This window comes from Pleurodeles waltl, chromosome 6 (genome assembly GCF_031143425.1).
Source record: "Pleurodeles waltl isolate 20211129_DDA chromosome 6, aPleWal1.hap1.20221129, whole genome shotgun sequence".
Taxonomy (NCBI): Eukaryota; Metazoa; Chordata; class Amphibia; order Caudata; family Salamandridae; genus Pleurodeles; species Pleurodeles waltl.
Window position 1 is genome coordinate 66,346,672 of NC_090445.1, and position 72,089 is coordinate 66,418,760.

Here is a 72,089-nt window from a genome sequence, read left to right on the forward strand (position 1 = left end):
GTCTTCAGACTGTATTGTTATATCTTTTGAATTTACTCTTATTCTCTTCGTACAATGGATGTTTGCTCCCTTACAACACTTCAGGTCCACAAACAAAGGTCCATACAACCAATGGGGAGATATATTTGATGATTTCACCAAGAGATTGAGGATCGCTTTAAATATTCATAAAAAGAACAGAACCTGAACGTTTATCAGCCTTACAATGCACACACACGCACATAGCACACCCTTTTCACTGCTGACACTAAGGCCCTCATTACAAGACAATGGCTGAAGCCCAAGCTCGAGAGTTTGAACTTGGATTGGAATTAAGAGTTCTGTGATAATGAACTCTTGCAGTTATCGCCTGATGAAATCCGGCAAACTTGCTGAAAGTATTGGGGAAAAGGATAAATAAAAGTGGCCAAACACGCAAAATTCGGTGTGCTAAAAACAATTGATCCAGTTGTGTCTCATTTTCATGTTGAAAACTCACAATAGAATGTGAATTGTGAATGTAAATTCCCAACCCTGTTCTGACCACCTTGTAATCAGGGTCTTTATAGCAAATGTGGGTGTCTAATGCTATCCGACGTGGAATGGATCCATGTCTTATTTTCTGGGTAACCATAGCATATGTAATATCATCTCGTGAGAATATCCTGCAACTTTGATATACATCTGACTCTTGTAGACGACCATTGAATGCTCCTATGGATGGCTCCTATGTTAACACCAAGGTATGAACTAATGCCTGGCCTAGGGCCTCCAGTTGTCAATGCAAGTTGTTTCAGCCTCAGTAATAAACATGATCCCAACTCAAACACTGTAGCCAAAACTAATACAAATAATAATTAATGACTTAAGAAGCACCAGCTACCACGATTCCTCAGTTTCATTCTTCATATTACGAAGTTTAATGACATGCAGTTGTCCTGGGAAGGAGGAAAAGAGGTGTTGGCTATTCTAGAATTCAGCCTTGTGATCTGTAGTTTGCATACAAATCACTGCAGTACACAATTAGTACTCTGAACTATCTCACCTGCTATATCCTGAATCCTTATAGGGCTGCACCCACCTACGCTAAGAACAGTGATCAACGTTTCCTGATGGGTCCAGAATTCCAATGAAATGAGGTCAACTATTTCTGTACACCCGGTGGGTTCTATTTCGGTCCATTCAAATTTTCAAGCTAACCACAGACTTCACCAATGTCTTATATTCAGATTCACTCTATGTATCTTTATTTCTGTGAATATACTGAAAGTCTTGAAATGATCCACATGGACCTACCTACAAAATAGTATTTCTGAAAAAGCCTATTTAATTTCTTGTTAAGTATAATAAAATATTCTCTTAGAAAGCGTTTTTCTGTGCAGCTTTGATTTTATTCATTTTATTCCAATAGCTCTTTCAAACATATAATTTTGTCCGAGCTCCTCTGAATCTGCATGTCTGCGGGCGAGCCCTACCAACACTGAGGCAACCCTTGACTGCATGTCGTTCTGTCTCATGTACTGAATTGTCGTTTCCACTTTCGCACCACCGGAGAATTTAACATGACCAACTCTGGGGGAGTGCATTAAACTTTGCACATCGTTGAATCAAATTCCATCTTCATGGAGAGCATTTGTAGGACAGTTACAAAGGGTTTGAATGCTTCATGGCACCAGGTGGGACAGAGGTGTGGTTGGTATCTGGTCAGCTTGTATGATGGAAGTGATGATGGGTACTGGTTTTATCTCCAAAATGTCCACTTCTGTGTTCAGCTGCCATTGAGATGTCTTCAAGGACTCTCGTCAGTTAGAGGGGTACACAGCCCAGGCCGGCCCGAAACTGTTGTATGTACACCTGAGCACCGGACGATGGAAACCTGTGCTCCAGAATGGTGCAGGCCTGGAGAGGGAGAAAAATATATTTCATCTAAAGCCAAAAAGGATTACGTAAATAACTAAACCAAGGAAGAAAATAAACCACATGAATTCTCTCAATGAGAGGGTATACCATGGATATCATTTAGGGGTCAACGTGGGTCTCTGTTGCGACCCCTGGCACTGCCTTGTGCCGCTGCAAAACAAGAAAAGAAGGCAAAGGGTGTCCTGATGAGCGCTGTTTAGTTTCTGTAAATCCCACTCGGATTACACTTATAGTTAAAAATTGGTTCATTTAGATGTGCAAAGTTCACACTTTAGAATACTGAATAAAATTAAACATATACAAAAGGAGAGATTTAAGAAACGTGGTGCTGCACTTTCTTACGACCCTTAGCGCCCCCTACCGCCACCATGTGTGTGCCGTACTTAAAATACAGCACACCATAGAGCAGGATAGTGGGCAATAGTGTAAAATTTTTTGACGCTATTGATGTACTGTTCAGGGTTAGTACTAAGCTTTTGGCTCTAACCCTGAACATTACATTGGGGCCCATTATAAATAATGGTGTGCCCCCTTTTAACACCCACTCTGAGCAGACATTAAAAATGCTGCAAAAATGGCACAAAGAAATCTTTTAGATTACTTTGCACCATTTCTTCGGCCCCCACCTAACAGGGGAACGACCTCCTTGAATACATTATGCCTGGCGCAGGCGTAATGTGGCGCAAGGGGTTACAATGCCTGCATTGGGCCACATTGTAAATCTGGCGCTGCGATTTTGGCAACGCTGGGCCAAATTAGCGTAAACAAATGGCGATAATGTGGCGCAAGAAGGCGCTAGGCCCTCGTAAATCTGGACCATAGTGTTTGCGGTGCTTAGGTATTTAGTTTTATGAATTCATAATTTAATTTAAACCTGTCAAACTACTTCTGGGAATACATAAAGGACTAAGGGCCAGATGTAGGTAAGTTACAAATTGCGACTTGCAATTTGTGAGTCATAGCGACTCGCAAATTGTAACTCGCAATCCGAGATGCAGAAAGGTGTCTCAGACACCTTCTGCGACTCGCTATGGGGTCGCAAAGACCCACCTTATGAATATTCATGAGGTGGTTCGCAGTTTGCGACCCCATAGCGAGTCTAGGCACTCATGGGGATGGTGGCCTGCTGGAGACAGCAGACCACCATGTCCGTGACTGCTTTTTTAATAAAGCAGTATTTTTTTTCTCTTTGCAGCCCGTTTTCCTTAAGGACCACTGCCTGCTCTGAAAAAATATTTTTGTGTGCATTCACAAAGGGGAAGGGGTCCCATGGGGACCCCTTCCCTTTTGCGAATGAGTTACCATCCACTTCAAGTGGATGATAACTGAGAGTTGGTTTGCGACCGCTTTCGCGGTCACAAAGCAACTCTACATCGCAATGCGGTCGCAAATAGGAAGGGAACACCCCTTCCTATTTGCGAGTCGGAATCACATTTTGCAAGTCGGTACCGACTCGCAAAATGTGATTCTGCATCGCGTTCAGCCTTTTGCGCCTCGCAAACTGCGTTTTTTGCCGTTTGCGAGGCGCAAAAGGCTACCTACATCTGGCCCTAGAATCCTCTCTGTGGGAAATCGTGTGTGTGAAATAGGGGGCCATCTTCATGGTAACTGGCCTGTTTCTACACATAAGACATACAGGTAGTGGCCAATAGCACCACCTGCTGGAGTGCCATTCAAGAGTCCATTAAAGATGGTTTTAAGTACAAGGAAAGGAAAAGGAAAGGGAGGGGTTTACAAAATGCACCTTACAAATATCAGCAAAATAGCTTCAGATAGTGATGGCTGGTGAAAACATCATGTGGACTAGGCACATATCCCCTTCTCCCACTCATGGCACAGAGGGCATTATAGTCCCAGGGCGGGATGCTGCAGAACACCTAAGAAGAGTAAGGCAGGAATCTGTGTCCTCACACGTCTTTCATTTCTTGACCTGAGGACCTAGATAGATGTATTTCAAGTAAGCCTTGACCAGTCCTCCTTGCTGCAGCTGTGGTGTGGAGTACTGCACATACCTTCTGCAGCATAGCCTGGACAGTCAGCTGATTGTTGAAGTCGATGAGTCCTATGCTCTGGAAAGCGACGTTCACCACTGCCCGGCCTGTTGAAAGAGAGAGAGCGAGATGGCTTAAATATGCAGAGGGTTTACCCTTTCATTCCTGGTATTTACAGTCCCATCCAGATGCACAGATGGGACACAGCGACTAGAGCACCCAGTGGTGGCCCCTGCAGCGAGACCTCTGCTGAAATGGATTAATATGGATACAGAAATATGGAGGCAATAGATGGCCCTCATTTACGTGCCCTCAGCAAATTTGCTTATCCGTTTCAATTTGTCACCTACCCCACCTCACAGAGTGCTCTGGCCACAACCAGACTACAGTGTTCAAATATATCAGCCCTCACGTCCTTTTGCCGCAGAAGTGAGGGACTCACAGCTTTAGCTTTGCCCCAAAGAAGCATGTGATGGCGCTCTGGGATGACTTATCCACCGAGGGTCTAGAACCACCCAAAGTCACATGACTCATCAGCAAGCCGCCCCTCATATGAGTCATCACAGAGCCATCTTTAACGTGACTCACGACTCCTCACCAAGACACCTTTTCACATGACTAATCACCAAGACTCATTTGACATGACCAATCATCAAGGCATCTCTCAAATGACGCCTTTCACAACACCTCACCAAAGCACCTTTCATATGTCTCATCACCTACATACATTTCATATGACTCATCATCTACACCCCTTTCCCATGCCAAGGTTCCTTTCACATGACTTATCAACTAGACACCTTTCACATGACTCCTCGCCAAGACACCTTTTACATGACTCGTCATCAAGACGCCTTTCACATGACTCATCACCAGGAAACCTTTCATATGACTTATCACCAAGCCACTTTTTACAAGACCTATCACCAAGGCACTTCTCATATGACTCATCACTTATACAGGACTCCTAACCAAGATACCTTTCACATGACTTATCAACTAGACTCCTTTCACGCAACTCCTCCCCAAGTCACCCTTCACATGACTCATCAAGTAGACACTCTTCACATGAGTCCTTACCAATACAACTTCTACATGATTCCTCACCAAGACACTTTTCATGTGACTCATCACTAGAAACTAAGACAACTCTCTTATGAGCCATCACGAAGACATCTTTCACATGACTCCTGACTCCATTCCTCACCAAAACCACCTTTCACATGACTTATCACCAAGCCACTTTTTACAAGACTTATCACCAAGGCACTTCTCATATGACTCACCACTCATACAGGACTCCTCACCAAGATACCTTTCACATGACTTATCAACTAGACTCCTTTCACACAACTCCTCCCCAAGTCACCTTTCACATGACTCATCAAGTAGACACTCTTCACATGAGTCCTTACCAATACAACTTCTACATGATTCCTCACCAAGACACTTTTCATGTGACTCATCACTAGAAACCAAGACAACTCTCTTATGAGCCATCACGAAGACATCTTTCACATGACTCCTGACTCCATTCCTCACCAAAACCACCTTTCACATGACTTATCACCAAGACACTTTTCACATGACCTATCATCAAGGCACCTCGCCTATGACTCATCACCTACACACTTGTCACATGACTCCCTACCACAACACCTTTCACATGACTCAACTCAAAACCTTTCACATGGTTCATCTCCTATACAAATATCACACGACTCCTCACCAAGACACCTTTCACCTGGCTCATCAACTAGGCACCTTTCACATGGCTCCTTGCCAAGACACCTTTTCCCAGCATAGGTAGATAGATAGATAGATAGATAGATAGATAGATAGATAGATAGATAGATAGATAGATAGATAGATAGATAGATAGATAGATAGATAGAACAGACCTAAAATCAGGAAGATAAAAGTTAAATGCCTCAAAAGCACAACATACAAGAGCACTGAAATCAATCTAGAAAGTCCTATAAGCAGAACATACAGACTAAATTGGTTCACAATATAAAATACAAGAGCACAGAAAGCAAACTAGAAGGCCATACCAGATTGACATACAGACTAAATTAGTTTACAACTATAACTACAGTTCTCAATTAAAATACATACACGCCTGGCATAGCGGGCTGCAATTTGAAATGCACTTCACTGTGTACATACTGAAAATTGTAAATGACAAGTTCATGAAGAACATTTTCAAATGAATACAATTTTGGTATGATGTGGAATAGCAGCATTCAGATAAATAATAAATAGGCTGCTCCAAAGATGAATTTACGACACCATCAGTAGGAGACAGGAACTGATCAAGCCTGGAATGTGCCCTCTGCTTAACATGGAGAGATGGTAGAAAGCATTGTGCTGTCTCATCAGACTCTAAACACAAAGGCAACACCAAAGTAACAAAGTACAAAATAAACATTGACACTGAAGAGATCTATATTCTGAGCGAATGTGCTCTTTGTGAAAGAGCAAAATGCAGTCGCTCAAAAAGAAGTTATCCAGTGTCTGAAGTAGGCTGACCCCTATCCCATGCTGTATGCTGTAGTGGGCAGAAGCAAAATGTGAATGACACATCAACAGACCAATTGATAAAGAGAGATGGCAAAAGGGTGTTGCTAACTCCAGACCGAAAATAGATAAAGGATTAAAATCATAAAGTGAGATTAGGGTCTGGGGATTAAAATCATAAAGTGAGATTATGGTCTGGGTTTAAAACCGGGGTCAAAGACCAGGACAATGTTAGCGTTAGAACTGTGGTAAAGGTAGTAACCTGGATCAAGGGGTCAGAGAGAATATGACGAATTTCATGTAGTAGAAGTTAAGAACACATCAAAACTCAGCTCTAATACATTTCAGGTGCCACATCAGTTAGGGTGAAATTACGTACTTTGCAATCAAACCAGTACTGTTTTAACTTGTTCAATAAATGTGCTCCAGTTTTATTAGTCTCACCTGATACTATAGGTGCGCCTGTTGTGAAGGGTATTCCTGTTGCGTTAGTGAAAAGGTTGGGTGCTATAGTGGAATTGTTCTGTACTGGCTCTAACATTTCTGTACTCACTGTTGCGTTACCTACTGTGGGGTTTTCTGTTGTGAACTCTATTAGAGGACCTAGTGACGTGTCATCTGCTGTGGTGCTTGGTGGTGTACTCACTACTTCGGAGCTTAAGGCGGTAGTCCCTCCTACAGTGCTTAGCGTGGTTGAACCTGCTATGGTGGTTAGGGAGGTACTCTCCACTATGGTGCTTAGCATAGCAGTTTCTGTTGTGTTATCTACTTTCAAGGTCTCTGATGTGGTTCCTGTGGTTGTTCTTTCTGTATTTATGGCTGCAATGTCTGTTGAGGCACCATTAATCTTCAACTCAGGTGATGTGCTGTTTGCTACCAAAGTGGTTGTGGCTGGAGTGACAGATGTTGTCTCGGTGGCGTTCTGTGATACCACCATCGACACTGTACCTGTGGGGTATAAAAAATATGAATTATTCACAGAATATTTCTGCTGTCACTTTGCACAATTCATGGGTTTTTTGCAAAAAAGGTTTTTCATACAGAAGAAGAAAAACACAAGTTTGAACATTGCGATGGAGAGGTTTGGGTCCAGCACTTCTCAGGGGCATATATGTCATTAACACAGCAGGGTCAGTGGCTCTGAGGCAAAGGGTTCTGAAGGCCCACACCACTTGGGTTATCTTTTAAAACCCAACCACAGAGCACTGGCACTATTTCATATGTCACACAAGTAGTTTAGAAGATTTATTCATGAGTGTCTCACTTGGGTTTACAAACGAGCTATCAAATGACAGTTAGGGTTATTTCTGAATAGAACAAGTGTTTGAACATCCCCAAATCCTGTATAATGTCACCTCTACACCCATGGAATAAAAACAATCATCTCTTTATGTTTTTTTTTTTGTTTGTTTTTTTTTGCCTTAAAGGCATCCCACTCAATCCATGGATCAGCTGATTCGTTACTACGTGCAAAATAGTTTACTTTCAACAAAAACTGAGTTTTATCTACACCACTCATCTCTACGAATGTGGCCCATGTTGGCTATCCTTAGATAATTCAAGGAGCAGGAATGCATCCACAAGTGACTTCAAGGCTGGTGGCAGCTACAAGTGACAAGTGTTATGATAATCCTTTTTTTTTTTAAATAAAACTGCTTCGGTCTCACTTACAGTGTTGCAGTCCAAAGTGCCATTAAATATATTTCAGTTTCACTTTCCTCACTTATTCTCTCGGTAAGGAGCAACTTGCTTAGAGTACATACCACAACAGAGCTTTCATTAAGATCCTAATGCATGGGTTGCTGTCTAGTGCCTCAATGCTCCATCCAGAGGCAATATCTCGCTTCCCCTGCCCCCTCTTACTTGGGTTTGTTGGATGCAGTCCAAGCAGCGTTGCGGGGGACTTATCCTCCTAACAGCTTTTCCTGCCTCAGCCCAGCTTCAGAGTTAAAGGGACCATTATGGCCCAGCCTCGTGGAAATCCAGCCTGCCGTCGGGACTCAAGCCGCCCTACTCCGAGGCGGTTCTTTAATCTGCAGAATACCTGACAGGCGGAGGTTCTGTAGCAGCTGCCGCCGTGATCACCTTAGCTCAAAAGCGAGCTCCGCCGACATACTAAAGATAGACAGGGGTTTCTCTCCCCCGTCTCTGTATCCCATGCTACGCGGTCGCGGTGCCGACTGCAACCTCGGGATCCTGGGTGGGCAAGGCAAACGAGCCTCACCTCGCAATTACACAGCAGCCATGTCGATTCATTATTGACGGCAGAACAACCTGACGACTTGGAGAAGTACAGTGAGAGGTGGAGAGAAAAGCTGGTTGACGGGAGTAGCAACTTCTCTCGATCATTAGAATTGGGACATACTATTTTACTCTCCTCTTCGATGCAAGCACAGCACTATAAGACCTTGTTCGACTTGTATCATACACCAGCTCATCTTGCCAAGTGGGGGAGCTCATCAGGAACAAATTGTCCGAGATGTGGGATCTATGAAACAGATATTGTACATATGTTTGCCACTTGTGGGGAACTAACGGCTTTGAGAGATGGAATTCAATTTGTTCTGAAAGGGGTCTTGGGATATGACTTGGACCTTACCCCCAAGACCATGGTCTTAGGGGTCGCCGAGGAAACAGGGGGACGTCACAGAGCATTTATCTTTGTGGCCATGGCGGTTTATCGAATATGCATATCTTCTGCATGGTTGAACTCACGACCACCGTCATGGCAGCAATGGCTGGGCAAATTACTGTCTGTATATCATCTGGAAATGGCACTGTATGAACGTAAGGGGAGATGAGCTAGTAATAAAGGGATGGCAATATGGGGGCTATTTCAGGACTGGATCCTGGCCCATTAATGATTAATGTCCAACTAATCCAGACTCTCCCCCCAATCCATTATAGCGGAAGTCTCCCTTCTCTAGGCCAATTGGGCTATGTAATTATGTATTTATTTATTTTTCTTTTGAACTCTTACGTTTTGTGCAAAGCGATGTATGATTACAACTGTTTCTCATTCCTTTCCAAAAAAAAATTTAAAAAAAAGATAATCCTTGATAAAATCGTGAATAAAACACCTAACACAGGACCCACAGAAAGCCAGAAACTATAGGCCTATCAACAATATCCTTTTCTTATCCAAAATGCAGCCATAATCTGCAGAACCAACATGTAGAAAATATCACTGATGGAAAAGTGACAATCTGGTCTGAAACCCAACAGAAGCACCAAAACAGCACCAGTGTCAAATTATTGGATGAAAGGGATCCAGCCTTACATGATGTTGATGTGTTTACCTACAGTCTTTGACACACTAAGCATCATTCTGTTGCGTAGATTGCAGGAGGTGGTTGAGGCTTCTGAATAAGCTGGGGTATGTTCTTCTCGGACTGCTATGCTAAAGTGAAGATGGAGGAAGGCACTGTCACCAGCTTGTGCAGTAGCATGTGGGATGCTAAAGGGCTTAAACTTGTACCTCTTACATTTTCGGCCTCCCTAGAGACAGCTTTAGCGGTTTGTCTGAGCTTTTTTCATCAACAAAAAGCCTAATGCCATAGAGGGGCTTGAACCATTTCCTCCTTACAGTTGCACTGTCTTTTGATTGAGTATTGGATATATTATTGCACCTAAGAAGTGCTTACGGTGCAATGCATTGAGCGTGACAACACCTAAACCACGCTTCCTCCAGCGTCTGAGCTTTGTGCCCACTTCCAACATTCTACATATTACACCAACTTGTAAATAATGTGCTTCTCTGTGGGCCTGGTTTAGAACTTGCCGGACGGGTTACTCTGTCCCAACGGTGAAGGATATCCCATCCGCCGAAATCTAAATCCCATTGTAGCCCATGGGATTTCTATTTCGGCAGACAAGATATCCCTCCCTGTTGTGATGGAGCAACCCACCCGCGAGATCTAAATCACGGCCTATGGGCACAGGTTTGCAACTTTGTAACCACCTCCGCCAAACTCTACATCAGGCCCTAAGTCCTTTATGTTAGTGATTGGATATGTTTGTTTGTAATGTGTGTATCTGCCCAATCAGATTCAGATACTGGGGCAATTCTTCCAGACCTTCACTGCTACTTCCTCCAAACCCGAAACAACCTAACAGTGCAGCATCAATACTTCCGTGATGTGCACTGTGAAGCGACAAATAAACCCAATCATGTTTTTCGAGACCCGTTTGCAATTAATATTCCCATTTATCTTCAGTATTGAGGACACAAGTATTACGTGCATATCAACATTTTTATAAAGGTAAAATCGTTGTTCTTTAAGTACACTAACTAAAACATACAAATTCTATGCATATTTCTTATTACTGTGATTATTATGGCTGTTAATGAGCATTGGTATATATTTCATCATACATAAAAACTTTGTTCCTAGAAAATACTAGGATTAAGACGTCTAATGTGGCTTTGTATTATTTGCAAACTTTAGAGGCTGGCTTTGTGCGTTTTTACATCTGTGTTTGTTGGTGCAGTTTCTACACGTCTCCTGCTCTCCAGGACCCCACCAAGACAGTCATTTTAGTTCAAGTTAAAATGCCCTCACTCTGAAACAAGACAAACAGGAAGCTAGATCTACTGATAAATGAGCAAGAAATAGTAAGTTCACTCAGCTTTGAAGGCCTCAGAACAGGCTACTACTTATAGAAAAAAACTTGAAAAACCTCGTTTTTGTCATTTATCCTCCTGAGCTCCCAGCAGCTCCTACAGTGGGGCCGCAGGATCTTTCACACCCCTAGTTCGGGCACCACTTCCAACCGGAATGCGAGGTCATGTGGCAGAACCACACATGCCATTAGCATGCATGCCTTCACAACGCAAATGTAAGTATTTCCCAGGTAAGTATAAAGCCTTGATATATATATTCACTGAAAAAAACAAAGGTTACAGGGACGTTATAGTTAGGTTCTGATTTTACTCGTACAAAACCATAGAAATTCAGCAGTTATAGTTAAGAGTTCTTTTAAGTAACTATACCTTCCGCCCTAAGGTAACTGTAACTTGCACCCTTGCCAAGCACAGTTTTCTTATCAATAATTTTATTGTAAATGTTTCAGTGATAATATCAAAGATGACATACAAGATCTCATCAATGATATAATATGTGGAGTAGTTAGCTGTGCGTGACGAAGGCGAGAGTCATAACTGCTGAATCTCTATAGTTTTGTACTAGTAAATTCAGAACCTAACTATAACCTTTGTTTTTTTCAGTGAATTTCTATGTTTTTTTAACGTAAAGCAATTTTGATTACTATACATTATTCCAACCCCAACCACAGGGTCAGTCGCAAGGATTGGCCTGCTGCCAGGCCTTGCAGTCAAGTCCTTATAACCATCCAACCCCGCGCCACACACATCTTTTGGTCATGGGCAGTGCAGGTTGGCCACAGAGCCTGTTTCTGTCAGTAGATCTGTGAGTAGGTGGGTGAGTGTTTGAATGGGTCTGAAAGTGGGTGTGTGAGCTTCAGTGGCTGCGAGTGGTGCATGAGCATCTGAGTAGGTATGTGAGTGGGTGCATGAGTGTGCATGTATGAGTGAATGAATTAGTGTATGAATGAGTGTGGTTTTTCTTTTAAATTTTTCCATATTTTTGAATAATTTGTGAAAAATTGCAAATTTTCACAAATATTATGCATTATGACACAAAATTATTTTAAACACATAATTTGCCCCTAAAAAACACATATATCACACCCCGGGGGTCAGGGTACCCTTACTGTTAGAAATGGGTTTTTTGGTTGGCAGTCAGGTTACCCTCTGTCCAAGCAAGAACACTCACTCTAGTCAGGGTAAATCACACACAATCCAAAATAATCCTGTGCCCACCCTCTGGTAGCTTGGCACGAGCAGTCAGGCTTAACTAAGAAGGCAATGTGTAAAGCATTTGTGCAATAAATCATACAATAACATAATATAGCACCACAAAAATACACCACACAGTGTTTAGAAAAATATATAATATTTATCTGGGTATTTGCAGGTCAAAACGATCAAAGATGCAAATTGAATTTGTAAAGATATCACTAAAAAGTGATATAAAGTGTCTTAAGTCTTTAAAAAGCAAACAAAGGGGGTCATTTTGACCCCGGCGGGCGGCGGTCGCCGCCCGCCTGGAGGGAACCGCCATATGGCCGCTCCGCGGTTGAAAGACCGCGGAGGCCATTCTGGCTTTCCCGCTGGGCTGGCGGGCGACCGCCAGAAGGCCGCCCGCCAGCCCAGCGGGAAACCCCTCCCCACGAGGAAGCCGGCTCCGAATGGAGCCGGCGGAGTGGGCATGTGCGACGGGTGCAGTTTGCACCCGTCGCGTATTTCAGTGTCTGCTAGGCAGACACTGAAATACACAGTGGGGCCCTCTTACGGGGGCCCCTGCCGTGCCCATGCCATTGGCAAGGGCACGGCAGGGGCCCCCAGGGGCCCCGCGGCACCACCTACCGCCATCCTGTTCCTGGCGGGCGAACCGCCAGGAACAGGATGGCGGTAGGGGGTGTCAGAATCCCCCATGGCGGCGCAGCAAGCTGCGCCGCCATGGGGATTCCAAGGGCAGCGGTAAACCGGCGGGAGACCGCCGGTTTACCCTTTCTGGCCGCGGCAGAACCGCCGCGGTCAGAATGCCCTTTGGAGCACCGCCGGTCTGTCGGCGGTGCTCCCGTGGCCGGTAACCCTGGCGGTCACCGGCCGCCAGGGTCTGAATCAGGCCCAAAGTCTCTTTCAAGCACAAAGTACCTGGTTTGGAGTGGAAAATCGCCGCAAAGGGCCGCAGAAGAAGAAATACGTGGAAAAATGGTGTGTCCGTCGATTTCTCCCCTGCACACACGGACTTGCGTCGTTATTTTTCACGCGGGGAAGTCGCGCATCGCTTTCCGGCGCGCGGACAGTCTCTTTCTGTGGGTCGGGGAGTATGTCCCGGGGTCGGGGAGATGTCCCGGGGTCTGTGCGTGGATTCTTCGGCTTGTTTTCCGGCTGCGCGTCGTTCCGCGAGGCTGCGCGTCGAAGTTTCGATCTCACAACAGGCGTCGCGTCGATTTCCTCTCTGGAAGTCGGGCGGCGTTGTCCTTGCGAGGCCATGCGTCATAGTTCCGGTCGCCCTGACAGCTTCGCATCGATCAGCGTCGGTGTGCGGCGTTTTTATCGCCACGTAGCAAGCTTTGCCATGAAATTTCCGACGCACGAAGAGTCCAAATGAAAAAGAGAAGTCTATTTGGTCCTGAGACTTCAGGGAACAGGAGGCAAGCTCTATCCAAGCCCTTGGAGAGCACTTTTACAGCCAGACAAGAGTTCAGCAAGGCAGCAGGCCAACAGCAAGGCAGCAGTCCTTTGTAGAAAGCAGACAGGTGAGTCCTTTGTGCAGCCAGGCAGTTCTTCTTGGGAGGAGTTAGTTTCTGGTTCAGGTTTCTTCTCCAGCAAATGTCTGATGAGGTAGGGCAGAGGCCCTGTTTTATACTAAATTGTGCCTTTGAAGTGGGGGTGACTTCAAAGAGTGTCTAAGAAATGCACCAGGTCCCCTTTCACTTCATTCCTGTCTGCCAGGGTCCCAGTAGGGGGTGTGGCAGTCCTTTGTTTGAGGGCAGGCCCTCCACCCTCCCAGCCCAGGAAGACCCAGTCAAAATGCAGATGTATGCAAGTGAGGCGGAGTACCCTGTGTTTGGGGTGTGTCTGAGTGAATGCACAAGGAGCTGTCAACTAAACCTAGCCAGACGTGGATTGTAAGGAACAGAAAGATTTGAGCGCAAAGAAATGCTCACTTTCTAAAAGTGGCATTTCTAGAATAGTAATATTAAATCCGACTTCACCAGTCAACAGGATTTTGTATTACCATTCTGGCCATACTAAATATGACTTTCCTGCTCCTTTCAGATCAGCAGCTGCCACTTCAACAATGTATGAGGGCAGCCCCAATGTTAGCCTATGAAGGGAGCAGGCCTCACAATAGTGTAAAAACGAATTTAGGAGTTTTACACTACCAGGACATATAAACTACACAGGTACATGTCCTGCCTTTTACCCAAACAGCACCCTGCTCTAGGGATTACCTAGGTCACACATTAGGGGTGACTTATATGTAGAAAAAGGGGAGTTGTAGGCTTGGCAAGTACCTTTAAATGCCAAGTCGAAGTGGCAGTGAAACTGCACACACAGGTCTTGCAATGGCAGGCCTGAGACAAGGTTAATGGGCTACTGAAGTGGTTGGCACAACCAGTGCTGCAGGGCCACTAGTAGCATTTAATCTACAGGCCCAAGGCACATATAGTGCATTCTACTAGGGTTTTACCAGTAAATCAAATAGCTAATCATGGATAAACCAATCAATAGTACAATTTACACAGAGAGCAAATGCACTTTAGCACTGGTTAGCAGTGGTAAAGTGCCCAGAGGTCAAAAGCCAACAACAACAGGTCAGAAAAAATAGGAGGAAGGAGGCAAAAAGTTCAGGTCCAACACTTACCATGACCTAATATGCCACTTTCAATTTGGATTTTCACCCTGGGAGAATGTGTCCCGTGAAATAAAAAGTCAGCCGCAACTTTCTAGTCAGGTTGCGGTCAGCCAATTTCAACACTTCTTTTCGCACACGTATTCGTGAAAAATTCATGAATTTCGCAAATTATTTGTGAAGTCATCACGGTCAGAGATATACAAATATATCTCAAAAACGATTGAATGAATTTATGCTAAAGCTTGATCTGCATACCGAAAGCTAGCTTGATGCCAAATTTGATGTAATCCTGTCCAGCGGTTTGGGCTGTAAACGTGTCTAAAAGTCCTATGGGAATTAACATGGGAAATACAACTTTTTTTACCTCCCGGCTTTTCTCTGTCCCTGCTTGACAGATCACCCCAAAACTTTCCATGCGCAACAAGAATCACCGCAAAACATTTGGGGGGAAATTTCGTGAAGAATGGTCAAATGGTGCCAAAGATGTAGGTAAGTCAAAAAAAGTTTTTTCTATGAAAAACATGGTCCTAACTATAATGACCTATTGGCAACATATATGTATATGGATATAACCCTTGTTATTAAGCCAACCATCAAGGACAAGGGGGGAAATATTGTTCTACTGGACATAAATAAGTACACATAGGAAGCTTACAGACAGTTACATATTACAGATAGGTATGAAGTGACCAGACCTAATAACTATAAACATGCCTCTATATTTACTATTGCAGGATTGGAGGGGCAAAGGTCTTTTAAGTCATGAAAAGTATCAATTTCTGCTGTTTCCAACCAAACTATTCCATGTTTCTACATGCTTTCCACAGTGCACAAGGTCAGAGCAAAACCCCCCTGGGTAGGCCAATATTTTCTGCTAATGACAGCTTATTGGAACATACAACCATGTATTTGGATTTTTTCCTATTGCCTTATTTTTTTAATTTACCTAGCCATTGCAGGGATAGTACTGATTTTTTTACTACAATTTCAGAGATATCTTGGCAACCGAGTCATCTTTTAGTAACAACTGATGTTTTTTCAATATATACTTGTATAGTTCATGATTTAGGGGTACTGGCATGCAAACACTTTTTTAGGGATAAACCAATTTTCTTATATGACCATTCAGACATGTCACTTCAGATGCGTACGTTTTTGCCTAGAATTTTTTTCTTTTTCTTTTTGAAGACCCTCGGTAGAGGCAGCTCATCAGGACAGCAAAGGGGAGTTGCTTTGCACCGAGCGATGCTGGAATTTTCATGGGTTGGTGGGAACAGCAGATGCTTTGGACAGAGGAGAATGAGGCTTGGACTAAACACATACCATTCTGGGCCTGCTAACTAGACAATTTGTTTATAATATGGGATGGGCCGAGACATGAGTTAGAAGAATTCCAGAAGTACATCAGTGAGAATGATTTAAATTTGAGATTCACTCATACAATATATCCCACTCGGATGGATTTCCTTAATGTTCAGGTTGAAGTAGTGAAGGATAAAATTGAGACTAGTTTGTTTTGGATGAGCACTGCCGGAAATAGTATCTCACATGCATACAGTAGTTATCCACAGATGCTCAAATGGAGCATTGCTTTTGGGGAACTAAATCGGGCAGAAGTAACTGCAGCACCCTTTCTTTGTACAAAAAGAAAGAAGAAAGAATAGTTACAAGATTTAGACATAGGGGCTACCCAGCACGCACATTACAAACTGCGTGTAAGAAGTTTAGCAAACTGCCTAGGGAAAGCTTAATGATCAAGCAGCATAAGGATACTATGAGCCGAGTGAGCTTGATCACTACTTACAACAGTTAGTCTAATCAAATAAGGAAGATGTTGAGTAAACACTGGAATATAGTGAAATCAGATCCTACAATAGGTAAGGCAGTACCCTCACATTCGTTGATAACATACAGGAAGTCAAGATGAATCAAGGATATTTTAGTGTGTACTTATTTGTGCCACAGAAAAAAAGAGGGTTGGCTACATGAGCATCAGGGATTTTTCAAACGTGGGAAGTGCAAGATCTGCAGGGGCAGTACAAACTGTAAATCCTGTAGATTACCCAAGGAACAAACAAAGAAGATAAGTGCATTACCTGTAATAGTGACTTTTGTGTCTATGTGCTGTCCTGTCCATGCGTACTGCAGTATGTCGGCAGTATAATATTTCCTGTCAAAAAACCTTTTTTTGCAGCATTTGAGGGCCATCAAGAATGGTGATTAGAATTATCCTGTTGCTAGACATTGAAAACGTTTTCACCAAGAACTGACTCTTTGTCATTTTTTGGTATTGACAGGGTAACTGAAAATCTCAGAGTGGGTAACAGGGAGAAGAGACTCAAGACATTAGAATCTGAGTATATCATCCATTTCAAAAGCATATCTCCTGGAAGGCCTCAACATGGATGAAGAACTTTATGTTCACATAGGTTAAATCTGAAAAGGAAAGCGGCATAAGTGGATTATCGGATGATGTTACTTTTATTTTCTATTCATTATTTTTTATTGTTAATCTTTTTCTCATTGATTGGTAATATTTGTATTGAAGGACTTTTAAGAACATATCACTTTTTGACTCACCATTATGGGATGTCAATTGCACATTGGTTTTAATTAATTTTCCTTTTTGTCAAGGCTGTTCAGTGCGTTGTGATTTAATTGGGCCACTTGGCAATTAACCTGGCAATTTCTTAGAAATGTGATGTTTAATTTAAATTATATTTTCAAAGTATTCCACAATTGCACTTTTCTTTGACCTTGAGATTGAAATGTATGTGCGACAAGGCCACTGGGCCATTCTATTATTCACATTTGATTATATAGTGGGCAATAAGGTTAGATGCATAATTCAGAGGTTTGCATTTTTCATTGTGATGATGAACATCATTTTGAAGTTTATTTTCTTAAAATATTGTATGCAAAGAGTTTCCTAGTTTTGATGTTCACAACTTTTTTGTGTTGTGCTTATTGTTTTAACGTATTTCTTTGCCTGATGGTGCATGTAATTGTACTGGTCGTGAAAAAAGACCATTAAGACGAAACGCTCTGCCTACATAACTAAACTCTTTTGAGAATAAGCCCTGGAGTGCAAGCGATTTCTGGAGTCTGAGTGGTTTTGCTGCTCTGTGGTGATATACACATATATGTGTATTTTCCTGTATAGGTATATGTACATATATGTAAAATATATATATGAATGTATATATATTACCTTATCAACCTCCAACCCCTAAACCCTTCCCACCCTAAACCCTAAAAATACCCTTGCCACCATAACACCATAACCCACCTTAAACCCCCAAAAACCCCTTGCCACCCTATACCCTCGCCCACCCCTAAATCCTAAAAACTCACTTGTTTATATATATATATTCTACACTTAACTTCAAAATACTTAAATTTTAATTGCAAAGACGTGCGTGGTAAAGGCATATGCGTGTTGATAGATGTATGGTAAAGGTATTGTCTGGTAATGGCCGCATTGTATAAGCTGTTTACCGAATGCAACTGGTTTGTTTCAGTTCTTGGAGTTTGATTAAACCATATAAATTACCTCCAAATCCTCCCCATACCCGTGGATCTGCTATCTTTGCCTCAAGAATGAACTGATTTGTGTGAGGGAACCACTATTTGCCAATGAGTTAGTACACATGGCAAGGGACTGATCTAATGCAGTGCTACAATGTTGAATGTCGTACAACTTGAGGAACTCTTGGTCTTATGCAGGAAGGACATTTTCCCCAGAATTCAGTAGCCCTTTAAGGCTATGATATCTTCTAGAGAATTCAGGAAGATCTAGGCCAGTATTTATACTTTTTTTTAGCGCCGCATTTGCGCCGCTTTTTGACGCAAAACCGCGCAAACCTACAAAAATACTATGGCATTTTGCAAGTTTGCGCCGTTTTTGCGTCAAAAAACGACGCAAATGCGGCGCGAAAAAAGTATAAATACGGGCCCTAGGGTGGACTTAGAGGTACCAGTGTTTTTCAAGCTCAAAAGCAAACTACCAGGACAATACATCCACATGTTTTGAAGCAAATGTTAATACACAATGGATAAAGTGCCTGTAAATTTAACATAACTTAATTAGTAAGTGGACATTATAATATTATCTCTTCAGAATAGCCTTCCCTCATGAAAACATCCTTAAGGAGCAACCTGACTGTAACTGCGGTGGCCTGGAGCAACCTGACTGTAACTGCGGTGGCCTGTTCAACGAAGCATCATTCTTGCCACTTAGATCAATAAACTAGAATTAGGGTCTCTGCTTTGCCCCAAGGCCTCTATTAGCCTTTTCTTTGGATCTACTGACCATATCACAGGTAACTGACTTTCCTGTTGACATTTTACTCACTGAACACAGTACAAGCTCTGATCACTACTTATACATTGTGGTCTATTCCTGCTCACCAGTAACTACATAATTTGTTTTTTGGTAACTCTTCTACCTATGTGCCCTTTAATTATTTATTTGTTTATTAATGTATTTGTTTGTTTGTTTGAATTTGTGGATATTGTGTACAATATACAGCAGCATCAGAATGCCTTAGTCTGAACAGGTTATTGTAACTAAAACAGAAGCATCACCTAGAATATTAAAAACTCAAAAGACGTTAATCAGCCAAGAACAATACTCACCAGGCCAAACACTGTAAACATTCCCAAGTAATCGGCATGGAAACAGCAGTAATAAAAGCTCTGCAAGTACTGGGAGAGGAGGACCTATCCACAAATCTCAGATAAGTTCAGCAGTTCACTAAACCTTAAATCACCCTAAATTTCTATAGGAAAGTAAGTAATGGGGCATGTGAGTAAGGAAGATGGTTAGAGGCAAGATTGAGTGTAGTGAGCAAAGGGAGAAACTGGGAGGCAGAAATGAAGAGGCGGGGTAGTTGAGACTAGTTGTGGAAAAAAGGTGGAAAGTACAAACTAATTAGCATGTATAAGGTAATATGGAGTTAGCAGAAGAATGTGAGATTGAAATTATAAGAAAGAGAACGACAAAAATTTAGACAGATGTGTTGAAAACTGATGAAAGAGAGGGAAAAGCCGCTCCTCTGTGGTCACTCCAAACTGGTTCTGTGGGCAGCTCCTCTCCGACTGGGATTGGAGACTGAGGACCTCATTAAGAGTTTGGCGGGCGACGGAAGACACCAGTCCGGTCTTCCACCCGCTGGCCATATTAAGAGTTTCCCGCTGGGGCAGCGGGCGGAAACAGGGCTGTTAGAAATGGGGTCTTTGGTTGACAGTCAGGTTACCCCCTGTTCAAGCAAGGACCCTCACTCTAGTCAGGGTAAAAGAGAATCACCCTCAGCTAACCCCTGCTTACCCCCTCGGTAGCTTGGCAGAGAAGTAGGCTTAACTTCAGAGTGCTAGGTGTAAAGTATTTCTACCAACACACACAGTAGCTTAATGAAAACACTAAAAAATGACACAACACCAGTTTAGAGAAATAGGAAATATATATCTAAACAAAACAAGACCAAAACGACAAACATCCACAATACACAAGTCAAATTCTAAATAAAAATGCAAAACGAGTCTTTAAGTAGTTTTAAACACACACAGGCGCTGTTAGCGTGAAAATGTACCTGGTGCGCGTCAGAAATAACCCCGCACGGGTGGATGTGCATCAAAAATAACTCCGCACGGTGGTACGTGAGTCAGAAATCCAGCTGCACGATGATCCGAAATCCCCGCAGCGAAGGTTGTGATCTCCCAGCCTCCGTCAGCGAAGCTGCACGTCGTTTCTCCTGTTCCGTGCGTCGATTCTTCGGTCGCGTTTCTTCCGAGCGTCATTTCCTCAGCTGCGGAGCCGGTGGTGCGTCGTTTTTTCAGCCGCAGTTCGGAGTCACGTCAATCTTTTCCCCACACGACGCTCTGTGTGTGGATTTCCGTGTCTTTCAGCTGCCAGCTTCTCCTTTCAGGGTCCAAGGAACTTTATGGGCACCACAGGGCAGAGTCGGAGTCTCTCCAGAGACTCCAGGTGCTGGCAGAGAGAAGTCTTTGCTGTCCCTGAGACTTCAAACAACAGGAGGCAAGCTCTAGATCAAGCCCTTGGAGATTTCTTCTCAAGATGGAAGGCACACAAAGTCCAGTCTTTGCCCTCTTACTCTGGCAGAAGCAGCAACTGCAGGATAGCTCCACAAAGCACAGTCACAGGCTGGGCAGCTTTTCTTCCTCAGCTATTCAGTTCTTCTCCAGGCAGAGGTTCCTCTTGGTTTAACACGTCGTGACAGAGTCGTTCCCAACAAGCCGACACCAGCGGCGCCAGACATGGAGTCGCGTAGACCCCCAAGTACAGTACCTTTGGTGAAGACTGAAAACAAGTCGATGCGCGAATTCGGGGATCGCGGCGTCTGTGCAAAACGTTGAATCCGTGCACTTCGAGCGGCGTCGGTCACAACGTGGTGCGGCGACTTCCACGGAGTCATGGACTTCAGCAGGGCTGCAGCGGCGTCGGGCCTGCGAAGAGCGTCGCGTTCCAGCGAAGGTTGCGGATTTCGGGTGCAGGCGGTGTCACCGGATTCAGCAGCGGCATCAGTCCGAAGTCGATTTCCTTGGATTTCCACCAGCTTTCCTTTCCAGGGCCCGGGGACTGGATAGGGCACCACTTGTCAGAGCAGGAGTCTCTTCAGAGACTCCAAGTGCTGGAAGAGAGAAGTCTTTGCTGTCCCTGAGACTTCAAACAACAGGAGGCAAGCTCTAAATCAAGCCCTTGGAGATTTCGTCACAAGATGGAAGGCACACAAAGTACAGTCTTTGCCCTCTTACTCTGGCAGAAGCAGCAACTGCAGGATAGCTCCACAAAGCACAGTCACAGGCAGGGCAGCACTTCTCCCCAGCTCTTCAGCTCTTCTCCAGGCAGAGGTTCCTCTTGTTTCCAGAAGCGTTCTAAAGTTCTTATACCCAATTTCTCCTTTGAAGTAGGCCTCCTTCAAAGTCTCTTTTGAATATGAAATCCTGCCCTTCCCAGGCCAGGCCCCAGACACTCACCAGGGGGTCGGAGACCGCATTGTGTGAGGACAGGCACAGCCCTTTCAGGTGTAAGTGACCACTCCTCACCTCCCTCCTATCACAGATGGCTCATCAGGAAATGCAGACTACACCCCAGCTCCTTTTGTGTCACTGTCTAGTGTGAGGTGCAACCAGCCCAACTGTCAAACTGACCCAGACAGGGAATCCACTAACAGGCAGAGTCGCAGAAATGGTATAAGCAAGAAAATGCTCACTTTCTAAAAGTGGCATTTTCAAACGCACAATATTAAAATCAACTTTACTAAAAGATGTATTTTTGAATTGTGAGCGCAGAGACCCCAAACTCGTCATGTCCATCCGCTCCCAAAGGGAATCTACACTTTAATCTGATTTAAAGGTAGCCCTCATGTTAACCTATGAAAGGGACAGGCCTTGCAACAGTGAAAAACGAATTTAGCAATATTTCACTGTCAGGACATATAAAACACATTACTATATGTCCTCCCTTAACCATACACTGCATCCTGTCATTGGGGTTACCTAGGGCCTACCTTAGGGGTGCCTTACATCTAAGAAAAGGGAAGGTTTTGGCCTGGCAAGTGGGTACACTTGCAAAATCGAATTTACAGTTAAAACTGCACACACAGACACTGAAATGGCAGGTCTGAGAAATGATTACAGAGCTACTTATGTGGGTGGCACAACCAGTGCTGCAGTCCCACTAGTAGCATTTGATTTACAGGCCCTGGCATCTCTAGTGCACTTTACTAGGAACTTACTAGTAAATCAAATATGCCAATCATGGATAAACCAATTACATACAATTTACTCAGAGAGCAAATGCACTTGAGCACTGGTTAGTAGTGGTAAAGTGCTTGGAGTTCAAAAGCCAACAGCAACAGGTCAGAAAAAATAGGGGGCAGGAGGCAAAAAGATTGGGGATTGGGGATGACCCTGCAAAAAGGGCCATTTCCAACACAAACCAATTTCTACTGGAGACCCACTGGCAGGGGAAGATAACCTAATTCCAATCAAGGTGCCCTTTGCCGCAGCCAACAAGCTGCGTTATAATGAGAGTGCCACTTATACTTACAGAAGTGATTTTACTTTAATTATTTTTATATCGCAGTCTCAAGAAGTCTCAAGTAGTCGTGTGCTGCAAAAAAGGCTTGGCTCTGGGTACATATACAAACTACTAAATTTTACACACCTCTGGCAATAGGGATCTTGAGCAAAATTTTGGGCCCCGGCACTTAGGGCCATATTACGAGGCTTGCAGTCCTAAGACCACCAGCCTTGCAGTGGCAGTCAGACCGCCGCAGCTGTGGTAGTTCAACCACCACATTACGAGGTTGACAGGCAGACCCACCAACCTACCGTCGTCCCTGGCAGGATCAGTGATCCTATAGGGGTGATAGCAGTCCTGGCTGTAATCAGTCAGGGCGGCGCTGCGCTCAGCGCTGCCTTGCTGATTACAACCATGTTCTCCCCCAGCCTTTTCATGGCGGTCTGACCGTATGTTTCCGTCCTCCAAACTCATAATCAGCACCTAATTCTTTTACAAATTAAGCACTGAGAACAATTAATATAAATGGTAATAATTTGCAGTAAGCAGTTATTCATAAAGACTGGCACAGATCTGGCCAACCTAGACCTGCGTTAGACTTAGGCCCATATTTATACTGTTTGACGCAAATTTGTGCCCGGGCAGATTTGCGTCAAAACGTTTACCGCCGGCTAGCGCCATTTCAACGCACCAGCCGGGCGCCTTACTTATGGAATGACATTAGCCGGTTCTGTGGCCTGGTTTGCATCAAAATAAATAACTCAAACTGGGCAGCGGAGGCGAAGGGAAGACTGGGGGTTGTGCGTCAAAGAATGGTAAAGTCAGGTTAGAGTCAAAAATATTGGCTCTAACCTGACCTGTGCCATTTTGTGATGCACAACCCTCATGGTCTTAGGAAAGACAGGAGTCATGCCCCCCTGCCCAATGGCCATGGCCAGGGGACTTCTGTCCCCTGGGCATGATCATTGGGCACAGTGGCATGTAGGAGGGCCCAAGTTAGCCCCCCCATGCCTCTCAAAAAAACAAAAATTATACTTACCTACACTTACCTGCACTCACCATGGATGGGTCCCCCCATCCATGGGTGTCCTCCAGGGGCATGCTAGGGTGGCAGGAGGTGTCCCTGGGTGCATGGAAGGGCACCTGTGGACTGCCTCCATGGTCTCCCACCATGGAAAAGAGCCCACAGGTCCCTTAACGCCTGCCCTGACCAAGGCGTTAATTTCTGGCGCAAATCGGGGTTTATGTAATTTTCCGGCTCCACCTCTCAGTCGTCTGCCATTTTTGCCCAGTTTGATAAATATGGCGAACGGGTGTTTAAGTCATTTTTTGGACGGGAACGGCTACCTTGCATGTTATTAACGCAAGGCGGTTTCACGCATCCAGAAAATGACGCACACTGAGAAATGTTGACGTTAGCGGGGTCTAATGTCAAAGTATAAATATGGTCTTAGTTTTGCACCAAATTTGCGCAAAAAAAATGACGCAAATCCGGCGCAAGCAGAGTATAAATATACCCCTTAGTCTCATGAAGTATGTCATAGACCTCTTTGGCATTTCCCCACAGCCTGTACCACTACCTCAAATGATCACTGCCGGTTTCAATAGTTCTATACACACATGCCTGCCACCACTTCCTGCGAGTAGTTGTTAAAAAAGAGGTGTGAGACAGGCCAATATAAGCTCCCCAGTAGGACCAGAATAAAGGAGCATGATGCATAAAACCACCTAAAAAACATAATACGTAATATATGGCAGCACAGGAACAAATCCTGGGTTTTAATGTAGAAAAGAGCATGTCCGTGTGGTTAGCTACCAAACCACACATCTTCATTCTGCCTGAACTGATCAGTTCACCCAACTTTAGTGTTGGACAAATGTCATGGGAATGCATAAATTCACCGGTGAGCACCCGTATTTTAGAATAATATTATACCATTAGTATGCCCCTCATAGCTCAATGAGTTGAAAGCATGCTGTGATGTGCATCTCACAGGTTTGTAACCTGGTAGGTCCAATTCAACCCTTCATCTTTTAAGGTCATTAACTTGATTTCCTATTAATGACCTTATCATATGTTTCAGTACCAGTACCAGTACAGCAGTTAACAGTCCCATCAGAATTACGAGTCCCACTGAAACACAGCAGGTCCAGTGCATTTACCCGGCCTCTACCTGGTGAAAGGGGATGGAGTCTCTGGGTAAAATACTTTGGGCCATTCTCCTTTATTAACGGGAGGGGGGGCATGCCCCTTCTCAAGTCAGTAGTGGTCCCAGGAAGCCTCTTCCCAGAGGCCTTAGTTGGATGCTTTGCTGCCCACCCGGGGCACCCACAAAACGCTATGTTGAGGACCATGGAGGATGCCCATGTTACTTCTGGTTCCCCGTGTGTGCTCATCCTGGTCACTTTGGGAGTTGGCATCGCTCCTGCATGGCAGGTACTGCAGTTTTTTCATGCTCCCACTGGGTAGGACCAATCTGAGTTTCTCTGCCCACAAGAGTGTGGGCAGGGAAACATATGTCTGCTCCAACCCAGTGGGATCATTTTTAAAGCTCCCACTGGAAGGGACCACACTTGTTACCCTGCCTGCACTCTTGCAGGCAGGGAAACTTCTGTGTCCTTGGGGTGCGCTCCCTGGGACACAGTAAGTGATCTGGCCCCAGGGGATTGAGTCCCCGGGACCTTTCAAGACTCAAGGAAGGTGCTGTGCCCCAACTTTAATTTAGATTTGGTCCTCGGGATAGGTTCCCGGGACCTAGTGAGGCTCGGGGAGGGAGGCTGCACCCCACCTCCCCCTTATTTTAAATCGGTCCCAAGTATGGAGCACACAGGGGTTTTTTAGGCTCAAGGAGGGGGCCATGCTCCCCCCTCCCTTTTAATAGAAGTTTGGTCCAGGTGGATGGGGTCCCCAGGGCAGCCCTGGAGCTCAAGTGGGTGCCACAGACCAAACATGTTTTTGTGCCCACCACCCCCCAGACCCAGGCTCACACCTTTTCTTGCCACGAAGAAACAGAGGATGTGCAAATCTGCAGCAAAATTCCAAAATAGTTTTGGCCCCCACCAGGTCTAGGGGGTCAAGGTATCCCTACCCTACTCCTTATACTTTTATCTTTTGTCTAGAACCCAGGACTGAGTCCTTAAAGGGCTGCTGCTGCGTCGTTGTTGATGTGGTGACAGCCAATCAGATCTCAGCTTGAGATCTGTTGGGTTTGCAGATCTGCTGTGGCATGAAACATAGTTGTTGAGTATTAATTGCTCTAAAACTACTGAATGGTCTACACCAAATCAAAAACATACTTTCTGGACTAAGATCTAGCTTTCTGCCGAATTTGGTGTAAATCCATTCAGCGTTTTTTTGCGGTATCACTGTTTAATTGTTCTATGGAACAATGAATGGGGAAAACTCGTTATGGAACCCACATTGTTTCTCGGCCCCCTCTCATTAAAAAGTTTCCAGGAAAAAACTGATGTGGATGAGACCTTTTTCTGTAAATTTTGTGAAGGCTTTTCAAATGCAGCCAAAGTTTTCAGGAAAAAAATGTTCTTCCTATGGAAATGCAGATCTAATTATAACTTCCCAGCTACTGGCATCCATCCATACAACAATCCATCTATCCATCCATCTATCATTTGTATTCTTTATTTATAAAGTTTTATATTGTGGGAAAATGACCCTTGCGGTTATCAGAGCGCTTTACAATGTTCAAAGTGGCTTGTAGAAAAAGAGCACCATCAGGACAGACATGGAATGGTAGAATTCCCCCGAGAGAACATCTCAAGATCTAAGACGGACACAATCCCAGAATATACACACACATTTACACATCAACAAACCCCCTGCAATACCCCCCTCTGCCTCGACTGGAGGTCCCCTGCATCACTCTAAAGCTGTCTTTCTCTGTGTCCCTCTATCTTACTCCAGTTATTTTCCAGTAATTGTCATACTTCACCCTCTGTCTTGCATTCTTACCTTTGGGTCTCATTTCATTCCTTGTTTTCTGTTTGTGTTTTAAACATGTTCTCACTTGTTTACCTCTCTTTGCTCCAGCCACTCATTGCTAATGCTTTAGAGCTGGGTACCGTACTCTCTTCCTTGAAGGCTCTGGCTTGAGGCATTTCTCTTTTTTTTTATCTTTCTTTGTTTACCTCTTTCATGTTCCTTGTTCAACTAGTTAAATTGCTGAAGTGATCCTGCCCAAGGAGCCCAACTTGCTTTAAGAGCTATCTGTGACTCTCCATGACCAGGTTAGAAAAACAAGCACTAGCAAAGCCATTTAGGGGCATATTTACAAGCCTCTTGCACTTCCTTGCGCCACATTAGTGTAATTTTTTTACGCTAATGTGGCGTTTCCGATGCGTCATATTTACAAAGTGGTGCAATGCTTGTATGCCATTTGTAACCCCTTGCGCCACATTATGCCTCCGCCAGGCATAATGTATACATGGGGTGGGGGCGTTCCGGTCCTGGGAGGCCCGGAAAAAAGACATAGTGAAATTTACAAAATTTCACTGCACCATTTTTGCATAATTTTTAACATTCGCTCAGAGCAGGCATTAAAATCACACCCCCATTATATTCAATGGGCCTCCCTGTGCGTTGCTGCACTAGTGTCAAAACTTTTGAATCTAGTGTAGCAAAGCACCACCATATTGTCACAAATGTTGACGTTATTGTTCTAACAACCGCCGTGGTGTGCCGTATTGTAAATACAGTGCAACCATTGTGTTGTTAGGTGCCATAGGGTGGTGCAAGATGATGTGCCACTTTCTTGTAAACATGGTCCTCAGTCTGGCTTTAATGTGGTAACACGTGTAAACATAGACATGCGTAAAAAAGCTAGTTAAAGATAGAATATTTGGGTATGCTCTCAGTGAGGCTTTATTCCCCAATACTCAGCTCCTGAGACAAACTACTTACAGTCACTGTGTAGAGTTAGAGGAAGTGAGTCATTATTTATAGAGGAAAGGGACCAAAAATGTAAAAATACATGTGGGATGCTTGCTGTCACTAGTCATCTTCAAAAGTGGAACCAGCCATTTAAAAACAAAAACTATTGTGTGGTGTGAACAGTGCAAATCTTCTGACAATGATTGTCTAATTTCACTGTTTTTTTAGTTTAAAGTCAATTTAAATGTAATATTTCAAAGAAAAAAACACTGACATTAATTAAATATAACTTGAGAGGTTAGAGCTAGGTAATAAAAAAACCAAAGGTTAAAGCAACGTTATAGTCAGGAATTGTAATAACATTTTACGTAGAAATTGAGTAAACAAATCAAAGGTTAAAGTAATGTTATAGTAAGGTGAAAATGTAAATTAAAACATACTGTTTTAATCTAACAAAACTACTGAAATTCAACAGTTATCGTTATCTGAGGTAACTATAACTGCGCCCACACCATGCGCTGCTTGTACTCTCACATATTAGATCACTCACGACATGTTCAATTACTACATTGATAGCATCTCTAATGACATCTGAAATTGCAAAATTGAAGACAACACTGCATGTGATTACGTTTTCTGCTTGGGTTTTCCAAAATAACTGAAATTGTGTGAATCTGGGCAAATTTCGTTTTCTACAGCCTAGAAATGTGTATGATTTGTATTCAAAATATGTGAATAAATAAATCTTTATTGGATAAAAACACTGCTTCCTGAAAACAACGAGAGACAATTCTACATAGAAAAGTGATAGATGGAGAATTGTCCCCTCGTTACTACCCCAATGAGTATTACAGTAAATTCAAATATATATTCTTAACATAACACTTGTATTGTAAAGCACCCATTCACCCCTGGGGGCATACTGGTTCTGAATAACAGATGTTTATTGTTACCCAACTAAATGGTACTCATTTCATCAAGCTCAGAATGATGAAATCTAGAGTGAACTTGTTAGGATTTGAGCCCTGAACCGTGATGTCAAATACAAATTCCTGGATTGTATTATTTTGTTGACCCACCACATTCAGTGGCTAAGTGGAAAGTGAGTTAGTGACAGTTGACAAACACTGACAATCAGTGAACACCCTGGAAGAATATTGTTTGTATTAGAAAAAAAATATAGAGAGCACTAGAGATAATTGTAGGACCAACTTAAATGACGATATGCAGAACCCAATTCAACATCTGGAAACACAAGCATTGGCAAAGCCAATAGGTCTTACCTTTAAAAGGCGAGTGCTCACCTATTGGCTTTGCTAATGCTTGTTTGCATTGGTACATCTGACACTACTTTGGGGCACAAAATTCCTGCCCTATATTTACAAAGTGGCGCAATGCATGCATTGCGCCACTTTGTAAGCCTTTGTAACCCTTTGCTCTACATTATGCCAGCACCAGGCATAATATATGGAAAGGGGGTGCTCCCTCATTAGGTGGGCTTTAAATAAATGGCACAAAGAAATCTAACAGACTTTTTGCATTTTTTTTCTGCACTTTAAACACCTGCTCAGAGCAGGCATTAAAAGGAGGCACACCATTGATCATGGAGCTTTACAGGATTAGCGTCAAAATGTTTGACATTAATCCTGCAAAGCTCCGGGCTAGCATAAAAAATTCCGATGCTAGTCCATTAACTACTGGCATGGTGCGCCGTATTTTAAATACGGCGCACACATGGTGGCATTATGAGAATGCTAAGGGGCACAAGAAAACGGCTGCTACAGTGTGTGCTGCACCACTTTTCTTAAATATGCCCCTTTATCTTTCATTTTCACGTTATCTTTCAAAAATGGCCTTTAGCCATATTGGAATGGAAATGTTAAAAGGACAAAATAGAAGCAGGTGCTTAAAAGGTATGTGCGACATTTTGGAATGATTTTCTTTTGGGAAAAACATTCTCAGAAAAACACCATGTGCATAGGCATGCACTTGCACTGCATGCATTGTGAAGCCTGCATGCACCATTCTTCATCAGCAGCCATTTTAGAACAGTAAAGTAAAAATTGGAAATAAAGTGTGAGGAAAAGCAAAAAGAGAAGTGGGGTGCCCGGTAGCACTTTGGAGCAGAAAAACAAGCATTGGTAAATGCATTAGGTTTCTCCTATGGGATTAATAATTATATGAGTGGGGGCAGTGTATGAGTGCAGTGAGAATGGTGTGAGTGCTCACTGTGCAGGGTGAGTAGTGCATGAATGAAGGTTGATAAGTGTCTTAGTGCAGGGTGAAACTGCCTCAATGCATGGTAATGGATGTGTACTCAGTGCAAGATGAGAATTATGTGAAAGATGTTACTCTGTACAAGGTAAGAGATGTGTGAGTATAGGGTGAGAGGTATGTCAATAGTACGAGTGCAGGATGGGCAGTTTGAGTTCAGGTGAGAGGTGTGAGTGGAGGATGGAGGGTGAGAGGAATGTGAGTGCTGGGTGAGAGGTATGTCAATGGTGTGAGAGTGCAGTGTCAGCACTGTGTGAGTGGTGGGTGAGCAGGTTCTGACTGCTAGCGCAATGACTGCATAGTAAATAGTGGGTGAGTGTGCAGGGTGAGTGGTGTCTAAGAGTAGGTGAAAGGTACGTAAGTGTTGCGCAGCAAGGCAATGCACGTTTTCTCCAATTCACCCTACCCAAATTTCCAAGTTTATGAAATTGTGAAACATGAGTACTTTATTAAAAGCAAAAAACTGGGAGGAATTTTTACTTCTGTTTGGTGAACTCCTCAACCAGCTGCAAGACTTTCTCCCTTGTTGTTGTAGACCATCATTTATAATGGCTGCTCTGAACCACTCCTTGGAGCCTAGTAGAACTTCAACCTAGTGTTGCATAACTATTCTTAGCTGGCAGCATGGCACTTTGAGTTAAGGGCTTGCTGTGCAGATATCACCACCTTACAACAGTACACACTGTAATCAATTGTTCAACAGTGGAAGAATTACAAAATACAGAAAACTTCATACACTGTGTCATCCATGGACAAATCAGAAAAAACAGGGACTGTAGCAACACACCTTTGTAAAGGGCCACCAGAAGCGACAAGATCCATAAAGAAACATTGCTTTCAAGTTTTCCAAATCTAGCCACAAGAACCTCATCTAGTTCAGTTTTTTGCTCTGCATTTTGGAACTTGCAGTCCTATTTACCACACTTTAAAATCAGGTCTACAATCCCCAGAATGCAAAGCAAAATTTTAGCTAACTTTGGGAACTTGAGCTCTCTGAAGAAACATTGCGGTGAGGCAATTTAGAAGATTTTTTTTTGTGGATCTTAAATGTAGATGTGGGAGAACCCCATTCCAAAGTACTGGTACATTACCTGGAAGGAGGGTGAAGGATGAGCCCCTGGCTAATCTTATGGGTGAACTCACAGCCATCACGTGACCAGCCTGTTGAGCAGATATCGGGCTTAGTTAGACACTAGTTCCACCCTCCCAATCATCCCACAGGTGCACATATGTGTGCATTCCCAGCAGCGGATCTCATTTTAAAAGGTTGGCACTGGCAGTTAGCATGCCAGTCTACTATAGCAGAGCTTACAGTGTGTGAGACTCAATCTGTGGAACTCACTGAGAGCAGAGATTCAAAAAGCGAGCGGCCCAAAACTGTGCTGGAACTTACTTGTTTTATAAGTTAATCTTCAGGATTGCCTGTAAGTTTTCCAAATAAGTAAAAGGCACTCCTTGAAAATATGTAGAAGCTGTTTATTAAGTCACCAAACAAAGACCACTGACCGCAGCCTTCATCAACTGTCCTCAGTCTCCCACTCCTGGAATCCTCCCTCCGGTTACATTCTAAATTCCATAGCTTGTCAGGAACAGTACAATGAAAATAAAAGTACATAGAATAGATTGTCATTTGACATGTCACAAGATATAACAGTAAGTAGTCACATGATGGACCTTTCTCCGCGCCTTTGTGGTATGTTTGAAGAAGTAGAGCAAGTGAGAAATTATTTTGTAAAGGAATTGCAGTATCAAGCAGTTAAACACTTCTAGAGTGTCCAAAGTAGTATCAAATGAAGATGATGGGGGACATGGATGAGTGACACAAATTGACTGGATGAATTGACATGAGCCAGGGACACTCTTGCCCCTGATTAAGAAAATCCAGACAGATTTGTTTTTACCTGACAATGTTGTGAGAGATGGAAGCATGATGGGGAGAAGGGGGTGAAGGGCTGGATCTTGTTGCAGGAGGGCTGATTGGAAGCCACACACACAGAATAAACTGATGTGGGTCGTCAGAAGCTGCCAGTTGGGTCGCTGGGGACTGCAGAAAGGTGGAGGATGTGAAGACCTTTGGTTATATTGTGGAAATGAACTGCTCACTTGAGGATACATTTTACCAATTGGTGGTATCACGTGGCTTTGAGCCAGTGCAGAGGAGAAGACGGTGACATAATGAATAGTCACTAGCGTTTGGCAGGAAACAAGCAATGCTGTGGACTAATCGGGAAGCAGTAGGAGAAGCGATTTTGGACAGAGAAAGGATACACACAGGCCCACCAAAAAAAGGAACTGCAAGAGGAGATGAGGAATGGAGAGGAGGACTATTTGAAATGTTGGAAGCAAACGACTGGATCATGTGGGTCTAGGTTCGGAGGGAGCGGCTGGGAGAGGAGTTGTGTGGGAATAATGATGGCAAGGTTGAGGCCTGAGTTGAACGAGTTACTTACCTTCGGTAACGACTTTTCTGGTGGATACATTAGCTACCTGTGGATTCCTCACCTCATGAATACTCCCATGGCGCCAGCATTCTACGGAAATCTTCTTACTAGTCTCTGCACGTCGACGAGGACGTCACTGTCTCGCACGCGACGCCGTCTGACGTCATACAGGCAATAAGAGGTCCTCGACGACGTGCGGACGTCAGTACCAATCATTTTTTTTTTTTTTTTTTTTTTTTTTACGTGCATGAGAACAACCAGGCAATGCAATGAAAGAACAAAGCAACATCCATTATAATGTAAAAATACACCACATTGTATGAATAACTGTAAATCTTTTTATGTACATATATATATATATATATATATATAAAACTCTCTCTTTTAAAATATATACACACACCAAGTATATACATAAAGATATATAGACATATACCTACATATATATAAATATATTATATATATACATCTATTGCACCCTCAAAGACCAAGAGGAGCACACTCAAGGATTACTTGGCAAGACCATAAAGGCAACGGGGAGGCGGGTGGGACCGTGAGGAATCCACAGGTAGCTAATGTATCCACCAGAAAAGTCGTTACCGAAGGTAAGTAACTCGTTCTTCTGATGGATACAACTACCTGTGGATTCCTCACCTCATGAATAGAGTCCCAAAGCAGTACCACGCCCGGCGGTGGGTGCCTAAATGGTCAAACCAAGAAATCCTGCAGCACTGACCGTGCAAAATGGCCGTCCCTTCTAACCTCAGAATCTAAACAGTAATGTTTTGCAAAAGTGTGAAGGGACGACCAAGTTGCGGCCTTGCAGATGTCGACCACAGGAACACCTCTGGCTAAGGCCGAAGTGGCCGACTTAGCTCTGGTGGAATGAGCTCTAATGCCCTCAGGAGGATCCTTCTTTGCCAAAGAGTAACATATTTTAATGCAAAGAACAACCCACCTGGATAGTGTTCTCTTGTGGACTGCCTTTCCTCTCCTCTTGCCCACGTATCCAATAAACAGCTGATCCTCCAGCCTGAAATCCTTTGTTCTATCGATAAAGAAGCTCAACGCTCTCTTTGGGTCCAGACGGTGCAGTCTTTCTTCCTCTTTGGAAGGATGAGGCGGAGGATAGAACGTGGACAAAGTAATTGCCTGAGCCAAATGGAAGGGTGAAACAACCTTCGGGAGGAAAGCAGCCTTGGTCCTCAACACCACCTTATCCCCATAAAAAGTTGTATAAGGGGGTTTTACTGATAAGGCCTGCAACTCACTCACTCTCCTTGCTGATGTTATAGCTATCAGGAAGACTGTTTTTAAAACCAAATACCTCAAGGGGCAAGAATGCATAGGTTCAAAAGGGGACCCCATAAGGAAAGTCAGGACTAAGGACAAATCCCATTGCGGCATAACGAATGGCTTTGGAGGATATTGATTTAGAAGACCTTTCAAGAATCTGATAACAATAGGGGATTTAAATAAAGATGGTTGGTCTGGAAGACATATGAAGGCTGACAAGGCCGATAAATAACCTTTAATGGTAGCCACTGCACAGCCTTTCTGCGCCAGAGATAGAGCAAAAGACAAAACGTCCGATAGATGAGCATGTAAAGGATCAATCTGCCTCTCTCCACACCACGCAACAAATTTAGACCACCTATTAGCGTAGATAGATTTAGTGGAGTGTCGCCTGGCCGCTAATATAACATCCACTACCTCAGGCGGGAGAGAGAAGGAACTCAGGTTGCCCCGTTCAATCTCCAGGCATGTAGGTGCAGACTCTGGAGGTTGGGGTGTAGAACCTGCCCCTGCGACTGTGAGAGGAGGTCTGCCCTGAAAGGGAGACGGAGCGGCGGGCACGTTGAGAGTTGGAGAAGGTCGGAGTACCACACCCTCCTTGGCCAATCCGGAGCTATTAAGATTACTAGAGCCCGGTCTTGGCGAATCTTCCTCAATACTCGAGGAATCAAGGGTATGGGAGGAAACGCGTAAAGCAACTGGCCGCACCAGGTCATTTGAAACGCGTCCCCCAACGCTTCCTGCATCGGATACTGAAGGCTGCAGAACAACGGACAATGCGCGTTCTCTCGAGTGGCGAACAGATCTACCCGAGGAAACCCCCACTTGTGGAAGATTAAACGGACTTGATCTGGATGGAGACGCCACTCGTGGTCTGCCGAGAAGTGGCGACTGAGACTGTCCGCACGCACGTTCAAGACTCCGGCCAGATGGTTTGCTATCAAGCAAATCCGATGGTCCTTTGCCCAGGACCATAGTCGAAGAGCTTCTCTGCAGAGAAGGTACGACCCCACTCCTCCCTGCTTGTTTATGTACCACATCGTGGTAGTATTGTCCGTTAGGACCTGTACCGACTGACCACGAAGGGAAGGGAGGAAGGCCTTGAGAGCCAGACGTACAGCCCGTAACTCTAACAGATTGATGTGAAAAATCTGTTCCTCTGGAGACCAAAGACCTTTGATCTCCAGATCCCCCAGATGAGCTCCCCACCCTAGAGTGGAAGCATCCGTTATGACTGTGGCCACTGGTGGCGACTGCTGGAACGGCTTTCCTTGTGAAAGATTGTTGCCTGCAATCCACCACTTCAAATCCACAGCAGCATCTCTGGAGATCTTGACAGTACCCTCTAGATCCCCTCTGTGTTGAGACCACTGCCTTCGGAGGCACCACTGAAGAGCCCTCATGTGCCAGCGAGCATGCATGACCAACAGAATGCAGGAGGCAAAAAGACCGAGCAGACGAAGGACCTTGAGGACTGGAACTACCGCTCCATTTCGAAACATTGGAACCAAATCCTGAATATCTTGAATCCGCTGAGGCGGAGGAAAGGCCCGACCCAATGTTGTATCCAGTACTGCCCCTATGAACAGGAGGCGCTGAGAGGGCTCCAGGTGAGATTTGGGCTCGTTCACCGAAAAGCCCAGGTCGAACAACAACTGGGTTGTTGACTGCAGATGACGCAACACAAGCTCCGGGGACTTGGCTTTGATCAACCAATCGTCCAAGTAAGGGAATACTGCTATCCCCTTCCTTCTGAGCTCTGCCGCAACCACCGACATCACCTTCGTGAAGACTCGAGGTGCTGAAGTAAGACCAAACGGAAGGACCGCAAACTGGTAGTGTTGCGATCCCACCACAAACCGGAGATACTTCCTGTGTGACTTGAGTATCGGGATATGAAAGTAAGCATCCTGCAAGTCGACAGACACCATCCAGTCTTCCATGTTCAACGCCAAAAGCACCTGTGCTAGGGTCAGCATCTTGAACTTTTCCTGCTTGAGGAACCAATTCAAGATCCTCAGGTCCAGAATTGGTCTCAAACGACCATCCTTCTTGGGAATCAGGAAATACCTTGAGTAAACTCCTTGACCCCTTTCCTGCTCCGGGACCAACTCCACCGCGCCCTTTAAAAGGAGGACTTCTACCTCCTGTTCTAGCAACAGGAGGTGTTCTTGTGAACAATACGAAGGGCGGGGCGGGATGAGGGGCGGAAACTCCCGAAAGGGAAGGGTGTAGCCTTTTCCCACAACACTGAGAACCCAAGTGTCCGACGTAACAGTCTCCCATTTGGTGAGAAAATGCTGTAATCTTCCCCCTACAGGAGAGGAGTGAGTGGGAAATGGTGGAAGCCTAAGGCTGCTTCCCCTGCTGCACCCCGCCAGAGGATGAGGAAGAGGCAGAGTGCTGCTGAGAGGCTCCCCTGGTGCGGACCCTACCCCTCCCCCTAAAAGATCTATAGGGGTGGGAAGAGGCAGGTTGCTGATATCTTCCCCGAAAGGAAGAGGAGGAAGAGCCACGCCCAAATCCACGAAACCTCCTGAAGAATCTGGAAGAGGCCGTGGAAGAAGGAGCTTGGAGTCCCAACGACTTAGCCGTGGCCCTGCTCTCCTTAAAACGTTCCAAGGCCGAATCAGCCTTAGCCCCAAACAGTTTGTCCCCATCAAACGGGAGATCCAACAATGTGGACTGTACATCTGCCGAAAAGCCCGAGTTACGGAGCCAGGCCTGTCTCCTTTCCACCACAGTTGTGCCCATTGCTCTGGCTACCGAGTCGGTGGTATCCAGTCCCGTCTGGATAATTTGGGTCGCAGCAGCCTGGGCATCAGAGACAAGATCCAAAAGACCCTGGGGAAGCTCTGTAAACGAAGAGGAGATGTCATCCATCAGAGCATGAATGTACCTCCCCAGGATACAGGTCGCATTAGTGGCCTTTAACGCCAGACTGCAGGACGAAAAAATCTTCTTGGACTGCGCCTCTAGCTTTTTTGAGTCTCTGTCCCCAGGCACCGTCGGGAAAGAACCAGGCGCTGACTTGGACGAACAGGAGGCCTGCACTACCAAGCTCTCCGGCGTAGGGTGCCTAGATAGGAAACCAGGATCAGTTGGAGCCGTCCGATACCTCCTGGCCACGGCTCTGTGAACTGCTGGGGAAGATGCCGGCCTCTTCCACACCTCTAAAACCGGATCCAGCAGAGCGTCATTAAAAGGTAACAGAGGCTCCGCCGCGGCTGAGGCCGGATGCAACACCTCCGTCAAAAGGTTTTGTTTTGCCTCCACCACCGGCAAAGGCAGGTCCAAAAAACTAGCTGCCTTCCGTACCACTGTATGAAAGGAAGCAGCTTCCTCAGTATATTCCCCCGGGGACGAAAGGTCCCACTCAGGGGAAGTGTCCAGCCCACTGGCCGACTCCAGTCCACGCAGCCCATCACCCGAGTCCTCTAGCTCTCCTTCCTCTAGGGCTCGTTGGTACTCCTGCTCTTCTAGTACCCGGAGAGCACGTCTCCTCGAATGAAGTCGTTGTTCAATACGCGGAGTCGACAATGCCTCCGCCGAAGTCGAAGATCGGCGCCGATCTTCAGAAGCCACCGACGCCGCGTCCGGCGCCACATGTAACTTCGGCGCCGACGAAAGAGCAGCTGAAGCAGATGGACCCACCGGAGTCACAGGCCGAAATCCCGACGTCGACGGGATGGAAATCCCCGGGGCCAATCCTTCAGAAGCCACCGGAGCGGCCACCGGCGCCGACACTGGCGCCGAGCCCACGTTCCCAAACGGGAGAAAGGGCATAAAGGGTGCCGGCCGAAGAGGCGCAGGATCACCCAAAGAAAAGGCCAAAGGCCCAGCCGGAGCACCCCCTGGAGCCATCTGTTGGAAGATGGCATACATCGCATTCAAGAATGCGGAACTATCGGCTCCAGGGGTGGGAAAAGCCGGATACTGGGGTGCCTGTCTCGGAGGCGACCCCGACGCCGGCCTCGGCGTCTGCGCCGGAGAAAACACTTGAGGCTCCAATACCTCAATCACCGACGCCTGTCCAGGCGAAGTTGGTGACGCCGGAGAGGGCAACGGCGTCGAAGGATGCGGCGTCACCGTGGGGCTGACCTCCCATGTCTTTCGGCGCCGATCCGGAGACCTGGAACGAGCCTCCCTTGAATGACGCCGAGATTCTCTACGGCGCCGGGAGTCTCGATGACGCCGATGTTTTGGAGAAGACTTCTTGTGATGCTTCTCCTTTGACTTGGCCATAAACAGCTTCGCCTCACGTTCTTTAAGGGCCTTCGGATTCATGTGCTGACATGAATCACAAGTCGAGACGTCGTGGTCGGAGCTCAAACACCAAAGGCAATCGGAATGAGGATCCGTCACCGACATCTTGCCTCCACACTCACGACAAGGCTTAAATCCAGACTTTCTCTGCGACATTATTTCCACGGAGAAAGAGTACGCAGCAAGATATACACTGTAACCGCAAGAGTAACAGTTGCTCCCTCGAAGATAACCGTTTCGAATGCACGGAAAAAAGGGAACTGACGTCCGCACGTCGTCGAGGACCTCTTATTGCCTGTATGACGTCAGACGGCGTCGCGTGCGAGACAGTGACGTCCTCGTCGACGTGCAGAGACTAGTAAGAAGATTTCCGTAGAATGCTGGCGCCATGGGAGTATTCATGAGGTGAGGAATCCACAGGTAGTTGTATCCATCAGAAAGAGGAGAATTACTGGAAAAGGAGTGATAACTGTAAACAAGAACTGTAGATTAGTTTTAAGAAAGCCTGCTGCTGAAACGCAACATAAGTTCACAACATCTAAGAGAAAGCTAGGAAAAATATGCAAGCCACAGGTATAATTTGATTTGATTCAGGTATAACAAATGATTATGAACAAGGTGAAACTGTGGGCATTATATTCACTGCACAGCTCAACAGTACAGTGGCAGTGCTGTCTTTTCTGATGGCAGGTTTTAAGAATGCTTGATAGAGGGTGTCTTTGGCATACATTTACCTTGTGTAAAGGGATGAATACAGAGGGTGATGCTTCATTATTGATGGGCTAACTTTAATATGATTATCCAAACAGAGCTGCAAAAATGCAATTGCTAAATTCTAGGTCGAGGCCTTCAACCTAAGGCAGGAAATACACTAGAGAGCGGAAGAAGGGGGTGGAGGAAACATAGGATTGGGCCAGAACCAACAGGGAGGCTGGGGAGGTTAGAAACAAAGGAAAGGTACCAAGACCTGAGAAGCCGAGTCAAGCACTGCTAACCACATCAGGGCAGTGAAAAAGAAGTCGAAATGTTAGCAAGCAGAAAACAGGCTTAGCAATGCCAAAGAAGAGAGACAGGTTTTTACCTGAGCCTGGGCTGCAACAATGGTTTACCTCTCCTCATTTCCCTGGGGCTGCTGTCGGATCACATGTTTCAGAAGTGAGCAGAAAGGTGCACTATTAAAGAAAGCAGTCAAGGCCAGTGCACAGGCAAGAGAAATATGCAGTGACACTACTCACGTTGTAATGTCATGCGTCATGAGCAGTCGGGGTTTTTGACACTGCTGTAATTTTCAATACAAGCACTGGCCTCCGCAACAAAAGGGAGCACTAGAGTGGGTGTCTGCTTCGGCCGTGGGGGGACTGGTGTGTGAGCGTTGTCCTGGGGGGACTGGTGAGTGCTGTTGCAATCAGGGTTCGAGTCTTGGTGGGAGGCACAACATCCAGTGTTTCTGTGCAAATCATTTAATCTTTCTGTGCCTGTGAAGTGCTCCGAGACCTTCTTTGAAGTTTGCTCTATGTGTAAAGAAGTAAATCAAATTAGAAAAGAAATTCCGAACCAAAAGTGGATGAACACAGTACTTGGGCCTCAGGACACTGATAACAGCAAACACACAAGGAACAAGCATTGGTAAATGCAAGAAATAGTGCTACAGCCAATAGAAATAGAGGAAAAGTAAGCGGCAAGCAAGGCAATCAATGCAAAGCAAGGAAAGCAAGGGGCGGAATGTAAGCCATTTATAAGATTTATATTAAATACAAAAGATTCCTCAAGCACACCACAAGCAAAACCTAAAAAACAGTTTCACCACACTGGTGCACCCTTGTGTGGCCTAACTATAATGTTTCCCTCAGCTCAATTGTGGGTTCCTAAGCAAACTAAGTTATCTTGATCCAAATAGACGTGCAGTGCTAAACTCACTGACAATACTTAGGAACAATCTAAGTGAGTGAGAGAAAAGCTACCTCAAATCAAGCCTCTTTCACTACTTCTGCATGTTGCCAAATGAAACATTAGAAAAATGCTAAAGAGGATATAAATAAAATAAGATATAAAAACTCATAAAAAATATACAATTACTATTCAATTTTAAAAATAAATCAGAAAAGAATGCAAAGTAAAAGCTAGTGTTCTACGTTTGCCATAGGTATGGGCTTGAGTGGTAATGTGTGGGGAGGGCCATGTGTGTCTCTGTGTGTATGTGTGTGTTTGGAATGTTGGGGAGAAGAATTTTCGATAGTTGTGGCTAACAGGCAGTGATCATCAAGCTGCACATGCTTGTTAATGAAATAAATTGGGTATGCCATATCAAGTCTTTTTTTCTACTAAAACTTATACTTGCAATAAAGTCAAAACAGAGAAGTGTTCAGGAAGAAAAAATATGGTTGACCCGTCAGGGCAGAAAAGAGAAGCAAACATGAAAACATAATTTTATTCATAGTTAATTTCAGGAGCACTGTCAGGGCCCGGTCAATTTCATTACCTTTAATGTAAAACCATGAAGGTAATTACATTGCCCAGCCCCTGCCGCTGCTGGATCACATACACAGTTCTCACTTCTTGCAGTTAAAACTTAAAAAGGTACATAGTGTTCTCAGTTCCCACTGCACAAACCAAGAACCGCATGTGCTTACATGGCATTTCACCTGCATTTTACCTGGACCGCAGACACATGTAGTCTTCTAGAGTGAATCTAAAAGTGAAAGAGAGGGACTGCAGGAAATTTAACAAGCATTTGCAATGTAATGGGTCTTGTGTTTGCTCAAGTTAAAGCTATTAGCGCTGTAAACTCCTAACCGGTCTATTCCTGCCACATAAACTGAAAATTAAAAGTAATACAATTTCACATAAGGGAGCTGATTTAAAGCAGCACATCTTGAGCATGAAGGTGACTAATCAAAACAAAAAGACCAGTCCGGTTTTTCCTTTGCATAGTAAGAAAAAAGAAGAAAACAAGCACGATCGCACTGTGTAAAACCTTGAATTCGCGAAGGAGCGCTAGGATGAACAATAGAATTAAACTGGTAGTCATTAAAAGCACTCGATTAGTGTCCAGCAATATCACACTGCCTACAAAATAAAGTGAAAAAGTAGTCCAGAAACCATACGGAAAACATGGAGCCTTGTACGTTTTCAGTAGCTGGCCGGTGCTCTCGAGGAGGGCTAAACACCGGAAAAGGCATTTCTTTCACTAATAAAATCAAGTGAATGTTAAAACGCAAGCCAACGAACCAATGAAAGTGATGGGCATGACATGGGCGTGGTTAAACGCCCACAGAGGGATTACAACAGGGACAGAGCGCTTGCACGCTCCACGCTCAAAATGACACGAATTACATTTGTCCGCCTTTTTCCTTTGGGTTATTATCACCGGAAATATGCTTCTTAAAAGCACTAGTACCATCTAAAATGTATTATAGGCAGTATATGTGCCACATTTGGTGTCTGAATCAGTTTCCTCCACTTTTGTTCTGGTACACAAAACCTTTCGCAATTTAAGTTAAAAGGAAATATATTTGCTTTAATCCATATTGCAAGAAAAATGTTCAAATCACATTTGTCCTGTTTGTTGCACTAGCGCAACTTTTTTGTTCCACTGCTCTAGATATGTATCTCGGAAAACTTCTCACCTCTGTCATCTTCAGAGATCAAGGCTAAATAAAGTCTTTTGAATTTGATATAAATTAAATATAAGTAAAATAAAGTTGCCTCAACATTTCCCTTAAAAAGATTGTGACTGTAGAAGCAAAAGAAAAAAGGTCAACCAGCATGTGTCAGTAGATGGCAGCATTGTCCTGGTCTGCAGCCTCTGACAGTGTGACAGATTAACTCTTCCCACTGGACATTTTGCTAAGAGAGTGTATGTACCAGGAGCTTTCCTAAATGTGTCACCCCAGCTGAGAGGCGCTGGGATCCCAGCTGAGAGGCGCTGGGTGGAAGTAGCTTGTTGCTCCTGCACTGTACGCCTGTCACTGGCTCTGGTAATTAGACGCTTCAAGCACTCAAGACTGATTTGCCTGAGTTATGTGTTCTTCTGCTTGTTTTTTCTACCTGACACAACTGGAATTATGTAGCTGGCATTTAACTAAGAAAGTTCTCACTCTTGTATAACCAGGCAGTGAATAAGATTTTTTCTGGGATGTAAGAACACTTGATTGTTTTTCAAGTGATCTTAATTAAGGAAAGGTATTCGTTGGCAGATTTATGAAAAGTGGCGCTGCACTGAGTGCAGCGCCACTTTCCCTGCGCCCCTTAGCACCCCCTAGTTCCATCATGTGTGCCCCATATTTAAAATACAGCGCACCATGGCGCAGGATAGGGGGCAATAGTGTCATCATTTTTGACACTATTGATGTACTCTGCAGCAGTAGCGTCTAACTGTTGGTGCTACTCCTGCAGAGTACAGAGGGGCTCATTCTAAAGAATGGAAGCCCCCTTTTAATGCCTGCTCTAAGCAGGCGTTAAAAGTGCTGTAAAAATGGCGCAAGGAAATCTCATAGATTTCCTACCGCCATTTTTTCAGCCCCGCCCCCTTTGCATACATTATGGCTGGCACAGGCATAATGTAGTGCAAAGGGTTACAGAGTGGTGCAAGATGTAGAGACCAGCTGGACTCATTCTAGTGTTTCTGTCAGCCACTCTGCTGAGGGCTGGTCTTACTTGTATAACCCACACCCACCCAACACAGGCGTCACCAGTCAGGTGACCCTGCCAATAAAAGGGGCCGGGCGCACGTGCCTGAGGCCAGTTCAGTACCACCCTACAACCGTGTCTGCGTCACCTCATTTACAAGCATGAGGGCCTAGGGCCCCACGTTACATTGGCGACGAGGGTGGGATCTGCAACCCCACGTGGTTGCAGACATGAACCTAATCGGTGGAGGAAAGAGGAGAAGTGAGGCCGTCGCAGTTCCAGCCTCATCGGTAGGAAAGAGGGGGGTGAGTGCTGTCGATGACCGCATCCTGCAGCGCTACCAAAACGGCTGCGTTGCGGAAGATAAGTAAAGCGCTGTGAGGCCCCCCCCCGAAGAAATCGACCTGAGCCCGCCCCGGAGTTGGATAGAGCGCGGCCCGCAGGGCTGCGAGGTCCGCGCAACACAGGGGCAAAAGGCGCTGTTGCGCGCCGTAGAAAAGAGGAATGCCTAGGGCCGCCTCCCCTCCCCTCCAAGAAAGTGCGAAAATGTGGCCGGGGCCGGTCGCCCCATGAAAAAGAAGGCGGTCCGCAGCGTGTCATGCAGCTGCGGCCGCGTGTGGAGAACAGGGTGCGATCGGCACCGAGAAAAAAAAAGAAAATTACCGGGCCGTTTCCCCGTTGACTTTCAAAGTGACGCTGTCGCGCGCCGTGCACTGTGAGGAGTTGCCTAAGTGTTCGGGGCCGGTCGCCCCGTTTCATTTTAAATAATGGTGCACACGCGCACCGAAGAAAATGCCTAGGGCCGCCCCACCCCAAAAATGCCGGAAAACGGCCGCAGCACGAAGGACTGCTGCGGCCGCAACTTGAGATCACCGATGGTGCTGGCATGCACCAAAGAAGAAAGGAAAATGCCCAGGGGCTACCCCAACTTGTCCCGGCAGGAATTTGAAATAACATGGTGCAGACACGCACCAGATAGATGCCCAGGGCCGCGCCCCCACCTCCAACAAAGAATAAAAGTGCTCACACCTAGAGAGAGAGAAAAAAAAAAAAAAGCGGTGCCCGAGCCCCCACGCCCCCCCTCACTGACGTTGCTGCCATCTGCATGCCTCTTTAACGAGGCTGTGCAGGAAAAAAAAATTGGACAGAAAGAAAAAAAAAACAAAGAGAAGAGAAACAGGGAGAGAAGATAAAAGGAAAATAAAATTGAACTTACCTGCAGCCCCCACCAGCTCGAGAAGTCCTCCCAGCAGCATGCCCTCCTCACCGGCATCTGTTGAAACAAACGAGGCCGGTAACAGGAAAGACCGTCTTGAAGCTAGGAAAAAAAAGTGCACTACTGGCATCCAGTGGCCAGAGTTGGTATCGCACCCTATTTCTGTTTTAAAGATAAAGCAAGCTTGGATGAAGGAAAGTTTACAGCAGCACCTTCAGAAAGTGACTGCTCTAAACCAAGAGTGCGCCCGTGGACAGAATTGGCGCAGAAGACGGAAACGGCGAAGAAGAAGGAAGCGACGCTGTAAAAGGGAAGGAGAAGACTGCAGCTGCCCTAGCCAAGCTGCAACAGTGAGAAACGGACGCCAGTGCCACGTGAGATACGAAGAGAGCGCGCATGGTCTGCGCAGCCCCTGGCGGTCGTCCGCCGCCACCGACGAAAGAACGCCACACGCCCCAGCAGTGATGGACATCACCGCAGGACAAGAAAGGGACATGCCAGGCGTTGCCACAGGACGCCCAGAAAAAAAAGAGACTCACACGTGCGCAGCGTGCACAGAGAGCTGCGCCAGAGAATGTGACGACATGGGTAAAGTCCGTGAAGATGGAGAGAGTACCCGAGAGCGTGACGTAACGCACGGGAAAAGAGGCCATGTCAGCTGGCCGCGCAGCGATGGAAGATGGCCACTGTTGGCCCATCAGTGAGCAGGTCATCTGAACTGACCGACCCTGCCAGAGCAGATGGCAGGAGTGAGCGCCACAACAGCGCAGCCTCGAGGCGTAAGAGCGGTGCCTCGAGTGAAGAGAAGGAGGAAGAGAGCGGGGACCCTCCTGCCAGAGAGAGAGGTCCACCAAGAGGATCCGGGAACGGACCAGACCGGGAGAGGTCTGCTTGAAGAGCAGATCATGTCCTACCCGCAGGACTCAGCCTGTGAGAGGCTGCAACCGAGCAAGATGCACCAGAGGAGGTGCAGTGATAGGTCCATGTGACGCAGCATGCGACCTGTGGCACAACGCCACATTGAGGACGAAGAGGAAGATGCACCAGGGAAGGTGCAGTGAGAGGTCAGTGTGAAGCAGCATGCGACCCGTGGCACAACGCCACGTCGAGGACAAAGAGGAAGATGTACCAGCAGAGGTGCAGCGCAAGGTCCATGTGCCGCAACATGTGACCTGTGGCACGATGCCACAGCAAGGAGAAGAGAGAGTGGCACGATGCCAACAAGAAATGAGGAGAGGAGTGTGACAGACCGGTCACACCACAGATCAACTCCATCGCAGGTGTGAAAGTGGAAGGAAGTAGAGTGACACAACTGAGGACTCGTGCGAGCAGATGAGGAGGTACCCATCAGTACAAGACAGTCACCGGGGTGAGCAGAAGTCACTGAAGACAGCGATGTGGGTGGTCCCCCACACTTCCCAGTACGACCGACCTGTCACCGGCTGCTTGGCTGTGATGGCATCCCTGACGCCGACTGCACAGGCCACACAAGACCCGCCGTGGCCCCTATGTCCATCAAGTGGTCCTTCCGCTGACGAAGCCGCCGCCACCTGTTTGATCTGCAACAGGATGAAAAAAAAACATCATCATCATGATGTGGTGCATCGCCCAATCATCGAAGGAGGAGCACAGCACCACCTGAGTGGAGACAGTCAGCAACAAGAACCGATGCTGACAAGGCATGTCTGGCAACGTAGAAACTTATCATCTGAACACTTGCCATGAGCACTGTGAACCAGACGCCTGCCGGTGAGAGCAGACCAGATCATTTGGACCATCCACCCTTGGGGTTGCACAAGACTAGGACGTGGCCCTGTTGGGAGTTCAGAGAGACTCCTTTGGCGTGGCCAACGTTGGCCCGCACAGCCCACACAGTCCCGTCGCAATCCAGGGACAAGGGCCTCCAACAAATTCCTGTGAGAGCGGAATATCGCTGAGAGAGAATGCATCTGAGACAGCTCCACGTCAGGCATCCGGAAGCACGGAGGTCTCATATCGAGAGACTGGTCACCTGAAGACTTTGCACTATGGCCAGAGCACCTGAATCCGGATGGCTCGAGCAAGCGGACCCTGCATCAACAACCCTTGTGGCTCCATGCGAGACTAGGATGTGGTCCTGTAGGTTGTTCCTCTGAGACGTCTTTGCTGGGCCTGAGATAGGCAAGCACAGTCCACACAGTCCTGTGGAAGCCCGCGAAAGGGCCTCGAGGAGACTCCTGCTTGATGGAGATCTGGCACGAGAGGGAAGACTGCCGCTTCTCTGCCGCTGGACTCCCAGGCGCCCCAGGCCGTCACGTCATCTGCAATCTTAGGAGGTAGACAATCTCCAGAGTCAGAATGCCGTCCAGAACTGTGTACAGTGGACTCCCCACTGCTCCAGATGCACATGCATCAGAAACTGTAAATAGACTTTGACCACATGAGCCCAGGCAGGACCCGATCAACAATATCCAGCGAACTGTGAGGTCGTGGACAAGCAACTGAAGTATCTGGACTTCATCCACACTGTGTTCGTGCCCAGCTGTACCTGGTTAAATTATGGACTCGTGCGGAGGTGTCCGGGTGCTCCCAGCTGCACCATGTCCACTGCAATTCTGCAGTCTGCCTTTTCGAGGCCGAGAGACTGATTGTGGTGCTTTGTTATTGTTTCTTTTACAGGTTGGACTTTTGTTTGGTTCCTCAATAAAGTTTGGGAGGGATGTAGAGTCCAGCTGGACTCATTCTAGTGTTTCTGTCAGCCACTCTGCTGAGGGCTGGTCTTACTTGTATAACCCACACCCACCCAACACAGGCGTCATCAGTCAGGTGACCCTGCCAATAAAAGGGGCCGGGCGCACGTGCCTGAGGCCAGTTCAGTACCACCCTACAACCGTGTCTGCGTCACCTCATTTACAAGCATGAGGGCCTAGGGCCCCACGTTACACAATGCATGTATTGTGCCACTCTGTAAATACAGCGCGGGGATTTCAGCCTTGTTGGTCCACGTTAACGTAAAAAAATAATTACGTTAATGTGGCACAAGGTGGCGCTAGTGCATTATAAATATGCCCCTCAGGGAGCTAAGGATAGCAGGAAAGGATGCTGGCATTTTTTTACCCTCTGTTCAGTTTGAATGCAATTACAGATTAAACCCGACCGTGGCTATTTTCCAGCAGAATGAATGTTGTTCTTATTGTACTTGTTTTCACATTTGAAGAATAGCTTTGGGATTCGTTATGGTATGTTTATTTCTCATTCGCGAGAAGACCGCACCTGCCATGTAAGCCTTTCTTGCAGTAAACTGATCATTCGAGCAAATGTAACATTGAATAGTTTCAGACATGTGAAGCGATGAATGAAGTGCATCATTTTTACTTTCATGTCAGGTCTGAGGATAATTCAATCTGATAAAATCAGTTCCAAGAGAGCATCAGATTAATTTCACGTTAAACCCATGTTTGCACACAGCCACTTGATAACAGTAGGTCGCCAGTATTTGCAGCTCTATATTACAATTTTCATATTCTAGTCATAGACACGATTGACTCAGAGAAAAAGTGATCATAAGGTAGAGAGTGGAGGCATGAAATGGAAACAAGAACGCTTGAATTGCGTATAGCCAGGGGAGACTATGTAAACAGCAGGCAAAATTTTAAAAAAGTGCCATAAAAGCGGATGAAAACTCAGGACACTGATAAGAGCAAACACAGATGGAACAAGCATTGGAAAATGCAGAAAATATTGCTACAGCCAATAGAAACGGAGGAAAAGTAAGTGGCAAGCATAGGAGCCAATAAAAAGCAGGGAAAGCAAGGGGCGGAATAAAAGCCCCTTTTAAGTATAATAAATATTGGATTTCACAAGCACAGTGCAAGTGCTGTGCTGGTGAAACCTAAGCATGGGGAGGGCCTGGGATCGATGAACTAAAAGGGCCAGACTGGCCATTTTGATGGACTGCCATTTTCCTGGAAGGCGGCAGGAGTCGAGGCTGCTTTCAGATTAGAATGGGCTATCAGGACTCAACGTTGCCTGCATGGCATCATTTGGGCCAGTCTACTCAAGGATGGGGCCAGGTTGAAAATTGTTGCTAGGAATTATTTTTTGTTTGTATTCCATCCATGGCCTTCCTATAAAAAAAAGTTACAATTTAAAGATTAAAAAATACAGAACAAAGGGATCGCTGTAAGGGCCAAAGCAAATAGTTGGGTGGATTGGACTGCTAGGGAGAAGAAGCAGTGGGAGAAGAAAGGAAGCAAAGAAGACATGCACTTTCATTGAGTGCTCAAAGGAAAGTAAAAAAAGAGTTCCCTCAAAACAACAGGGAAAGGATACAGTTCATCCAGTCAAAAGCAGTGTAAATCTGCCGTGTTACAGGGCTAACAAATACAAGACAAGGGAGGGAACTCCCTCAGAAAGCAACGGAATAAGGATATACAGGAACGACAATCATGAGCTGAGGGCTGACCTAAAGTCCAGTCTAATTAATGTATTGTAGACGGTAGAATTATGACAGTAAATAATTAAAGCTACCTACAGGCAAGATAACACAAGATATGGAGGGCTGAGTTCAGGAGAGAGAATTGCATTTTACCACTGACTTTTCACATTGTTTGCAAAACGATTTCAGGTTTTGTACAGGACTGTAATCTAATACTTCAGTTCGACTAGTTCAATTGGCAAGGCAGCAATTCCGCGAAAGCATTATACTTTCGAATAATACTCAGGCGACGTCACCGCGCTGTGATCGCCCCCTAAACAGGGAAAGCTGACATTACTCACCAAAGAGCAGCAGGCAGCCTGCTAAGGGCATCTTGAGACGAAGGTCCGCGCTGCTTGCAGCCACACGCATTCCGGACAAGTGCAGTATCCTGGCTCCCTGGTCAGGTGCAGTCTCTCCGACTCTGGTTAGGTGAGGCCACAGTATTCTCACCGGCTCCCTGGCAGGTTACCGCCCTTCTTGGCTCACTTGATGCAGCCTTCCCTGGCTCTCTAGCTCTTCCTGGTGAGCTGCAGCCTCTAAGAGCTTCGCCTGGCTCTCAGGACAGGTGCTGCCTCCAGCACCGCCCCTGGTGAGGTGCATCCTCCCCCTGGCTCTCGGGTGAAGCGTCCCCTGGCTCGCTGAGCTCTCAGGACTGGTGTTGCCCCCAGCACCACCCCTGGTTCTTAGGTGAGGTGCAGCCTCCGCTGACCCTTAGGGTGCAGGCTCCTCTGAGTATCAAGACATGTGTGGCCCCCAGCAGCGCCCCTGGCTCTCAGGACAGGTGTAACCCCAGCAGACACTGGCTCTCAGGACAGGTGTAACCCCAGCAGACACTGGCTCTCAGGACAGGTGTAGCCCCCAGCTGCGCCCCTGGTTCTGAGTGAGGTGCAGCCCCCCCTGGCACTCAGGACAGGCGTAGCCCCAAGCAGCGCCTCTGTTACTTAGAGGAGGTGCAGTCTCCCCTCGCTCTCGGGTCATGTGCAGCCTGTACTTCCTCGGCTCTCTCGCTAAAGCAAGCCTCAGACTCAAGCAGTCCTATCTCCCCTCTCCAGGTAGAAAGAGCTCCCCCGCTGCTATTACCAGGGCGAGAGCCCCCAGGAGGTGAAATCCCCACCCCTCACCCTCTCCCCCGAGCAGGCACGGCTCTTCCTCTTGCAGTAAGTCCAGAAGCTGTGAGGTCCGCTCCCCATCACCGGCAGCAGCTCACCGCGGGGAGATCTCCCAACATAAACTGTGAGCATAAAATTCCTTTCCCAAGAGAAATTGGCGCCTCGTACCTAGGCGCTTTAGCATGTCGTCAGAGAAGAACGCGATACATACACGATAGTACAATGCAGTCCATTACCTTGCTATATGTGCCGTCACGTGTGTTCCTACTGCTTATCCTCCCACCAGTGTCCTTTCCACTGCCCCCAGATACAGCTCTTTCACTGTCCCCTCACTCATACACATACAGCTCTTTCACTGTCCCCTCACTCATACACATACAGCTCTTTCACTGTCCCCTCACTCATACACATACAGCTCTTTCACTGTCCCCTCACTCATACACATACAGCACTTTCACTGTCCCTTCATACACATACCACTCTTTCACTGTCCCCTCACTCATACACATACAGCTCTTTCACTGTTCCCTCACTCGTACACATACAACTCTTTCACTGTCCCCTCATGCATATACCACTCTTTCACTTTTCCCTCACTCATACACATACAGCTCCTTCACTCTCCCCTCATACACATTCCACTCCTTCACTTTTCCCTCATACACATACCGCTCTTTCAATGTTGTTTCACTCAGACACATACAGCTCTTTCACTGTCCCCTCATACACATACCGCTCTTTCACTGTCCCTCACTCATACACATACAGCTCTTTCACTGTCCCCTCACCGACATGCCGCTCTTTCGCTGCCCCCTCATACACATACTGCTTTTTCACTGTCCCCTCATTCGTACACATACAGCTCTTTCACTGGCCCCTCAAACACATACCGCTCTTTCACTGTCCCCTCACTCATACACATACCGCTCTTTCACTGTCCACTCACCGATACACATACCGCTCTTTCACTGTCCACTCATACATATACCACTCTTTCACTGTCTCCTCACTCATACACATACAGCTCTTTCACTTTCCCCTCACTCATACACATACTGCTCTTTCACTGTCCCCTCATACATGAACTGCTCTTTCACTGTCCCCTCATACACATACAGCTCTTTCACTGTCCCCTCACTCATACACATACTGCTCTTTCACTGTCCTCTCACCCATAGACATACAGCTCTTTCACTGTCCCCTCATACACATACCGATCTTTCACTGTCCCCTCACTCATACACATACAGCTCTTTCACTGTCCCCTCATACCTATACCGCTCTTTAACTGTCCCCTCACTCATACACATGCATCTCTTTCTCTGTTCCCTCATACACATACCACTCTTTTACTGTCCCCTCACTCAAACACATACAACTCTTTCACTCTTCCCTCACTCATACACATACAGCTCTTTCACTGTCCCCTCATACACATACCGCTCTTTTACTGTCCCCTCACTCATATCCATACAGCACTTTCACTGTCACCTCATACACATACTGCTCTTTCACTGTCCCCTTGTACATATACCAATCTTTCACTGTCCCCTCACATATACACATACAGCTCTTTCACTGTCCCCTCAATCATACACATACCGCTCTTTCACTTTCCGTCACTCATACAGCTCTTTCACAGTCCCCTCATACATATACCGCTCTTTCACTGTCCCCTCACTCACACATACAGCTCTTTCACTGTCCCCTCATATATATACCGCTCTTTCACTGTCCCCTCACTCATACACATAGAGCTCTTTCTCTGTCCCCTCATACACATACCGCTCGTCCACTGTCCTGTCATACAACTACCAATCTTTCACTGTCCCCTCACTCCTACACATACAGCTCTTTCACAGTTCCCTCATACATATACAAAACTCTTTCACTGTCCCTACACTCATACACATACAGCTCTTTCACTGTCCCCTCATACATATACCGCTCTTTCGCTGTCCCCTCACTAATACACACACAGCTCCTTCGCTGTCCCCTCATACACATACCACTCTTTTACTGTCCCCTCATTCACACACATACAGCTCTTTCACTGATCCCTCACTCATACACATACACCGCTTTCACTGTTCCCTCATACATATACTGCTATTTCACCGTCCCCTCACTCATACATATACAGCTCTTTCACTGTCCCCTCATACAGCTCTTTCACTGTCCCCTCATACATACACCGCTCTTTCACTGTCCCTGCATACAGCTTTTTCACTGTCCCCTCATAAACATACAGCTCTTTTACTGTCCCCTTCTGTCCCCACATACAGCTCTCTCACTGTCCCCTCATACACATACAGCTCTTTCACTCTCCCCACAAACAGCTCTTTCACTGTGCCCTCATACACACACAGCTCTTTCATTGTCCCCTCATACAGCTCTTTCACTGTCACTGTCCCCTTATGTCCCCACATACAGCTCTTTCACTGTCCCCTCATACACATACAGCTTTTTCACTGTCCACTCATACAGCTCTTTCACTGTCCCCTCATACATATACCACTTTTTCGCTATCCCCTCATACACATACAGCTCTTTCACTGTCCCCCTCAAACAGCTCTTTCACTGTCCACTCATACACATACAGCTCTTTCACTGTTCCCTCATACACATACAGTTCTTTCAATGTCCCTTTCGGTCCCCACATTGAGCTCTTTCACTGTCCCCTCAAACAGCTCTTCCACTTGTCCCCTCATGCACATACAGCTCTTTCACTGTCCCCTCCTACACCTTGTTTACTGTCCCCTCATACACATACATCTTTCACTGTCCCCTGATACAGCACTTTCACTGTCCCCTCCCCTCATACAGCTCTTTTACTGTCCCTCATACACATACAGTTCTTTCACTGTCCCCTCATACATACACCGCTATTTCACTGTCCTCTCATACACACACAGCTGTTTCACATTGTGGGTCAATGTCCGAGCAACCTTGTTAATATTAGAGTCCCCGTATCTAGAGCCATGAATAAGACTGAATTGTCTCTTTATGCTGACAGCAGGTCACAGAGGGGGTCATTATGACCGCCAGGGTCACGGTCGGAACGCCGCCAAAGTGGTGGTCCGGCTGTGACATTATGACCGTGGTGGAGCCGCCATGATCACACCGATGCCCTGACGAATACGAGTCCCCACCTGCCAGCCAGTCCATGGCGGCAAACACCGCCATGGAAAGGCTGGCGGAATGGGGGACTCTGGGGGGCCCCTGCACTGCCCATGCACTTGGCATGGGCAGTGCAGGGGCCCCCATGCACATCCCCATCGCTTATTCCACTGCCCGAATTACGGGCAGTGGAATGCGCGATGGGTGCTGCTGCACCCGCCACACCGCCACATTGCCGCCAGCTCCATTAGGAGGCGGCTGCAATGTTAAGGCCCTGTTCCCCGCTGGGCCGGTGGGAAAGCCACAATAGGGCTGGCGAGATTCAGGCCGCACAGGCAGCCTGATGGCGGGATGGCATAGGCGGGCAGCATCCGCCGCCCGACAATGTCATAATGAGGGCTAAAGTCTTTTTAAACACCAGAGGTTTAACACTGTGGATAAAACAGTGCTGTTTATTTGATATCCTAATTCTCTCCCAACAGATTTGGAGTCAGAGTATGAAAATCAGTTGTGTTTGATAAAACGATGAACAATATTATCCAACATAGTATTTTGAAACGTATTTGTTTTGTTGCCAGAGCCTTGTGGTTTCACCTGGTTTGCAAGTTTAGTGACTGGGTATTTCTATAACACATGAACTGCGCGGTGGCTGGAAACAGCACTGATTCAATTCTCTGGTGTTCTTACCAGCGCCGCGCAACTCTCTTGGAGTTAGCAGGCTCTTGGTGCAGCATGAACTAACAGCACGTGGGACTGCGGCAAATAGGAACCCTTTCATGTGACCTGCTTTCTATCTCTGTCCTGGGTCCTTCAGGCTCTCTAAAGCACACATGGGAGCAGAGCTCAAGACAAGCAGAACCAGGCTCTGGCACAAGTTTGGCGGCCATTTTAATGCCTCCTCAAAATAGCGGTCTTTACCCAAGGAAAGAGGGCAGACCAGTGCTTAATTTGTGCTTATTGTTTCCGGTGCTGAGCACCGGCACTTATTTTTGAGGGCCGGGGCTTATTCTTCTGCCTCAAGCATTTGCTGCGAGCAAAAAGACACATCTGGGAAAGACGGAGGAAGAGACAAACAAAAAAGCGTCACAAAGGGATAGAGTAGAAAGCTGCAAGAGTGAGCTGAAGGGGCAGGGAGTGGCTTTATATGGACTGAAGAGGCCGATATGGTTTCAGGATGACGCTGCCTCAGTATTCCGTGTTCACACATTTATTTGCAGCAGCCGCGTGTTTAGGAGGAGGGCTTTGGGCACCGGCACGTTTATATTTGCAAATTGAGCACTGGGGCGGACCTGACAGCTCCAAGCTGGAGCTCCTCAACTGGGAAGTGATGGTGAGAGCTACTGCATAGATGTCCTCCACTATTTGCAGTGTACAGCCTAGGGGTCATTGCGTGGGCAGCAGCATGGCCATAACTAGTTTCCCATTTTAAGATGGAGGGCACATATGAGCCCACCAACTTAAGGCTGCAGTGTTGCTGTGACAAACTTCATATATCATAGGTGAGATGAGGCCTGCAACCAGACAAGGAGGCTAAAGGCTAAAACTGATGCTCCATGGTGGAAGATGAGAAGATTTCCCAAAACCTTGACTACAACTTCCTTTTCTGAGCAACAAGTCCCTCAAGTCTGCAAACGTCATTGAAGGCCATCCAATTGGTGCCATGTGTTGTTGCAACCCTTGCTCTCAGAATTTGCCTGGAGCTTGTTTGAGATCCTATTGGTTTGATTCACATTATCCAGCTGCCAAGAACTCTTAATTTCAACCTCTAGAGCAGAGGCCCGTTTCCCCCTTGCCAACAAGCCACCCATTCTGGTTTTTGATTCCCAATTACACATTTGGGCTGTGGCTTTATAGGGTTGACGCTATTCAAGACCTTTTGCTTTCACTTACATTGTTATACATCAAGTATACTTACAGAGGCTTCCAGCAAGCACTCTTTATTCATTGGTCTGCTGTAGTGTCATTCACATTCCATTGTTTCTGCCCACTGCAGCAACAGCATTGGACAGTGGGTTGGCACACTTCAGCCGCTGGCTAACTTCACTGTGAGTGACAGCATCCTCTTACTGTTTCAAAAGGAAGACACCCACATACAAAGTAATTCCCTTAAGTGCCAGGGTCTACTATTTTGCTTTTAGACAATGTTAATTGTTTTTCTAAACTTACGGGACCCGGCAGCTTTCCAAAAAAAAAGATTACAACCCAAAAATAAAGTTTACAACCAACAACAAACCAAAAGGCTGACAGCCAATACCAGACCTATTGGCTTTATCAGCGCTTGTTGGGTTTAACATTGGCACTGCAGTTTAGCTCATACTCACTAAGCAGGCCCTCTTCAACACCACTGCCGAGAAACTCATATACAGTTCCTGCCCACCTTGTGGGATGCCTTGCAGTGTCAAGCACCACATGGTACACATGCGATGTATGTAGTCATTACATCAAAATGTCACATTGGAAAATGACTTAAGTGGACCTTCTTACTATGAAGAGGTGCCCTGCCACTTTATTTTTTTGCTGCTGTGTGTTTTTACATTTTAGGTAGAGCCGGTTGGTGTATTTAAATCAGTTGGTGGTAAAGCACAAAGACGTTATTTAAACCTGTTTGAGGTAAAGTATGGTGACATTTAAACCTGTTGGTTATATTTAAACCTGTTAGTGGTAAAGTATGGTGATATCTAAACCTGTTGGTGGTAAAGTATGTTGGCGGTATTTGAACTTGGAGGAGATAAAGTGAGCCAGGCAATATCTATTTGCTGGGCGGAATCGTGACCTATCCCGGTTTTTGCTCCTCAAAATCTGGTCACCCTACTTTTAAAGTCAGGCCTTAAAAGGAGAAATGTTGTCATTTCTCCTTTCTTTTCCTACTTTGCATGCGTGCTGCGCTGTGCATCACATATACAAAATGGGAACATTTTTAAATGTTGTCTAGGCATATTATTTTGTGCTGGAAGGGAATCATCCTATGCTAGACTCTCGCGCACACCCTTGCACTGTGGAACAAAGGTGTGTGTGTGGCGCATAGCAGCAAACATCTGTGCTGGTGCTAGAGAGAGAGGAGGAGAGAGTTATATTTCTGTAGAAATGGCGCTCTCCTGCTCCCTCCCTGACACTCAACGCAGCACAACATTTTGGTTGCTGGGCTACATTGCCTAACAGTTTAGTAAATCTGCCCTTTATGTACATGCATCATATTTCTGGCCGAATTTAACTTTTACGAAAAAATAAAAAGTCATACAATCGCACCTTTCAGTAGTTATTTCAGGACTTCACAGATCTATGGCTCTTTGCAATGAATTGGGTATCTGATCCGTCCAACAATTATTAGAACAGAAACATCTCAGAACCTTTGGTCAACAAATATAACCTTGACAGTATAGCAACTGTGGTCCCAGCACTGCACATACTGACTGTTTTCTTGTTCGATAACCTGTTTTCTTTCTCAAGGTGTCGGTGGGGATATTGTGAAGCATAGCAAATGTGTGGGGGAATCAATGCCATGTACTTATCGATGACAACATAAATCCAGATACGACCACTTCTAATCTGGCCTTCCTTAAAAATAAAATAGCTGAAGTAGCAGGTGAGCGTTATAAATAAGTGTATCATTGCTAGACTACAGCAGCAATACAAATATCTCCAGTCATGCCTACCCTGGAGTAATCTACCACTTTATGGTCACTGTGTACAGAAGCTGAACTGCGTGAGTATATTTAGGTGAGAGGGCTACTGTATGCATCGAAAACAATTTCGTTCCATTCTCAACCTGGAGGGAAAGCCAGGTACAATTGGTAGTATAATACTGAAACTATGAACTACAGGCAACATAACATGTTTAAGTTCAATAGTAAAGATGAGACCATGAGACAGGAACATCTAGAAAGTGTATTCTAGTTCTAGTGGGGGTAGGTTCATCTATAGAGTGGACACAACCTGGGATAACAGAAGATTTGGTGAAGGTCATGGATAATGTCTGCTGCATTGCTATTAAAAGCCCACCACCCAACTTGCAGAGAGTGTGTTACTCTGCCACACACAACACATATAGCAGACTGGCGGTATCACTGTCAACAGGCTGGCATTATGTGCCCCTGCTCCACTCATTCCATCATGGCGGTATGAACCGCCAGACCGGAGATGTTCATCTCCGAACCAACGGTCCACAGAAGACCACCAGCGGCATTATGAGCTTGGCATCCTATTGGGTGCTTGAGGGCTCTCCTGATATCACTGATTGATTTCGAACCTACATTCTTATTACTATTTTTTGGAACAGTGTACCTTTTCTACTTTTTCTACTTCACGTATTATGAGCCGGCCTACTGCCATGGTTTCCGCGGCAGTAGCACAGCCACAAAAACCATGGCGGTAGGGCTACCGGTGACAGGGAAGTCCTACAGTCACAGCACCCCCCACCCCTCAGCAATCACCTGACCCCCTCACCCCCTACAGTCACAGTGCCCCCCACCCTAGCAATCACCTGACCCCCACCCCCCTCCAGTCACAGCACCCCTGACCCTCCAGCAATCACCTGATCCCCTACAGTCACAGCCCCACCCCCTCCCCACATACATGCACAGACACACCCACACGCACCATTCATACACCCATTCACCTCCACTTCCAGACATGCATCCACTCACACACATCCATACATGCATTCACTCACACATACACACATTCTGGCACACATCCACACTAACATGCTCACACGCATACTCATACGCATACATACTGAGATGCAGACACACACTCACTGCAACACTCATACACGCATTCACTCACATGCATACAACCACTCATACACCACAACACTCACAGACGCATTCACACATGCACACACACATTCATACACACATGCAGACACCACACACTCACACATAATACCCTCCACCCCCAACCCCCTCCCCTGTCGGATGCCAGACTTACCTTGTCCGGTGAGAAGGTTGTCCGGCAGGGAATGGGAAGGGGCGCTGCTACTGCCGGTAGCGCCCGCCAGCAGGAAACCGCCAGGCCATATTAAAGGGTCATAATACGGCTGGCGGCATCCTTCTGGTGGGGCTGTATAGGTGGTAGCACCACTCAGGCGCCTCCGAACACCAGCATGGATACTGCCGGATTTCCACCCACAGTGAGCGGAAATCCGGCAGTACCCATATTATGGCAGTCTCCTGGTGCCCGTGGCTTTGGCGGTCTTAAGAAAAGACCGCCAAAGTCATAATAAGGGCCTAGATCGGATACTGGTATGTTGAACCATATTACAGAAAAGGATGGAGACCCCAGATTAGTAATCTGTTAGCATACCTAAACCCTGATCCATCACTGTTTAAATGAAACCCTGAGTTAACCGCTGTAGGCCGCTTTCTGAGTAGTAAATCATACATTGTGAGTACATAGAACATTGCCAGTTCCCAGGTGCCATTCTATGATTTGCAGACCAGACAGCAGTTTTTTCACTCTAGCACAGCATGAACTTCAAATCACAAATCCCATCCCCCAGCATCATCAGCCCTACCCCATAGGCAATCACACTCCGGATTCCTTCCCAAGGGCAAAATCCACTGTCAGCATCCCAGAGCCACACTGTAATTAAACCTGAGGGCTCCAGACACAGACCGCAGGATATTATCACGTGGTATTCAAATGTGAGGGTGCTAGGTACTGGGAGTGTCCAGAACCATGCAAGTAATAAAGCTCATGGGTAAGCAAGCACTGACAGCAGGCCAGACGGATCCTGGTATTAAACCTGAGGACCATGAGCGCTGACAGCAGGACAACAGCATGCTGGTAATAAACCTGAGGACCCCAGGGGAGGGCAGCAGGCCCGACTCATGCTGTGGTGCTGTGGTACTGTGGTGCTGTGGTGTGCTGTTCTAAGTAAACAATGAGATCGGCCTCAGCGACCGCACCCGCTTATTGGAAGGGAGTTGTGTGAGCCTTATCTACTGGGACATCCAAACTATGGAGAACTGTAAAAAAGGCTAACAGACTACATTTTGAAGAAGAATTTGCAGTTAAATGGAAAAGGAGAATTTATGATGTGAGCGAAACAATTCTTAAACACCTTTTGGAAAGCCCTGGCACCATCTTTTAACCTGTCTTTCAGAAAGCTCTAGGATCATACTATAACCTTCCTTCCAGAAAGTTCCAGAACTTTTACAATCTCAGTTGGAAGAAATTTCTGTTGACAACTTCTTGTTTCCTTTTCAGTACAATGTAAACAGTTTCCGAATTTCTTCTTTGGTCACAACACAGTTGCAGGTTGCAGGTTCGTACTCAACAGTTCCTCCCCCTGTTGCTGATTTCTGGTGTTCCCCTGGCGATGGGAATTTGTCAGCTGCTACTCTTCACTACTCTGTGATTTCCCCCCTGCTGTCAGCTGCCCAGTTTCTTAGCCTTGTTCCGGAATTTGTTGTGGTACCTGGGATTCCTTGTCGCTGGGCCTGTCTCTTCTATGCTCCATCCCTGTGTGGAGCAAAGGGGCTACAGGAGGGTGTCACCCATGCCTTGGACTGGCCGAGGTCAGATTCACATGCTGCCCCAGCCCTTCACATGCTGGTCCAGCCCTTCACATGCTATTACACCAGAGGGGACACAATCTAGCAGCCGTATTACACCAGAGTGAACACAATCTAGCAGCCGTCCTGAATAATGCTGTTACTGAACCTCCAGGCACCAGCCACTGGCAGCAGGCTAGAGTTACATTATATTAAACCTAGCTGCACCAGAAGGTGAAGTTGGCACCAAACCAGATCCACACTGTTATTAAACCTACGGGCACCAGACACTGACAGAAGATCAAAAACACTTTTGGCTAAACTCACGCTCCAGATATAATACACAGGTCCAGAACCACACTGTTAATAAAAACTGAGGGCAAAAGCAGATTGCTGCAAGATAGGGGCCTGACTGTAATTAAAGGAGGATATCAGTTGCTGGCAGCAGGGCGAAACTATGCTTTCATTGAAACTGGCTTTATGTAAATGTCCATTATTTTGATGCATTCATATTTGACATTGCTGTGCCTATGCACTAGGTATAAATCAATGCACGTCCTGTTATGACCAAATGGGTGGTGTTTTTACTAGCTTACTAAAAGAGTCATGTTTGACTCTCAACCCATTTTCTCAAGTTTTTTTTCTGGACCTTAAAATTACATTTTCATCTACATGATCTTCTTGCTTACATTCAATTAGCAAATCAACTTCCAGGTTCATCTAACTAATTTGTAATCCCTCAGGTAGATTGTCTCTCCCTATCTTAGCTGGCTCTTCAGGTAGCCTCGTCTTAGGGTAAAATTCCTGCCACATCAACTCCTGTACATCCTTGGGCCTAGTTCAGCATATGATTGGCTCTCCCCATTAGGCTGGTCACCACTTAGACCTAGTGTTCCTCCTCATTTACCAGGCATTCGTTGACTGGAAACAAGAGCTTGTCTTTCTATTTTCCTTTCTACCTACCCAGGAAATTCAAATACATTTAGACTCATTTCTCTATTTTATTTTTCGATTACAAATCCTGAAAACTAAATCAACTCTCACCTGGAGTCTAGCAATACCTCTGACTTTACTCCATTAGGCTTCTAATCATTGCACAGCATGAATAATGCTCTTGTTCCTATGCTTGATGATCTCTGGCTATTACTAGAACAAGGGGGCTCAGCAGCCCGCATCGTGCTCAGTATGTCTTCAGCTTTTGACATGATAGCCCACAGCATCAAGCTGTTATGTCTACATCAAGTCAGAGTCTGAGACCATACTATGGCCTGGATTGTTGAGTAACTTTCCAGGTCATCCCTTTTCCACCTTTGTGCCCTGCCTTTAGGAAAATTCAGCTTGCTTTTCACCAGACTTACCACTTACACTGACTCGTTTCTCTTCTCGCTTAATTCAATCACTTTTTATGTCTCGCTTCACAGCACGTATGCGATGTTGTTGCGAGGGGTATAGTTCACAGTAAGGAGCTTGGAGCCCGCTGGTTACTTGCCATTAGCTTAATTGACATTCTTTTTAGCTGCTCACTTCCTTTTATATCTCCTGAGCGTGGACCAAGTACTAAATCATTTCATTTTGTTTGTTTCCTTTTATTGTCTTTCCGCTGCTCGTTATTCAGAATACTTACGTTGTTTTTGTTGGAGTTCGGTGATTCCTTTTACAGCAACCAGCAAATGCCATGGACTTTTGAAGCAGTTCTTGAATTTGTTTTTCAGTTCTTCACTTCCTTTTAAAAACGCCTTTGGGTTGCTTATAACTTAACTCACTTTTTAGTGTAAATCCCGATTCTCCTCTTTCCCTCGGGTGCCCCCCCTCTTCCGACGACCGCCCTTGACCCTGCCGACTCGGACAGGGTTTTTGAGGGTTGGTGGATGCCTTGGAGCCCTGCGCGCGAGGACCGAGGATCAATTGTCGTCCAGGTCCCCGGCGCCTCGCCTGTCCCCGCAGTCGGACTGCCTTTGCGCTGAGGCAGCCGAGGGCACTTTTCTGCGTCTTTGGTCCCGCCGGTGGGCTGCCCCTTTCCGCTGGGTGGGACAGACGCTGGACCAGGTCTCCGCTCTCCCGGAGCCTCGTCTCTTGCCCCAGCCTCAGAGGAGCTGTTATCGCCGGCTCCTGCCCGCGGGAAGCTGCCCGATCGCCATCTGTATTGAGGCGGCCAATGGGCATTCTTCTGCGTCCCTGATCCCGCTGCCTGGCTGCCGGCAGACTGCCCTCCCCGGCCGGATCGGGTTGAAAGCAGGACTGGATCCCCACCCCCCGGAGCCTCATCTCTGACCCCAACTGTAGGGGTGTCACCATCCCCGGCTCTAACCCGCGAGGAGACGCCTGTCCGCCATCTTCACTGTTCGTAGAGGCCTCTAACCTGGGGTAATCTACTGGAGCCTCATCTCTGGCCCCAGCCTTGGAGGAGCCCCCATCTCCGGCTCTCACCCGCGAGGAGCTGCCCGTCCGCCATCTTTACTGATACTAGAGACCCATACCCTGGGGTAGTAGTCTACTGGAGCCGACCTTGGGCCGACTCAGGCGCTAGTCTCCACATTATTAAGGCTGTTTTGCGCCGCCTGCAGCTCGCGTGGAGCTACATATCCAGGAGGTGCTGCTTCGCCATCCCTGACTCGTTATTGGGGACGTTTATGTTCACCGCTTGCATCACGGGAGGAGATACACTTCTAGGAGGTGCTGCTTCACCACCCGCGACTCCAGCCTGGGAGGAATCTTTCATGTGGACCCACCTGTCCGAGGTAGGGAGTGTCCTTGAACTTTGATCTGGCTGCTGGGCTGACTCCCCCATTGCTTATTTCGCGAGTGGGGAGGTCCCGGAGGGGCTGGAGCTCAGGGTTCTTCTGTCCTTCACATGTGTGTCTTTTCCGCGCAGTGTTTGCGTGAGGCACATGAGTTGGCCCCACCCCTTTCAGATGGTTACCAGTGCTCACCAATGGGCTTAGATTGGGCACTGAGTTCTGCATGTTCCCTTTGACCCTTGGACCCGGGTGATCTGCTATTCGACCGATCTTCTCGACCACCATCCACACGCGATCCTCACCCAACTTTCCAACAAGCAGCGAGGCTGCCTATCCTGACCCCGTGTGCTGGTCCCAAGTGATCCCCTGATGTGGGGTCTCCTGCCCCCTTGCCTGCCCCACCCTTCCTTCCTCCTTAACTAGTGGTCTCCCTCCCACCCTTTCCCACTCTGTGTCCGCCCATCTACCAACAAGAACACTCTTTTCTAGATCTCCCCTCTTTCCCTCCCTGTCGCAATCTGTGGGGCTTCTCAACCCCTGTTCGAGCCTCTTGCCCTTGATTTTCCTCCTGTCAACCCCCCCGATCCTTGGCCCCTACCCTGATCCCTCCCACCTTATCACCCTCCCCCTTTTCCACCCTATCTTGAGTCCCTTTTAACCCCCTTACGAGCAACAGCCTCATCTCGAGCACATGATGTCGTTCCCCACAGGATACACCTCCTCACCCATTTCCCCCTTCCTTAAACCCCACGGGCCCGACTCCTTCTCCATATCTCCCCCTAATCACCTCTCCCACTCTGCGCTGAAAAACTTCAAACGCAAACTTACCAGGCAACATCCGGAGCTACTTCTTGTGGACACTTACTTCAATGCCCATAAAGGCCCGAAAAAGACTGATCTTATCTTCTTCACTAAACTCCCGGCTAAATGGAACACCCTCCTCACTACCCACCTCCACCCCTCCAAGACTACTAATATCCCTCACGGTTGCAAACTCTCTATCTCCAGTTCCCCGGCTTTCTAGGGAAATGTCATCATCTCCATCTTCAATAATGGAACCATCATGATTCAAGCTAACGACTCCAACCTCCGTGCCTTTGAATCCTTATTCCCCTCCCTTAAGTCTGCACTCCCTCCCCCCCATCCACCCTCAGCCCATTGACACCCCACCCACCCCCATTATCCCCCCCAACACCACCCCCTGGCCCCCCGGTTCCCAGTGTAGACAACCCCATCCTGTCTGACCCACTCATCCCCATTTTCCCCTCTCACCCTAACCATGCCCCTTACTTCCTTAACCTCAATACCCCCCATCACTACTCCTACTCTGTCTCCTCATCCCAAACTTCCTTGATCTTCCCCCATAACACCTCTCCTTTCCCCGAACCCCCCTTCGACTCCCCCTCCTCCATCGCCCCTCCCACCCCCCTTCTCCCCCAGCTCTCCTCTAGACCTAACTTGTTGACCTGTAGAGATACTCATATCAAGCCTGCCCCCCTATCACCCCTAACCCTTACTCTGACTCTAACCCCTCCCACCCCTCAACAGCCTCCTTTAACCTTCTGCCCAGTGATCCTATATCCCGTCTGAATCAGTCACCCCAGCCCCTACCTAAGAAGAACTTTATTTCCCACTCCTTCACCCCTAATTCCTCTCCCTCCACAAATATCAATGAACGGCTCTCCAACCTTGAATCCCAACTAGAACTCATCATTCAAGGCATCAACAAATTAGCGAGAAGCCTCGACTCACTGATTCTCCCAGTGCCGACCCAGACACTCACGCCTCCGTCGGTCATCAACTCTTCATACAGTATCCACTGGCCCTCTAGACCCTTTCTTCGTAACTCCTCGAGACCAAGAAGAACAATCCCTCCTTTATCTCACAAGGAAGCCACCAAACTCGCTCTCTCCTATAACCCGTCCCTCCCTACCCCGACCCCCCCTTCGAACATACAAGTCATCACTGGCCTCAGGAGACAACATATACAACCTCCCTCTCCCAGACCCCCTTCCCACCTTGTTAATATCCCCCCACTCCCTTCCAAGCCTGAACCTAAGATCCATCCTCGCACCAACTGCATGCTCATAAACTGTAGATCAGCAGTCAAACACGCTACGGATCTTGCTGACGCTATCCTCAACCATAACACTGACATTGCCTTCATCACAGAGACCTGGCTAACCGAACTCTCGCAACCAATCCTAGACACCATTGTCCCTCCCGGCTACTCTATCTACAACAAAGAGAGAAAGAACCGACCGGGGGGAGGTATTGCCATCATCCACAAAAATACCATAGAAATAGATTTCAAAGAAGCTCTCATTTTCAATTCCTGTGAACACTTGAACGCCTCCTTTAAGACCAGCGACAACTCTAAGGTGACCTTCCACCTTCTCTACCACCCCCCTGGTAATACCCAACCTTTTGCGGATCACCTAGCTGACCTAATAACTCACTGCTCCCTCTCTGACCCCAACTTTATCATCTTGGGCGATCTCAACCTTCGCTGGAATGATGAGAACAATGCACTCATCCAAACCCTAAATGACCTTCTTCACAGCAACAACCATTCCCAACACTGCAAGAGCCAAACCCACAGCAAAGGCGCTACACTAGATGCGATTATAGCGCATAAAGATTCCCTCAAGGTCGACGATATCATTCCTGTCGACTAGTCAGATCATCACAGCTTCCTCTTCCATCTCAACTATATCCCCCAACTCTCTCCTCATCCCCAAAAATCCTTTAGTTGGAAAAGAAATGTCAGCCAAATCCCCCTATCTACCCTTGAAGAAAAAATCACCTCTCTTCTTCCCCCCCCTTCGACCATCCTCTCCACGACGGATTTAACCACCCACTACAACTCGACTATAACTACCATACTTGATCAGCTTGCCCCTCTAAAACTGAAAAGACTGCGAAACATCCCATCTAGAGCTTGGTTCAACAATGACCTCAATTCAGAGAGAAGACAACTCAGAGCCACTGAAAGACTTTGGAGATCTGACCCCTCCTCTACCCACTTGGATCAGCTCAGAAGTGCACGGAGAAGTTACAAAAAAAACATATATAATGAAAAAAGATCCTTCTTCCGGAATACCCTTGACAGAGCTATAAACCGCCCGAAAGAGCTCTTTAACATCATTAAACAACAAACGACCAAACCTGCTCCCAACCCCTTACCCACTACCACGGCCACCTGCGTTAAGTTTGCCAATTTCTTCAACGATAAAATCACTGAGATTGAACTTTCCTTAGCACGGGACTCCCCCCCCCAACATTGTGCCCCTCCTCCCTTCCACAAACAATTTTATCCCTGCTCTATACCTCTCCGACAACCCGTCCCCCTTAACTGAAATCACTCTCCCCATCCGGACGCAGCCGCCGGCCCCCGCTAGCTGGAGTTCTTTCCAACCCCTCCTGGTATCGGACATCTCCAAACTCATGTCATCCTCCAAAACCTCCTCCCACCTAGCCGACCCCCTCCCTTTCTCCTTGGCAAAAAACTCCACAACTACAGACCTGTCTCCAACCTTCCCTTCCTGGCCAAAGTTCTTGAAAAATGTGCTCTCCAACAATTAACCCAACATATTGATTCCAACAGCCTCCTAAACCCTCTTCAATCTGGCTTCCGGAAAGGCTGCAGCACTGAGTCAGCCATCCTTAACATTGTGGATGACCTCCTCATCTCTCTTGACTCAGACAGACCCTGCCTACTCATTCTCCTTGATCTTACAGCAGCCTTTGACACTGTCGACCACAAACTCCTTCTCGACTCCCTCCAAAAGAGAGTAGGCATTGAAGGTACTGTCCTCCGCTGGTTTTCCTCCTTCTTACAAAACCGAACGCAACAAGTAAAACTTCTCAACTCGACCTCACCCACCTCCCTTATCACCAGAGGGGTCCCCCAGGGTTCTGTCCTCTCTCCAACTCTCTTCAACATCTACATGGACCCTCTTACCACTATCCTCACTCGAGCCAATATCCCCTTCCACCTCTATGCTGATGACACGCAACTCTATATTGAACTATCCACCTTAGACGACACCCACCGTCTGAACAATACCCTTAAAGAAGCCCTATGTTGGCTCTCACATAACCATCTCAAACTCAATCACGACAAGACGGAAATACTCCTCCTCTCGAAATCTAACCAGCTTCCTCAACTGCAAGAATGGCTAAAATCTATTGACGCCCTCAAATGCACTCTCTCCCCGTCTACCACAGTCAAATCCCTGGGAATCTCTCTGGACTCCAACCTGACCATGCAGGACCACATCAAGTCAAACGCTAATAATGCCTTCCTCAGCCTTAAACTTCTTCACAAAATCAAATCCTTCATTCCCCAAGATGACCTTAAACAGGCCACTCAAGCACTGGCACTCTCAAGACTAGACTATGGGATCTCCATCCTCACTGGCACGGCCAAATCCCGACTTGCCCCTATGAGGTCCACTCTTCATGCAGCTGCTAGACTAGTGACGGGAACTAAAACATTTGACCACATCTCCCCAGCCTTGAGGAGTTTGAAATGGCTCTCGATTGAGGCCTGTTGCCTGTTCCGCACTGCCTGCCTAACACACAAAGCCCTTCACACTGGGAAACCTGAATACCTCGCTAACAAGCTAGTGAAAGCTGGTCAAACCAGATCTCTGAGAAGCACAAACTCTCTCCTCCTCCTCCTACCGAAACCCAACAAGCAAAAAACTCGGTCATGCTCCTTCTCAAACAACGCTCCGAGAATATGGAACTCCTTACCCATTCACATCAGATCTAACCCTTCCCACATGACCTTCAAGAAACTACTGAAAGAATTCCTCCTAAACCAACCCTCACATCAATAAGGGTCTCTCACTCACCACCCCTCCTTCCTCGAATCGCCACCCTTCTATTCATGAGAACCCCTATGTAGCCTCATTCTACAAAGTGACTCTTGACTCATGTGTTTCTTATGTTTATTTTCTGTTCTGTTGTAATGCGCTCTGTTACCCTCTCGGTCTTGCTAGCGCTATAGAAAACTCTTAAAATAAATAAATAAATAAAAACTCCCATTCCTTGCATGAAGTACAGGTCTTTCGACAAGCAAATGTCTTGGACGCTAGAAGTTGTTTGTGTCTCTGATTTACAGTTCAGCACTTCCTTTTACCAACACCTTTGGGTTGCTTTTAACCTACATTCTGTTCCTTGTATGAAGTACAGTTTTTTTGTTTTTGCCTTCATTTCTTCTAGAAACTCCACACAGTGGCAAAAAATTCCACTTCATGTCACAGAATTCCACTCCACACCACGCACTCCACTTGATGCCACACTTCACACCACACAGTGCCACAAAATACGAGTCCACTCCATGCCACACAATCCCACACAATTCAGTTCCACTCCACACAATGCCATACAAATTTTCTCTCTCCATACAGTGCCACTCCACTATACTACAATTCACACTATTCCACACCACACAAGTCTACTCCACTCTAATCTACTCCAACTGACCCCACTGCACTCTGATCTGCCCCACTCCACTCTAATCTTCCCCAATCCACTGCCATCTACCGCACTCCACTCCAGTCTACCTCACTCCACTGCAATCTACCCCACACCACTCTAATCTACCCCAATCCTCTCCATTCTACCTCACTCAACTCTACTCCAATCTATCCCACTCCACTCCAATCTATCCCATTCTTCCCCACTGCACTCCAATGTACCCTAATTTTACCCCATTCCACCCCGAAGTCCCCAATATACCGCAATCTACCCCGCTCCAGACCAATCTACCCCAATCTACCCCACTCTACCTCAATCTACCCCACTCAAATCCAATCCACCCTACTTTACGCTACCCAACTCTATCCCTCTACTATCTGCCCCTCTCTACACCATTACAATCTACCCCAATCTACCCACTCAAATCTACCCCACTCTTCCCCAACCAACCGTATTCCAATCTACCAAACTCTACCCAAATCTACCCCACTCCAATCTCCCCAATCGACACCACTCCACTTTACCCATTCCAATCGACCCCAAACTACTCAACCTCACTTCAGCCTACACAACCCCACCCAACCCCTCTCCATACTATTAACTTTTAGCCATGCTGAACACCAGCCACACTGGTGTACAACATGAGTAATACACATGGTCAAAAGCAATAGCTCTTGCATAGGCAAGACCTATTGGCTTTGCCAATGCACTTTTTTAGTTTCCCCTCAATGTCTTATGCCAACAGCACACAAATTCTGATTCGATTGCACAACAAAACAATTCACAATCTCCTAAATTTTCAGAAATGTCTATCTCTGTGGTTTCCTTAATGAGCCATAAGTCCCTTCAAATCAATACTGAGAAAACAGAAATTCTGGCCCAGATTTAAGGAAACCGAGCGCCACTTTTGTGCCACTTTAGTGTCATTTTTATGCGCCAAGGTGGCCTTTTCCCCGCACCATATTCATAAAGTGACGCAATGCATGCATTGCACCACTTTGTAACCCTTTGCACTACATTATGCCTTCACCAGGCATAATGTATGCAAAGGAGGCATTCCCCTGTTAGGGAGGCTGAAAAAATGGCGCAAAGAAATCTAAGAGATTTCTTTGTGTCATTTTTTCGGCACTTTTAATGCCTGCACACACCATTGTTTGCAATGGGCCCCTGTGTACTGTTCAGGGTTAGCCCCAAAATGTTGGCACTAACCCTGAACAGTAAGTATACCATTAGCGTCAAAAATGTTGATGCTATTTCTCCCTACCCTGCACCATGGTGCACCGTATGTTACATGTGATGCACACATAGTGGCGGTAGGGGATCGTTAAGGGGCACAGGGAAAGTGGCGCTGCACTGGTGCAGCACTACTTTCCTTAAATCTGCCCCTTTGTGTCTACGTATAAACACTTCAGGCTGGTCCAGTGCACTCCCCTGCTACTCCTGTTCCACATCCCTTAACTAGACTTTTTCTGCGACCAGTCTCTATCGCTAGCAACACAGATCAGCAGCATCTTTAACCCTTCCTTCTTTCAGCTGTGCCTCCTTCACAAGATTTGCACATTTCTGTGCTTGGAAGTGTGTCAGATAGTGGTCCTGGCAGTGATTTTATCCCACTTGGAACACTGTAACATACTTTACCTTTCCCTTCATGCCTATGCTCCAGGATGAGGAAGAGTGGTCGGTTGTGTGATTATATGAAATTTATAGTTATTTGCTTCTGGTGGTATCATCATGACATCCAGAGATTATCAGCAAAAATAAACGTGATGAACTACTGATTTGGTCTATACAAGGCATATTCAACGAGTAGCATCTGCATGTAAGGAGGTCTCCTTTGTGCATCCCACCCTACTAAATTAGAATCTTTTGCTTTTGTTGAATTATTACAAGTATGTAAAAACTGTAAGGGTGTACTCAAGACGAGGTGTTGTTTTTGGAGAAAAATGATGTTTGGAGAAAAATGGCTGAATTTTCAAACTATACTTGAAGGTGCTATATGAGTGATACATCAAGCGGTGTTGGGAAGACTTATTACTAATAACACCATCTTCAAGCCTTGGGGATGAGAAATATGGCTGTCCCAGGTTACACATGTAGAGGCAATCCAAATTAATAATGCCTTTTTCACATTACTGCAGGCTTCCCTGCCTGATGCACTGAGAGCATCAATGTGGACCTTATCATTAATAATAATGTCAGTAGCTCGGGATAATTTTCAGCAAACGTAAGTAGCTCTTATTACAGAAAAGGATGGAAACCCCTGGTCTGTAATCTGTTAGCATCCTAAACCCTGCTCCATCACTGTTTAAATGAGATCCTTAAATTAGCAAGCGTAGAACGCTTTCTGAGTATTAAATCAAACATTGTGAGCACATAGCACATTGCCAGTCCCCAGGTGCAACCCTATGATTTGCAGATCAGACAGCAGTTTGTTCACCCTAGCACAGCATAAACTTAAAATCACAGATCCCAGCAGCCTCAGTGGTTTATGGGAGCCCTACCCCCGCCCCCACAGGGCAATCACACTCTGGAGTCCCTACCAAGGTCACAAGCCACTGTCAGCAGCCCAGAGCCACACGGTTATTAAATCTCAGAGCTCCAGACACAAACCGCAGGATAAAATCACGCACTATTCAAATGTGAGGGTGCTAGGTACTGGGAGTGTCCAGAACCATGCAAGTTTTAAAGCTCATGGGGAAGCAGGCACTGACAGCAGGCCAGACGGATCCTGTTATTAAACCAGAGGACCACAAGCGCTGACAGCAGGACAACACTATGCTGGTAATAAACCTGATGACCCCAGGGGAAGGCAGCAGGCCAGAATCATGCAGTGGTGCTGTTCAGGGCGAGATCTGCCTCAGCGACTGCGCCCGCTTATTGGAAGAGGGTTAGGTGAGCCTTAGGTACTGGGACATCCAAATTATGGAGAATAAGAGGGTGAATAAGAGGCAAACAGACTACATTTGAATTTAAAAAATCCATTCAGATGGAAAAGCAGTATTTATAATGTGAGCAAAACAACTCTTCACCACTGTGTGAGTTCCCGCCTCCTGTCAGCTGCCCAGTTTCATGGTTTTGTTACCAGCAGCGGCTTGTACTTTTTTAGTAAAGTGGTGGGGCAAAAAAAGAAAAAGATACAAAAAAAAACACCCCCTCCCTCAAAAACCCCAACTTCAACCACCCCTTGGCCCTAGAGCCCAAATAACACTATAACACAAACACTACACGTACATGCACTACACACTTACATGCACTACACACGTACATAACATTACACACATGCATTACACAAACATTACACTTTTTTTTTTTTTTAAAGGCACTTACCCACGGGCTGCAGTCTTCCCCTTAGGTGCTTTTGATCTCTGATGCCCGAAAAGTTCCCCTAACCAATCCAGGCACTGCTGTCATGCTGTTAACCAGCATGAAAGAAGCGCCTGGATTGGATGGAGTGTCCTGGCTGGACGCTTCTTCAGGCCCTGAAGGCCTGTGTCTGGTCCACCCAGCTGTCTTAGACGGCTGAGTGGAGACCTTTAAAGTGCACAGGTCCCTTTGGCCAGCGCAAAGCAGGCGGCCAAAATGACATGTGCACTTTGGAGCGTCCCTGCCAGGCACCGCTCAAGCCCTCTGCTGCCGGAAGCAGAGTCAGTCTTGAAGCAGAGTCAGTCTTCTGTTGCCGGTAGCAGAGAAAACACCCAGCATGTTTCTGGGCTGGTGCGCGCTGCGGGGTTAAAACTAAAATGGCAAAGAAATCTTTTCATTACCGTTCTATTTTTTCCTGCACAGGTCGCAGCGGGCGGGGGGGGGGGGGGGGGGGGGGGGGGCGATGCTCCTCTGCGCTCAAGAAGAAACTGCTACTGCTTGTTCTGGACTTTTTTTGTGCATCTAGCTTTTTCACACTACCTGGGATTCCTTGCCGCGGGCCATGTGTCTTCCACGGTCCATTCCTGTGTGGAGCAAAGTGGCTACAGGAGGGTGTCACCCTTGCCTTAGACATGCCGATGTCAGATTTAAGAAAACTGGGCGCAGAAGAAAATACCTCAATTTTTTGAGATACTACATTTGAGAGACTGAGTGACAAATGAAGGGAAGAAATAGCAGCACTGTGTGATACAATGCCAGAGCATGATGGACATGCAGAAGACTCCCTGCACAACTCCTTTCTGGACAGGCGGCATTAAGGGCAAATCGTAGAAATGCAATAATGATCTGGGCACAGGTGACAGCAAGAACCTTCAAGATATCAAACACTGCTAAAAGTCCTCACAAGTGGTCGGTTGGATCTGGGATACAAGTTCATTGAAAGTCACTTATGAAAGACAAATATATGTTGAAGCTATTTTGGTACTTATGTTGATACCATACTTATTGCTTCAGATGCATTACAATGTGCAGTCATTTTGCATTGCAGATTCCCATTTGAACACCATGCACACCTTACAGGTGTCGCGTAGGCTCTCATTATCCTAATGAGACTACTGGATTTTTGGGTGGCAAGATCGTTCACAGTGTGGGGGACTAAGTCTAACCCACGGCGAAGGACCCTTGTCACCCCAAATCCGGGTTGAGCTCCCGCTAACTAGCAGTGCCTTATCTCTCCCAAAGGGAAGAGACAATTGGGCAGCGAGCGCATGACATCTTAGTGTTTCCCAGGGAAGTCGTGGTCACTCAGGTCCCAACCAGTTCTCTCATACACAGTATGGTCTCATTTATAAATGACAAAGGCAGTTTAAGATTTAAAGATTGGTTTAATAAAACGACT

The 72,089-nt window shown here is 46.4% G+C and overlaps 1 protein-coding gene across 1 annotated transcript; it reads right to left on the reverse strand.

The window, feature by feature from the left end:
* Positions 1-1,348: 1,348 nt before the first annotated feature.
* On the reverse strand, positions 1,349-48,936 carry LOC138299202 (integumentary mucin A.1-like). Its single transcript, XM_069237311.1, has 4 exons — positions 48,673-48,936; positions 6,855-7,358; positions 3,912-3,997; positions 1,349-1,878 (listed from the first exon to the last, which is right to left on the reverse strand). Exons 1-4 carry the CDS (start codon positions 48,740-48,742, stop codon positions 1,786-1,788), a joined length of 753 nt encoding a protein of 250 aa, XP_069093412.1. The 5' UTR covers positions 48,743-48,936; the 3' UTR covers positions 1,349-1,785.
* Between the last annotated feature and the right edge of the window lie 23,153 nt (positions 48,937-72,089).

Excerpts from the sequence above, each read along its gene's own strand:
- LOC138299202 (XM_069237311.1), bottom strand. The coding sequence starts at position 48,742 with ATGCGTGTGGCTGCAAGCAGCGCGGACCTTCGTCTCAAGATGCCCTTA. Across the intron at positions 7,359-48,672 it reads AGGCTGCCTGCTGCTCTTTG|GTACAGTGTCGATGGTGGTA; the intron begins GTGAGTAATGTC and ends TATACCCCACAG. Across the intron at positions 1,879-3,911 it reads TCCAGGCTATGCTGCAGAAG|GCCTGCACCATTCTGGAGCA; the intron begins GTATGTGCAGTA and ends CTCCCTCTCCAG.